This window comes from Nicotiana tomentosiformis, chromosome 8 (assembly GCF_000390325.3).
Source record: "Nicotiana tomentosiformis chromosome 8, ASM39032v3, whole genome shotgun sequence".
Classification (NCBI taxonomy): Eukaryota; Viridiplantae; Streptophyta; class Magnoliopsida; order Solanales; family Solanaceae; genus Nicotiana; species Nicotiana tomentosiformis.
Window position 1 is genome coordinate 126,165,062 of NC_090819.1, and position 72,089 is coordinate 126,237,150.

A 72,089-nucleotide genomic window follows, 5' to 3' on the forward strand; every position below is an offset into this window, starting at 1 on the left:
AAACTACCTTTCTTCATATTCCATCGTGCAATTGATGTAGTACTAAATATCCTTCTCTTATTCTCTCATAGATGGTGAGAACACGCTCTAATGCGATTTCAGACCACGGAAGAGCTACTCCCCCAGTTGCTAGAGGCCGAAGCCGAGGCCAAGGCAGAGGCCGAGGGAGGGCTCCAGCCCGTGGTAGAGGGCAAGGATGTCCCAGGACTATTCTGGTTATGCCGCCAGTGGATCCAACAGAGAATCCCATTATTGAGGAGCAGGGTGAGGTGCCTATGGCAGAGCCAGCTCCGGTGGACTTCACATCTGCACCGGGATTTCAGGATGTCATGGGTAGTATGTTGCGATTCATGGACAATATGACTCAGGCCGGTTTATTTTCGGCAAACCCAGCCACATCTCAAGCGGGCGGGGGAGCATATACCCCTACCGTGCAGGCTCATGGACAGGCAGTTGCTGTATATCAGACCCACGGTGCACTACCCATAGGTGGAGTCCAGCCAGTAGCAGGAGCTACACCTGAGCCCAGGCTAGCTGTAGCCGCCGATCCTCAGAAACTATTGGACAGATGGACTAGACTACATCCTCCTGTCTTCGGGGGTGAGCGACATGAGGATCCACAAGATTTCATTGATCGTTGCAAGGATAGACTGTACATCATGAGGATATTGGAATCTTATGGGGTTGATTTCGCTACTTTTCAGCTAGAGGGTAGAGCCCGTAGATGGTGGCAGTCTTATGCTCTTGGCAGACCAGCAGATTCTCCTCCCATGACTTGGGACAGGTTCACCCGTATCTTCTTGGACAGGTATATTCCGCCCTCCTAGAGGGAAGAGTTGAGGTTTCAGTTTGAGCAGCTCCAGCAGGGTCAGATGTCAGTGACTGATTATAAGGCAAGGTTTTCTGAATTATCTCACCATGCACTAATGATACTCCCTACTGAGGCAGAGAGAGTGCAAAGGTTTGTAGCCGGTTTACATACTGGTATTCAGGCCACTATGGCTCGAGAGATTAAGATGGGTACTTCTTATGAGCGAGTTGTGGAGATAGCCCGAAGGATTGAGGGTGTACGTCAGCGGAACTGAGAGCAGATTATGAGAGATAAGCGGTTTAGGTACTCTGGAGAGTTCATAGGTGCTCCGTCCGGGGGAAGAGGTCAGTTCGTGAGGGGACAGTCCAGCAGACCCCCATATCCAGCACCACCACCTCCTCGAGGTGCTCCAGTGCGACCTTATGTCAGTGCTATCCCATAGAGTTCTTACCGCCCACCAGCTATTCAGGGTCCTCCCAGTGGGTATTCAGGTCCCCAGGGCCAAAACACTTAGTCAGCAACCCATAGCACCAAAGAGTTATTACGAGTGCGGGGATCCCAGTCACATGCGGAGGTTGTGCCCCAGGCTTCGAGGTAGACCAGTACAGCAGGGTCAACATCCTATGCTTACCGGACCAGTTGCTCCACCAGTAGTCCGACCACCCAGAGGTGGAGGACAGGTGGGTAGGGGTCGTCCTAAGGGTGGATGTTAGCTAGTCGGAGGCCAGCCAGTTGGCGATCCAGCTCGGTTCTATGCTTTTCCGGCTAGACCAGATGCAGAGGCCTCAGATACCGTGATTACATGTATTATTTCTGTTTTGTGGCAAAGATGCCTCAGTATTATTTGATCCAAGATCTACGTATTCATATGTGTCATCTCTATTTGCTCCATTCCTGGGTGTTTCTCATGAGTCCTTGAGTACTCCTATTTATGTGTCCACTCCTGTGGGCGATTCTGTTATTGCGAACCGGATCTACCGGTCCTGTATTATTACATTCTGTGGTTATGAAACTAGAGAAGATCTCCTATTGCTTGAGATAATCGATTTTGAAATTATTCTGGCCATGGACTGGTTATCTCCATATCATGTTATTCTAGATTGTCATGCCAAGATTGTTACCTTGGCTATTCCAGCATTGCCTAAGCTGGAGTGGAAAGGTTAGTCTGTTAGTTCATTTAATCGAGTTATTTCTTTTATAAAGGCTCAACACATGGTTGAGAAGGGTTGTGTGGCTTATCTAGCCTATGTTCGGGATACTACTGCAGAGACTCCAGCTATTGATTCAGTGCATGTAGTTCGGGAGTTCCCCGATGTATTTCCGTCAGATCTTCCAGGTATGCCACTTGATCGTGATATTGATTTCTATATTGACTTGGCTTCAGATACCCAGCCTATATCTATCCCACCGTATCGCATGGCTCTGAAAGAATTGAAAGAATTAAAAGAACAACTTGAAGAGTTACTAGCCAAAGGGTTTGTTAGACCGAGTGTATCGCCTTGGGGTGCACCAGTATTATTTGTGAAAAAGAAGGATGGAACAATGCGAATGTGTATTGATTATCGCCAATTGAACAAAGTCACTATTAAGAACAAGTACCCGTTGCCGCGTATTGATGATCTATTTGACCAGTTGCGGGGTGCTAGGGTATTCTCTAAGATCGACTTGAGGTCGGGGTACCATCAGTTGAAGATTCGGGATTCGGATGTTCCGAAGACTGCTTTCCGTACTAGATATGGCCATTATGAGTTTCTGGTAATGTCTTTTGGTTTAACTAATGCCCCGGCAGCGTTTATGGATCTGATGAACAGGGTATTCAGGCCATATGTTGACTCATTTGTCACTGTCTTCATTGATCACATTTTGATCTACTCACGTAGTAAGGAGGAGCATGAGCATCATATGATAGTAGTGCTTCAGACATTGCAAGAACAAAAGTTATATGCTAAGTTCTCTAAATGTGAGTTTTGGCTAGAGTCTGTTGCATTTTTGGGACATATTGTATCGGGCGAAGGTATTAAAGTTGATCCCAAAAAGATTGAGGCAGTTCAGAATTGGCATTGTCCCATTTCGGCGACGGAGATCAAGAGTTTTCTGGGTTTGGCAGGTTATTATCGTCGGTTCGTGGAAGGTTTTTCATCTATTGCAGCACCTTTGACCAAATTAACCCAGAAGGGTGCTCCATTCCGATGGTCCGATGATTGTGAGGTGAGCTTTCAGAAGCTCAAGACATCATTGACTACAACATCAGTGTTAGTGTTGCCTTTTCGGTTAGGGGATGTATACAGTGTATTGCGACGCTTCGCGCGTTGGCTTAGGTTATGTATTGATGTAGGAAGGGCAAGTTATTGCATATGCTTCACGTCAGCTGAAGCCCCACGAAAAGAATTATCCGGTACATGATTTGGAGTTAGCTGCGATTGTTCACGCTCTTAAGATTTGGAGGCATTATCTTTATGGGGTGTCTTGTGAAGTTTACACTGATCATCGCAGTTTGCAGCATTTGTTCAAGCAGAGGGACCTAAATTTGAGGCAACGCAGATGGTTGGAGTTACTAAAAGATTATGATATTACTATCTTGTATCATCCGGGCAAAGCAAATATGGTTTCAGATGCCTTGAGTAGAAAGGCGGAGAGTATGGGTAGTTTGGCTTTCATTTCAGCAGAGGAAAGGCCATTAGCCTCAGATATTTAGTCCTTGGCTAACAAACTTGTGAGGCTGGATATTTCAGAGCCCAGCCGAGTTCTTGCATGTGTTGTGGCCCAATCTTCACTATTTGAACAGATGAAGGCTCGCTAGTATGATGACCCACACCTGGTGGTTCTTCGTGAAACGGTACTACAAGGTGGTGCCAAGGAAGTCACTATAGGTGCATATGGTGTTCTACGACTCCAGGACCGTCTGTGTGTTCCTAATGTGGATGAACTGAGGACAACGATCCTGGAGGAGGCACACAATTCTCAATATTCTATTCATCCATGTGCTACGAAGATGTATCGTGACTTGAGGCACCATTATTGGTGGTGACGAATGAAAAAGGAAATAGTTGAGTATGTAGCTCGGTGTCTAAATTACCAGCAAGTTAAATATGAGCACCAGAGTCCATGTGGCCTACTTCAGCAGATGACCATACCAGAGTGGAAATGGGAACGAATTACTATGGATTTTGTAGTTGGGTTCCCGCGGACCTTGAGGAAGTTTGATGCAGTTTGGGTGATTATTGACAGGTTGACTAAGTCGGTACATTTTATTCCTGTTGTGACTATGTATACTTTAGAGAGGTTAGCCCAGATTTATATTCAGGAGATAGTTCGGTTGCACGGTGTGCCAATTTCCATCATATCAGATAGAGCTCCCCAGTTTACTGCACATTTCTGGAGAGCAGTACAGAGTGAGTTGGGGACCCGTGTAGAGCTCAGCACAACCTTTCATCCGCAGACCGATGTACAGTCAGAGAGGACAATTCAAAATTTGAAGGATATGCTCAGGGCATGTGTGATTGACTTTGGAGGTCAGTGGGATCGCTTTCTGCCTTTGGCCGAGTTTGCTTATAATAACAGTTACCAATCCAGCATCGAGATGGCTCCATTTGAGGCTTTATATGGTCGACGATGTCGTTCACCTATCGGATGGTTTGAGCCAGGTGAGGCTAAGTTATATGGTACTGATTTGGTAAAGGATGCCTTGGAAAAGGTAAAGTTGATTCAGGAGCGACTTCGTACAGCACAGTCCAGACAAAAGAGTTATGTAGATCAGAAAGTGCGTGATATATCATTTATGGCAGGTGAAAAAGTTCTCTTGAAGGTTTCGCCGATGAAGGGAATTTTGAGATTCGGGAAGAAGGGCAAGTTGAGCCCAAGGTTTATAGGCCCATTTGAGGTGTTGAAACGAGTTGGGGAGGTTGCTTATGAGCTTGCATTGTCTCCCAGCCTATCGGGAGTTCATCCGATTTTTCACGTATCTATGCTCCGGAAGTATCATGCGACCTATCACATGTGTTAGACTTCAGCACAGTTCAGCTAGATAATAGATTGGATTATGAAGAGGAACCGATTGCCATTGTTGATAAACAGGTTCGCCAGTTGAGGTCTAAGAGGATTTCTGCAGTAAAAGTCCAGTGGAGGGGCCAACCAGTCGAGGAAGTGACTTGGGAGGCCGAGGAAGACATGCGGATCATATATCCACACTTATTCAGCACTCCAGGTACAATTCAAAACCCGTTCAAGGACGAATGTTTGTTTAAGAGGTGGAGAATGTAATGACTCAACCGGTCATTTTAACTTCTAGAACCACGTTCCCTAAAAATAAAACTTTTCGTAGGTGCTTGTAATTATTTGTGACTTGCGGGGATGGTTGGTTCGGGATTTGGAAGTGTTTGGGGTGAAACCGGAACATTTGGTTCCTTAAGTTGGCTTTAAAGTGCTAAGTTTGACTTCGGTCAACATTTTGTGAAAACAACCCCGGAATAGAATTTTGATGATTCCAATAGCTCCGTATGGTGATTTTGGACTTAGGAGCGTATTTGGAATTTTATTTGGAAGTCCGTAGTTAAATTTAGGCTTGAAATGGCTAAAAATAAGAATTTAAGTTTGGAAGTTTCACCGATGAGTTGACTTTTGGATACTGGAGTCGGAATCCAGTTCCGAAAATTTTCATAGATCCGTTGTGTAATTTATGACTTGTGTGTATAATTTGAGGTCAATCGGAGTTGATTTGATAGGTTCCGACATTGAATGTAAAAGTTGAAAACTCTTAGTTTCATTAAGCTTGAATTGGGGTATGATTCATGGTTTTAGCGTTGTTTGATGTGATTTAGAGGTTTGACTAAGTTCGTATTATGTTTTAGGACTTATTTGTATATTTGGTTGATGTCCCGAGGGCCTCGGGTGAGTTTCGGATGGTTAACGGATCAAAAATTTGAGTTAAAAAGTTGCTGCAATTTTTCCTCTTCTGTTGGACATTTTAGGCGGTGATCGAGCCCAGATATCGAGCCCAGGTATCGAGCCCAGGGTTGATGAGGTACAGGCTCGAGCTAGTGTATTGAAGCCATGATCGAAGGTCCAGCTCGAGGGCCATGATTGAAGGTCCAGCTCGAGGGCCATGATCGAAGGCAAGGCTCGAGGGCATGATCGAAGGTAAGGCTCGAGGGCTAGGATCGAGACCCAAGCTCGATGCCCTGATCGAAGGCCCATGCTCGATGCCCTGATCGAAAGCACAACCTCGATGCCCTGATCGAGGCCATGACCGAGGTCCAAGATCGAGCCTGTGATCGAAGCCGCGATCGAAGCCCAGTTCGAGGACCAGTTCCGAAGGTTGCTAGGCAGTTTTATAAAAAGAGGGCATTCGTCCCATTTGCCATTTTTGACGAACTTGAGCTTGAGTAGAGACGACTTTTGGCAGATTTTCAAGGGAAAAATATTGGGGTAAGTGATTCTAACTCGGATTTGGTCTACATATACAAGTATATCATTGTTTTCACAATTTAATTAGTGTTTTGAGATTGAAATTTAGAAAAGTTTAGAAATCTCATAGAAATAAAATTTTGAGATTTCGGTATTGATTCGGAGTTGGATTTGAGTGAAACTGGTATGGTTGGACTCGTAATTGAATAGGTTGTCGGATTTCATAACTTTCGTCGGATTCCGAGATGTGGGCCCCACGGGCGAATTTTTAATTAATTTCGAGATCTTTTCTTAAAAATGTAGTATTTTCTTATAGAATTGATTCCTATAATATTTAGTGATTGTATTAAATTATTTTGGCTAGATTCAATCAGACGGAGTTAGATAATCGTGGAAAAGGCCTTATAGTGGATTAAATTGGAGCAAGACAAGGTAAGTCTATTGTCTAATCTTGTAAGGGGGAAATTACCTCATAGGTGATTAAAATTAAATAATTGTTGCTAATTGTGGGGGTCTACATACGTACGAGGTGATGAGAGTCCGTGCGTAGTTACTATTAATGCTAAAGTCCGGGTAGTTTAGTACTTAAAGCATGCCTTACTTGTGTAAATTGTATTCTTTGATTTATTTATATTAATTGATATCTATATGAATATATTGTGAATTGCTAGATAAAGATATTAAAGGATGGAAATCTCATAGGCTTGATTGTTTGTTTAAATTAATTAATTGTTAAAAGAAATTGTTCTCCTCCCGAATTTACCTTATAATAAATATACTTTCCTTCCGGAGGCACATAAAAAAATGTCCTCCTTTCTTGTGGAGCGGGCCGAACGCCTCGGCAGGATAGATGCATCTATGGATCACGCTGCACGTCCCTCGGCAGTGTACACGACACTCTGGATCGGGCCGTACGTCCTCGACAGAAATCGTTCTTAATAATAATAATAATTACACGATGCTTTAATAATTTATTTCAGCTTGTGAAGCTAATTAGTAAATTGAAAAATCCTTAGAATTTAATGAATTATTATTCTTGCTTGTTTAAGAATTAATTATTACTCCTATAAATGAGATTTAATTGATAAATTAAAAATTATTTGAATTGAAAGAATTTAATTAATATATTGAGAATTGTTACATTTGAAGGAATTTAAATATTTCGCTGATTAAATAAATTATTGTAATTTTTTTATAAATCATGCTGATTTAAATATCCTAGTTTTATTTCAGTTATTATTATTGACCCATAGTGAGTGTCAAAGTCGGCCACCCCGTCTCTACCACTTCGAGATTAGGCTTGATACTTACTGGGTACACGTTGTTTACGTACTCATACTACACTTGCTGCACTTTTTGTGCAGGATCTAAGACAAGTACTAGTGGAGGACCTATCATCACATACCCACGTCATCCCGAGGCATAGTGGTGAGCTGCATTTCTGAGCCGTTCTGCAGCTACCAGTGTCTCTTCTTATATTTATATTCTGTCTATTTTATTTTAGACAGTATTTAGAGTTTTGGATAATCTACTAGATGCTCATGCATTTGTGACACCGGGTCTTGGCACACATTGATAGAAGTTGGTATTTTATTATTTTCTTGGAATAAAAGTTTAACCAATGTACGATTGACTTATTAGTTGGCTTGCCTAACTGTAGTGTTGGGCACAATCACGACCTATAGGTGAAATTGGGTCGCGACAATTACAACCACAAATCTCTGTCCACCCAATTGGGCCCAAAACTCCAACCATGGTGGCTGGTGCAACCCACCACGTCAGCACTTTGACATGGCTAAACCTACTTTCATGAAGATTGCCCAATGGAAAGCTGACATTCACTACTAAAAATCAGGTGATTTCCGTCCAAGGCTTTTCGACCGAAATCGGCCGGAAACAAAAATCGACCGAAATTGCTCGAAAATAAGAGTATTTGGTCGCAAAAGTCAACAAAAATTTTCTGACAGCAAAAAAATAAATATTTCGACCGATTTCGGTTGGAAATTGGTCAAATATTTGGTCATGCTTGTATATAATGTACAAAAATAAATATTTATTAAAGTATTTTCAAATTTCCGACCGAATTCGGTCGGAAATTGGTCAAATATTTGATCATACTTGTATATAATGTACAAAAATAATTATTTATTAAAATATTTTCAAATTTCTGACCGAATTCAATTGGAAATTGGTTTAATATTTGGTCATACTTGTATATAATATACAAAAATAATTATTTATTAAAATATTTTCAAATTTTCGACCGAATTCGGTCGGAAATTGGTCAAATATTTGGTCATACTTGTATATAATATACAAAAATAATTATTTATTAAAACATTTTCAAATTTCTGACCGAATTCAGTTGGAAATTGGTTAAATATTTAGTCATACTTGAATATAATGTACAAAAATAATTATTTATTAAAATATTTTTAAATTTTCGACCGGATTCAGTCGGAAATTGATCAAATATTTGGTCATACTTGTATATAATATACAAAAATAATTATTTATTAAAAATATTCTAACTTTCTGACCGATTTTGGTCGGAAATTGATCAAATATTTGGTTATATGAGTATATAATGTACAAAAATAATTATTTATTAAACTATTTCCAAATATCCGACCGCAATCGGTTGGAAAGTTTGAAATAATTAATTCCCTCCCAAGAAAATAATTATATATATTTAATTAACCAACCGAAATAATTTATAATTCAATATTTCCGACCAATTTCGGTCGGGAAAACGATTTTAAAATAATTAAAATATAAATTTATTAATATTTGTGTGTGTAAATAATAAATAGCTTTTAAATAAAAAATATTTAATATTTATTTAATATATATATATATATATTTGTGTGTGTGTGTATATATATATAAGATATATATAGTATAATATAATATATATACTGGGTGTATAGTATATAATCTAATGTTATATCGAATATAGCTTATATACTATACATTCAGTATATATATATTATACTATACTATATATATATATATAACTTATATATTATACACTTAGTATATATATAGGGGCGACTCAATGGTAAAACCACTCAAGCAACTGCTTGAGGCCCCACATTTAGGGGGCCCAAAATTTTCTGATAATGTATTAAATTGCTATATCTGTATTTGATGAATTATTTTAAAAATATTTAGTATATAAAAAAAAGTATATGGGAACACGAATAGTAAGTTAGGTGTGAATATATTTCTTGCCTCATTTATATATTATCACAGGGCCCACGACCCCCTCCCTTTTACAACCAGAAAAAACCAGCCGCCTCTCTTCCTCTTTGTCTTCCTCTTCTTCTTCTCTCTCAAGAGGCCACCTGATTCCGCCTCCCTACTCAAATTAGCTTCACAAACAAAGAAAAAGATTTGAAAAACCAGGGGTTTTGTGAAAAATCTCGTTATCTGCCGATTTGTTGGACGAATCCAGTTGGTTTTCAAGGTCAAATCGAGTTCTTAAGGGGCTGTTTGTTGCTGTTGTTGCCGATTGTTGAGTAGATGAGCTCCATTACCCATTCTAGACCTTTATTTGGTCGTCCACTACTGTTCTGCTATCATTAGAAACCAAAAGGGGTTATTTGGGCTTCAGATGTAAACTTTTGTCAGGTAAACTCTTTATAAGAATCAACGATTTTCCTCATTTCTTCTGTAATTTTCTGTCCAAAGAAACTTAATGATTATCCAGTTAGAGATTTCTATTCCAATAGAAAAAATAGATAACTTGTAGTGATAGAGAACCTAAATTTTAAAATATTGGATTGAGATGTGTTTAATGGAGCTATATGGATAGCAAGCATATGTATGGCTGGCTACTACTAGCTTGAAATTGAGAAAATTGTTATCGTTGTTTCAGTGTCTGTCACCTGCACGGACACTGGTCCTACATCCATGATGATTAAAGTCGACACCCTCGTACTGTTTTGGATGCCTGGAAATTACTATCCGCCAAGTTATGAGTGTATAGTTGCAGTTCCCCTCCCTTAGGTTCACAGCGAACGAAAAGTTTTTGTTTGTAGGTAAATGTTTTGCATAAAGTTTCTGCTACAGTCTTAGAAGTTATGGCTTTTAATCTCTCTTTTTTTCTTTTCGGTTGCATTAGTGACGGTATGGATGCTGATATGCTTTAGATTAGTATACATTTCCTTGGGGCTAATGGAGACTTGTCATTTGCTCAACTTTTTCCTCTGGGTGTTTGGGGAGAAGTGAAAAAGACATCTTCTTTTTGTCCAAGAATACCTTTTTATTTGACTGTAGAAAGTTGTAGTACATGTTTTGGCTGTGGAGCAAGGCTAGTCTGTTTTGTTAAGTAGATGTGATGCAAAGGATGAAAATTCGGGTTGGAGGATTCATCAACGTATGAGCATTAGTAATGCCCCAAACTGACCATTTAATATTGAATTTATCATCCTTTAATTTGGGGTGCAGAATCATCTGTTTAAATCGAACCTTCTGATTTACTCGTCAAAATGCAGGAGTAGTAGTACATGTTATCTGAAGTTGCTCATAGATGTGTTCTTTTAAGCTTTCCGGTTATGGCACTGACAGTAATATGAAACCCTACACACACAAATGAGAAAAAAAAATTATTGTATGTACATTTCAAAATTTGCTCTCGAAACTCAAAATTCACCATATCTAAATTTTGGATGTGCTAGTGTATACAAGAGCTAATTGAAGTTCTCCCGTAGTACCGCTTCCGATATTCTTTCAATTCTATTTTAAGATCATAGTTGATTGGCTTTACAAAGATTTAAGCTTTTAATTAGTTTCATAAATTGATTATGATATTATTCTAAAACCGGCACAGGTAAAAATATCAAATTAGTTTGGAATATTAGAAGAAAAGCAAAATGCTAGCTGATCAATAATTACTGAGAATGTAATCTTTGATATGATTTGTTTCCTCAGCTTGAAAGAATAAAAGAACAATTAATGTTTCAAGAACATACATGCACACACATAGTAACACCATCTATAGGAAGACATTGTCAATACAAGGATGCTATATGCATAAGGTAATATTTTGTGTCATAGATTTACCATTTAGCTGCTGATTTACGTTCCTTAAGTGACTTCTATTTGTTTGAAAACTCAAATTTTTATTGCAAATATAGAAATTTGGTAAAATATGACAGAGAGAAGTTCTAACTTCCTTTTTATGCAAAGGAAAATGTTATTCTAAATTGACATTAGCATAAAAGGGGACTTTTATAGGGTGCATAATTCCTATTAAGTCCTTCATATAGTATTCTAGTACAAACAGTATGTCTCTGTGTGTGTTTGGGGGGGGGGGGGTTGTTGTAGCATCTAGCTGAAATATCCGTTTTTCCTTCATATATGATAATTTTTGCAACCTTTTTGCTTGTTTTTTTGTCGGTAATTTTTACTTTTGTTCTGTCCATGACTATGTGGAGAAATCAGGAAATGTAAGATATATGGTGATTATGGTAGTTTCTGGAGTGAAAACATATTAACACCATTTAAAATTTTAATCTATTTAGAGCACTTTTTGGTGGATGAAATGCATTCTGCTTGAAATGGTGCTTTTTTTGAATGTTACATTGTCCCTATAATACTCCACTCCTTAATAGCCCATCTTTTTATGTGTACCCCGGACTGTTCTATTGTATTAAGTGGAATCGCTTTGTGCAGCCTAGTAAATGGTATTCTGAAGGTGATGTTTAATTTTATTTCAGTGATGGACTCTTAAGTATGTAAGTGGAGGCAGTACCATCCTAGAACATATGCACCATATATTTTCACCATAGTAAGTGAAAATATTAACGGACCAGGAGCAGTTGGAGACCGAGAAGCTTCAGTAGATTCTCCTCCATTCCCGCTATCTTGATCATGTTCATACCTGTCCTACCTTCTCTTTTGGAGCGTCACGTGTAGCAACTGTAGCATTCCTAAGGCACTAGGGGAGGTCATTGGTCGGTTTGGTACAATTTTGAAAGATTGTATTTTTGGTTTTGGTTTTAAAAATGTTTACTAATATCATATCGAAAATAATTTGGTATGGTTCGGTTTATTAATTTCCAGTTTTGGTTTGTGCTGTTTGATAACCGACTGGAAATCTCATTTTTATTTTTCAGAAATTCAAAATTTCCGACCGGAAATTATGAATTTATATTTATTTTTTTACATAAATTAACAATTTACTTTTTTTAAATTTTCGAGCGAATTTGGTCGGAAATTGAAAATAATAATAATAAAAAATTTAATAGTTTCCGACCGATTGCGGTCGTAAATTTGAAATCTAAAAAAAAAATTAATAGTTTCCTACAGATTTCGGTCAGAAATTAAAGTTTGATTGTCAGTCAACGCTTTGAAGTTTCCGACCAATTTCGGTCGGTACACGTTTGCGACCATCGTTTTTCCGACCAATTAAAATCGGTCGGGATTCGGTCGGAAATAGCGGACGAAATTACACAATTTTTTAGTAGTGATTGTCCTCGTTATGTATCGCAGGTATGTCTGTTATGACACGTAAAATTACACTGAATAGTATATAAAAGAAACTCTAAATCAAGAGTTAAGAATCAATTTAAGGACGAGTAAGTTGCTCTAGTAATAGAACATGTCCATCATCAACCTAGTAGGTTGAAGGTTCGAGTCATATAACTCTAAGAAATTATTTTATATTTGAACTTTGTGCATCCAATTTAAGCTAATCTTGTATCATTTCTTGCATCTCTAATGTGATGTTACTTCTTTGTAATTGTAGGGTACCTTGCATTAAGAAAGGCGGGATCCGGTTCGCATTCCAAGGAAACGGTTACTGGTTATTGGTATATGTGACGAACGTCGCCGGAGGGGATGACGTGGCAAGCATGTGGGTGAAGGGAAGCAAAACAGGGTGGATAAGCATGAGCCATAATTGGGGAGCATCATACCAAGCATTTGCAACACTTGCAGGACAATCTCTTTCTTTCAAGCTCACTTCCTACACAAATCATGAGACTATTATAGCTTACAATGTTGCACCTTCTAATTGGCATGTAGGCATGACTTACCAAGCCAAAGTCAACTTCCATTAGTCTTGTAATGACTTAAATATTGGTTAATACAGATTAGTCGGCCAATGAGTTTTAAGTACTTTCCTCTAAGCCCTCTAGTTAATCCTGAGCCTCAACCAAAGGCCACATTTCTTGGCTTTTCACTATCTAGGCGCTGAAGGAGTGGTGCTATGGTTTTCTTCCTACAAAAGTCTTGCTATAGTTTTTACAGCAGACGTTTAGTTTCATATTAAGATGTTGTACCTAGTCTTTCACAGCTAATCAAATTGTACATTTCTTGTAATGCTCAAATAAAACTGTTTACCCGGAAAATCAGATATTGTTGAATTTATAAGTAGTTCTAAGGATATGTGATATAACTTGACATAAATCGTACGTAGAAGTGGAAATATTTAGATTCTTGGCTATAGAAATGGGATATAAATTATTTAACTAGAAGAGTGAGTATGTTGAGTAAAACAAGCTTAAGAGATTTATTCTTCAATAAATAGAAACAGTCTTTTCTTACAATGTCTGAACCTGCTTGTCCTTACAAGGATTCCTCCCTTTATAGTAAAGAGATCTTACTTTATTTATAATAAAAAATATATAGTGGAGAACCCATGATGAATTGTCTCTTTCTCGATTCCTGCCTAGATTCTCTCTCCTAGTGCGGTTGCAACGACTCCTGTCTGCGAGCTCGTTGCTGGCTCGAGCTCGGTATTGGGTCAAGCCCTCGACCTTGAGTTCGAGTTTGACATTCGGGGTGAGTGTCAATCGGTTTGTGCATCTCCGAAAACCTTCTTTTCGCCTTACGGTTCGATTTGGTCATGGGCTTGATAATGATACCGAGCCGATTCCTCGATCGATCTTGGAGCTCGAGCCTTGATTGTACTATCCTCGAAATTCGTCTCGAGCTCTCACTTCGATCGCTTACCATTCGAATCTTTTGAGGATTAATCAGGCCTCATCGTCGGGCATCGAAAGCTTTAATATCGAGCATCGACGAAGACAAGGATCGGGTTTGGATGGGCCATTATATTTGGGTAAGGACACGTGACCTCATTCCGGAAGAGAAGATGTCGTTCCCCGAGGAATGGAATTTCGACCGTAAGTAGTTTTCATAAGACGTTGCTTTTCGTATATTTCTCTAATTCTATATGATCTCTCTCTCCGATATACAGCTGCCCTTGGATGCCACAAGCGGTACCCGACCTCGAGGATTGGGTTCGAAAGTTAGCCTCGACTTTCTCTTATTTCGAATGCGCTTGGCGTGATTTGGCAAAAGGTAGATGGGAGGCCAAGAATCACGGTAAGGGTCACTTCTCGTGTTCTTCAAAATATATTTTATGCTTCATTTGTTACCGATTTCCTTTCATGTAAGTGTAACCAAGGATGGCCTTTTGAGGCCTTTGAGTGGTGAGGAAGGAACCAAGTCCCCGGTACCGGAACCGGGGAAAGATAAGAAGCGAAAAAATGTCTCTCGGTTAGAGGACCCCAAGCCCAAAACTTGAAGGGTGAGGAGGAAGGCAATCACTCTTTCAACGGACTCGGTCCAACGACTGAGAGAAGAAGAAGAAGATGATGCCTCGGCTTTGGTGATCCGATCTGCAGAAACTATCAAGATTGCCAGACCTTCTGAGCCGATGACGACTATTCCGGTCAGGGTCGGTTCCGATACCCCGAGTCTCGATCAGAGCGTCCCGAGCGATTCGCTTGGGACTATAATAGTAGGCCATTTGCCTTCTCTTCTGACCTTTTCTGAGGAGGCATTAAAGGAAGCTCGAGAACTAAAGACCCCCGATATGGGCGGAGGCTCTAGTGTAGGGGACCCTTTTCGGGATTGCTTTACTGGAGTCGATATGCCTTCGACATTAGTGACGCTTCTGTTCTCCTAGAAGAGGCCCAATGTTTCATTTCTCGGGTAATGATTTTACTGTGTTTGGTTTCTTCGTTCTTTTCTAAATTTGACTTGTGTTTTTTCCCTACTGTGCAGTCCATTAGCAAGTTTTGAGTTGACCTCAGCCAGTGTGAGGTCGAGCTTCAGAAGGTCTCGGGGGAGAGAGATGCTCTGCGGCTTCTTTGCAGCCAAAAGGATGAGGCTGTAAATGACCTCCAAGCAGATTTGGCTAAGGCTCATGAAGAAGAAGCCGAACTAGATAAGCAGGTGAGCCTTATTCTGTTATAGTATGGGTTTGACCCAACTGTGGAAGCTAACCCTTTGTTATCTCAGCTGCAGCAAAAGATTGAAAAGATCGGGTTGCTTCGAGAAGAAGTCGATCAAATCAAGGCTGAATGTGACCGGTGGAAGGAGACTATCGACCGCCTGGCTATAGAAAAAGAAACCATCTTGGCCAAATTATTATCGGCCGATGTTCAGCTTCGAAGCGTCAAGCAAAAGGGTTCGGCTCAGGCCAAGAGGATCGAGGAGCTGGCAACACGGCTTGTTGAGGCCAAGGCAAAGGTTGAGTTGTCGAAAGTCATGGCGGACAAGTCCATTGCCGTGTATCGGGCCGATGCCGAGGCTGCTCAAATGGAGGCAAGAGAGGCAGCAGATACTGCCGACGCTCGAGCACATTGGGTTGCCGAACTTGCTAAAAGTCGGTCTCAGAGGGAGACCCTCGAGGAGATACACGCTCGAGTTTTGACCTTGCTGAAGAGATAAAAAGGGCTAAAGAACTCGAAGCTGAAGCTGAAGCCTTGGATTTTGATGGCGATGATGATGGTAGCAAGAGCGGGTCCGAAGATGGGGGAGCCCGGTGGAGAAGAGATCGCTCTCGATGATATCCCAGAAGCTTAGCCCTTAGCTTCTTCTATGTCGCATTTATTTATGTAAACCATCCTTGTATATCTATACAAATATCTTTTTCTTTTACTGACTTGCTTCGTGAAGATTTCATTCATGCCTTGCAAATGTTTTCATGAGGATATAGGTTATTTCATCGAATTCGGCCTTCGTAGCCTTTATGGCTGAGTGAGTGTTCGCTCAAGCTCGAAATAAAAGTAGCCCACATGCTTAGTGGTCGAGTGGGCGCTTTCCCGAACTCGAAAAATAAAAGTAGCCCATAGGCTTAGTAGTCGAGTGAACGTTCGAACTCGAAGTAAGATAGCCCTTAGGCTTTGATAATTGAGTGAGTGATTGTTTCGAACTCGAACTCAAAGTATATTAGCCCATAGACTTTTATGATCGAGTGAGTGATTGCTCGGACTCGAAGTAAAATAACCCTTAGGTTTTAATAATTGAGTGAGTGATTGCTCGAACTCGAAGTAAGATAGCCTTTAGGCTTTAATAATTGAGTGAGTGATTGTTTCGAACTCGAACTCAGAATATCTTAGCCCATAGGCTTTTTATGACGAGTGAGTGATTGCTCGGACTCGAAGTAAAATAACCCTTAGGTTTTAATAATTGAGTGAGTGATTGCTCGAACTCGAAGTAAGATAGCCTTTAGGCTTTAATAATTGAGTGAGTGATTGTTTCGAACTCGAACTCAGAATATCTTAGCCCGTAGGCTTTTTATGGTGAGTGAGTGATTGCTCGAACTAGAAGTAAGATAGCCCTTAGGCTATAATAATTGAGTGAGTGATTGTTTCGAACTCGAACTCAGAATATCTTAGCCCGTAGGCTTTTTATGACCGAGTGAGTGATTGCTCGAACTCGAAGTAAGATAGACCTTAGGCTTTAATAATTGAGTGAGTGATTGTTTCGAACTCGAACTCAGAATATCTTAGCCCTTAGGCTTTTTATGGTGAGTGAGTGATTGCTCGAACTAGAAGTAAGATAGCCCTTAGGCTATAATAATTGAGTGAGTGATTGTTTTGAACTCAAACTTAGAATATCTTAGTCCGTAGGCTTTTTATGATCGAGTGAGTGATTGCTTGAACTCGAAGTAAGATAGCCCTTAGGCTTTAATAATTGAGTGAGTGATTTTTTCGAACTCGAACTCAGAATATCTTAGCCCGTATGCCTTTTATGATCGCTTGTATAAAAAATCCCTTTGATGGTGGTTGGCCTTTAAGCCTGTTTGAATCATGAAGCAGGAAAATCTTTTCAAAGTGTGAGATATCTGAAAAAGAAATTCTCCTTTATAAGCCATTACACATGTGTTTGTATCTTGTGCCAGAGTTCGAGCAAAACTACGTGGGCATGGTTCGTTTTGACCATTTTGCCCTTACACTTTTCTCTATCGAGACCTTGTTTGTCAAGAATTTGATATGGAGCAACTTTCTTGTGCCGAACTTGATTTATTCTCTTGGTAGCCCCCTAGTATTCGAGGTTGATTATGAAGGAGCCTCGAATACTATTGATTTGTCCCCGGGTAGCATATAGTTGTTGTCTCGTTAAAACCCTTGCCGGAAAAACCCATTTGGGATAAAAGACGAACTTAAGGGAAAAAGAGTACAACGTGTGCTTTGAAATCATAGGTCTTGATGTTTTTCGTCGAATTCCTACAATGAGTTAGTGTCGAATATACGTATATAGACGATAGAGGAGAAAATCATACCTTAAAAGTAATATTGTTTGAGAAACGATATGTTACAACTGTTTGGTAATGGTTTTCCATCCATTGCTCCAAGTTTATAAGACCCTTTCCCGACTATATCGAGGACTTGATAGGGTCCTTCCCAATTTGGGCCGAGCTTCCCTTCATTAGGATCTCGAGTGTTGACGGTGACCTTTCTTAGGACCAAGTCCCCGGCCTTGAAATGGCGGAGGTTGGTTCTTCTGTTGTAGTACCTTTCGATTCGTTGTTTTTGTGCAGCCATTCGAACCAGTGACGCCTCTCATTTTTCATCTAATAATTCGAGGCTAGTATTCATTGCCTCGTAGTTTGATTCTTCCGATGTATATCGGAACCTTGCTCTTGGTTCCCCGACTTCAACAGGAATTAGAGCTTCAGACCCATACACTAGGGAAAATGGGGTTGCTCCTGTACCAGATTTAGATGTTGTCCGATATGCCCAAAGGACTTCGGGCAAAATTTCTCTCCACTTTCCTTTAGCTTCGTTCAATCTTTTCTTTATGTTTTAGATGATAATCTTGTTCGTTGATTCGGTCTGTCCGTTCCTGCTAGGATGATATGGTGTAGACAATATTCTTTTTATTTTATGGTCTTTGAGGAATTTCGTTACTTTACCGCCGATAAACTGTCTACCATTATCGCATGTTATTTCTGCTGGTATCCTAAATCGACACACGATGTGGTCCCAGATGAAATCTATAACCTCTTTTTCTCTCACTTTTTTGAACGCCTGTGCTTCAACCCATTTAGAGAAATAGTCAGTCATAAACAAAATGAATTTAGCTTTTTACCTGGGGCCGATGGTAGAGGGACGACGATATCCATACCCCATTTCATGAATGGGCATGGAGAAATGATCGAATGAAGCTGCTCTCCGGGTTGATGGATCATCGGTGCAAACCTTTGACATTTATCACATTTTCGAACGAACTCTTTAGTGTCCTTCTCCATGTTATCCCAATAGTACCTTGCTCTGATGATTTTGCGAATTAATGGTTCGGCGCCGGAGTGGTTTCCACAAGTGCCTTCATAGACCTCTCGTAAAACATAATTGGTGTCTCCTTGTCCCAAACATACCGCTAGTGGTCCGTCGAACGTCCTTCTGTAAAATGTTCCATCTTCAACCAACGTGAATCTAGTAGCCTTGGTTATTAGAACCCTTGATTCTTTAGAGTTCGATGGGAGATTTCCGTTCTTTAACTATTCAATATACTTATTCCTCCAATCCCAGATTAAGCTCGTGAAATTTATTTCGGCATGTCCATCCTCGATTACAGATCTCGAGAGTTGAACGACAGTACCCTAGTTGATCTTATCTTCCTAGACCGGCGACCCCAAATTTGCGAGTGCGTTGGCCTCACAGTTTTGTTCTCGAGGCACATGTTGTAGGGTCCATTCTTTGAAACGGTGTAGAGTTACCTGTAATTTGTCCAAATACCTTTGCAACCTATCTTCTCAAACCTCGAAAGTTTTGTTTATTTGGTTCACCACTAGTGAAGAGTCACATTTGGCTTCAATGACTTCTACTCCCAAGCTTTTAACTAGCTGGAGACCTGCAATCATGGCCTCGTACTCGGCCTCATTGTTAGTTAATTTAGTGGTTTTGATGGATTGTCTAATAATGCCACATGTGGGAGGTTTCAGTACAATGCCAAGCCTGGACCCCTTCACATTTAAAGCACCATATGTGTAGAGGGTCCAAACCCCCGACGACGTACCCGATTTTAAGAAGAGTTCCTTTTCAACTTCGGGTACGAGGGTTGGCGTGAAATTGGCCGCGAAGTCCGCTAAAATTTGGGACTTGATGGTCGTACGAGGTTGATATTCGATATCAGTCCCACTGAGTTCGACGGCCCATTTGGCCAATCGACCAGATAGTTCGGGCTTGTGCAAAATATTGCGAAGTGGGTAAGTGGTCAAAACGCATATGGGGTGACGTTGAAAGTATGGTCTTAACTTTCTAGAGGCACTTATTAGTGCAAGTGCTAATTTCTCTAAGTGAGGGTATCTAGCCTCTGCTTCCTCTAAGGTCCGACTTACATAATAAACAGGAAATTGTGTACCTTGCTCTTCTCGAATCAGGACACCACTTAGCACGATTTCCGATACCGCTAAGAATAAGTACAACTTTTCATCTGTCCTCGGAGTGTGAAGTAGTGGTGGGATCGATAGGTACCGCTTCAATTGTTCTAGTGCCTATTGGCATTCCGGGGTCCAGGCGAAACAATTCTTCCTTTTGAGTAGAGAGAAGAATTTGTGGCTTCGATCTGATGACCTCAAAATGAATCGGCCTAAGGTAGCTATCCGCCCGGTCAGCCTTTGCACTGCTTTCACTCTATCCACAACGATGATGTCTTCGATGGCCTTAATTTTGTCGGGGTTGATCTCGATTCCCCGATTCGATACCATGACACCAAGGAACTTGCCCGATCCAACCCTGAAAACACATTTCTCGGGGTTGAGCTTCATGTTGTATTTCCTTAAGATCTTGAACGTTTCCTGCAAATGAGTTAAATGGTCCTCTGCGCGTAGGGACTTAACTAGCATGTCATCAATGTAAACTTCCATCGACTTACCTATTTGTTCTTCGAACATTTTATTCACCAGGAGTTGGTAAGTAGCTCCTATAATTTTTAGCCCAAATGGCATTACATTATAACAATAGGTTTCGTACTTGGTGATAAATGAAGTCTTTTCATGGTCCTCTGGGTTCATTCGAATTTGATTGTACCCGGAGTAGGCGTCGAGAAAAGTAAGAACCTCATGGTCGGTTGTGTCATCGATCATGCGATCGATGCTAGGCAGTGGAAAAGAATCTTTGGGGCATGCTTTGTTTAGATCTTTATAATCTACGCACATTCTTAGTTTGTTCCCCTTTTTAGGGACTACAACTACGTTGGCTAACCACTCGGGATATTTTACTTCCCGAATTGACCCTATTTTGAGAAGTTTAGTCACCTTATCCTTTACAAATGTGTGTTTTACCTCGGATTGGGGTTTTCTTTTTTGCTTCACCGGTTTGAACCTAGGGTCCAAGCTCATCTGGTGCATTGTTATCGGCGGTGGGATCCCTGCCATGTCTAAATAGGACCAAGCAAAATAGTCTGTGTTGTCGATAAGAAATTGAATGAGTTTTCCCCTATGTTCAGGGGTCAATCCCGTTCCTAGGTATACCTTTCTCTCGGGTAGATATCTGATTAATATAACTTGCTCCAATTCTTCGATCGTAGATTTGGTGGCGTCAGAGTCGTCGGGGATGATGAAAACTCGAGGTGTCAGAAACTCTTCCTTGTCATCCTCTATTTCCTGTTCCATCTATTCGGTCGATACTGGTGGCTGTGATTGCTATTTAGTTTCTCGTCTATCTTTAGTGCTCGATCTTTCCGAGACCGATAGCGTTGGTATCAGTGTTCCCTCATCAACTGCAAACATTTCCTTCACAGCATGTTGCTCCCCGTATACTGTTTTCATGCCGTCCGACGTAGGAAATTTCATTACTTGGTGGAGGGTCGAAGGCACTGCCTTCATATTGTGGATCCAAGGTCTTCCGAGTAGGGCATTGTACCTCATATCCCCTTCGATTATGTGGAATTTGGTATTTTGGATGGTTCCAGCTACATTCACTAGTAGACTAATCTCCCCTTTAGTCGTTTCACTGGCCATATCGAAATCGTTCAAGACCCGAGCTGCGAGCACGACTTGATTTTGCAAACCAAGCTGCTCCACTACCCAAGATCGGATGATGTTCGTAGAGCTACCTAGATCCACTAAAACACGCTTAACTTGAGCTTTATTTAATAGGATAGAAATTATCAGAGCGTTGTTGTGAGGTTGAGAGATGCCCTCGTCTTCTTCAATTCCGAATGATAAAGTGCCCTCGGGTACATAACCTCGAGTTCGTTTTTCCCCTGTGGCCGGTATCTTGCTGTACTTGATCACGGGTCCCTGTGGAGTATCGACCCCACCGATGATCATATGAATAATATACAGAGGTTCCTCTTATTTATCCCTTTTGCTAGCGTCCCTTTCTCTGAAGTGATTCTTGGCTCGGTCACTGAGGAACACTCGAAGGTGGCCCTCATCGAATAGGCGGGCTACCTCTTCTCTTAATTGTCTGAAATCCTCGGTCCTGTGGCCATGCGTGCCATGATACTTGCACATCGAATTTGGCTTTCTTTGGGAAGGGTCGGTTTGCATGGGTCTGGGCCACCTAGTATATATGATTCTTCCGATCGCCGATACAATGCCCGTTGCGTCGACGCTGGAATTGTACTCCGATAGCCGAAGTACCTCTAAAGGATCGCCATATTTATCGAAGCCACTCTTGCTCATAAGTCCCCTAGAATTTTGTCCTCGATCACTCCTTCGATTATTCCGAGCAGAATTGCGCACTGAGCCGTTGTTCATTCGATCTTCGACGTACGGTTGATATCGGTCTCTGTTCGACCTTCATTCTTTGTCGATATCCCTCTGGTTTTTAATAGCTGCCCTGTTCTGGTGCATGGATCTGGAAGGAGCTCCCAACTGGTCGTCTCCGACCCTGATTGTTGACTGATATCGGTTGTGTATATCCGCCCAAGTTATTACTGGATACTCGATCAAATTTTGCTTCAACCGACGTGATGCTGTTGAACTTTGCTCGTTCAACCCTTGGGTGAAATCTTGGACGGCCCAGTCGTCTGTGACCGGTGGCAACTCCATGCGTTCCATTTGAAATCGGGACACGAACTCCCTCAGCATATCATTACCTCTTTGCTTTACTTTGAAGAGGTCTGGTTTCCTTGTTGCAACCTTTATGGCACCAGCATGTGCCTTTACAAATGAATCCGCTAGCATGGAAAAAGAATTGATCGAATTTTGGGGCAAATTATGATACCAAATCATCGCTCCATTCAAGAGGGTCTCTCCGAATTTTTTCAATAACACAGATTCGATCTCGTTGTCTTCCAAATTATTACCATTGATGGCACACGTGTAAGAGGTGACGTGTTCGTTGGGATCGGTCGTACCGTTATATTTGGAAATTTCAGGCATACAGATTTTTTGGGGATTAGTTTTGGGGCTGCACTCGAGGGAAAAGGCTTTTGGATGAATTTCTTTGAATCCAGCCCTTTTTATCATTGGTGGAGCTCCCGGGATCTAATCGACTCTGGAATTATATATTTCTACTTTTTTATCGTTGGCTTCGACTCGTTTTGTGAGTTCCTAGAGCAATTTAGTAATTTTTGGAGTAGTCCCCAATTCTTGCTTGTTTGACTTCACTATGGCTAGCTCCGTTCTATGGGTGATTTTCGAAGCGGATCGGGCTTCGGTCTGCTTTGTGCCTGAGTTTGGCTCTACAACTGAGCTATCGCTATTTGCTGGGCTTGTAACATCTCGAAGATCATCCACAAGCTGACTCCGATGTCCTCCACGTTTTGGGCGTCTCGAGCTACAGATTGAGTACCGCCGTGAATGTTTTTTTCCGGTTCGGAACTTTGGTTCGCCTCAAGAGCCACTTGTGAATTGACATCTAGTGGTACCTCAACTTGAATTTCAGGTTCTTCGACTCGAGCTTCAGTGACATCGTTAAGTGGCCTTCCGGCCCTGGGTATCAAGTTGTTGGTTGCATCCTGAAGGCCGGCTTCATGGTCAATAGGTAAAGCCATGAATCAAGGGTTTGCCATTGCTGATTCGGAGTTATAAACTGGTGCGTATTGCGGATTTGTATCAAACAACCACTGTTATACTTAGCTCCACGATGGGTGCCAAACTGTTTACCCGAAAAATCGAATATAGTTAAATTTATAAGTAGTTCTAAGGATATGTGATATAGCTTGACATAAATCGTATGTAGAAGGGGAAATATTTAGATTCTCGGCTATAGAAATGGAATATAAATTATTGAACTAGAAGAGTGAGTATGCTCAGTAAAACAAGCTTAAGAGATTTATTCTTCAATAAATAGAAGTAGTCTTTTCTTACAATGTCTGAACCTGTTTGTCCTTACAAGGATTTCCCCCTTTATAATATAGGGATCTTAATTTATTTATAATTAAAAATATATAGTGGAAAACCCATGATGAATTGTCTCTTCCTCGATCCATGCCTAGATTCTCTCCCCTAGTGCGGTTGCAACGACTCCTGTCTGCGAGCTCGATGCTGGCTCGAGCTCGCTATTGGGTCGAGCCCTCGGCCTTGAGTTCGAGTTCGACATTCAGAGTGAGTGTCAATCGGTCTGTGCATCTCCGACAACCTTCTCTTCGCCTTACGGTTCGATTTGGTCATGGGCTTGATAATGATACCAAGTCGATTCCTCGATCGGTCTTGGAGCTCGAGGCTTGATTGTGCTATCCTCGGAACTCGTCTCGAGCTCTCACTTCGATCGCTTACCATTCGAACTCGATCAAACGTACGAAGGCTGGAATCTATTTCGACCGTATATCAGAACAATAATATGATAATTTATAGTTAATATAATTTCTCTTTCGAGTTTTGTAAGAGTCCATGCTGTGGCATTCCAATTAGTGAAAATAAAAACACACACTAATGAGTAATGATTGTTCTGAGGCTAATGAGGGAGAATCTAGCAATAAATGGATAAATATAGTACTCTATACTCTTTTTATCCATTCAAGATAAGTAGGCAGAAAGGAATATGAAGTACCCACTAATAATGGAACACAAATACTGATATTTTGTCTTTCCTCTAATCATAGGAGTAGGATTCTGTCCGCTCAAGAAGTCAATATGAACTTATATCAACACTAAAATTTATTGGCGGTCATCCAATTTTATGTTTATTATGTAATTTTTTTTTATGTTACGTAAAAATTATTCAATTTTATATTCATTACCCATAAGTCACTTTACTTTTTTTTCTGTTACACAAATTTTTTTTTACTTTGCTCTATTTATCACAAAAGTCATATTGGCCAAATTTTATAATACTTTTAGTTGAATAGTCCATTATGTCTTTGACATTATAAATTCTCTCATTTATGTAATACCTTCTATATTATATACTATATAATATATTTTTACATAAGTATTTTAATTTACTTATAGTTAAAATAACTTTAAATTATTTTATTTATTATTTTTATAATAGATCCATACATTTAATTTTTCCATGGAACTCAATTTGTTAATCATATTCAAACATGGATATATTTTAGATATAAAAATTATAAAAATATATTTATTTAAAATAACAAAAACAAATTTATTTAACAAATGATAGTTTTTTATAGTCAATAAATTTTTTAAAAAACAATCCAAAGATATTTATGTTTAATATTAAGTTTTTTAAAGTTTTATCTGTTAATATTATTTATTTGAATGTATTAATCTGATGTGTCATTTTGCTAAATGTGAATATTTTATTTATTAAATTAATGGGTATGGCTTGGCTGATAAATCAATAAGCTTTGATTTTTTAATTTTTATTAAACATATTTCATTAAGCATGATTAAGAACATGGACTTGAGATTTGTTCACGGTAATGCTACTTATATATCTTGAAAATTAATATTAAGTAAAAAATTAAATGTACGAATATATTATAAAAATAATAAATAAAATAATATTAAGTTATTTTAATTATAAGTAAAATACTTGGGTAAAAGTATATTATATAGCTTATAATATAGAAGGTATAACATAAATTAGAGGATTTATAATGTCAAGGGCATAATGAACTTTTCAGGTGAAAGGTTTGTAAAATTTGGTCAAAGCGATTATTGTGATAACTAGAGCATAATAAAATTATTTTTATGTAATAAAAGAAAGAAAAATAACTTTTGGATAATGAACATAAAGTTGAATGACTTTTACGTAACAAAAAAAATAAAAGTAACTTTTGGATAATGAACACAAAATTGAATGATCACCCATGAAATTTACTTGAAAATTATTGATACTTGAGATATATGACAATAAGCAAAATTAAATTTAATCATCTAATCAAAAAAAGCGAAATGCACAAAGTAAGTCCAAACTAGGAAATCTTATCATCATTTTCAACTTGATCATTATTGTTGCTTAAGGAAGAAAGAAAAAGATATCTATGTTATGTTAAGGAAACGGACCTTGGATCGGAGTGAACCTAACTCAACCCAAAGAAAAAATGCTTATTTTATGTATAGAATGTGACCAAAAACAGAGAAGAGAAGAAGACAACACTGTAAGTAAAAACCAGAGAATAGAGAGAATTAAAAAGCCGAGATAAAAGAAATTGCTTTTTTCTGGCCTATTTAGTTCTCTGCAACTGCAGATTTTTATAGACAAAAGATAACAAATTAAATTTTTAATATTTTATAAAATAATATAATGACATTAAATATTTATAAACAGGTAAAATTGTATAAAAATTAAAGAAAATTATATATATATATATATATATATATATATATATATATATATATATATATATATATATATATATATGTGTGTGTGTGTGTGTGTGTGTGTGTGTGTATGCTCCATCCCCACAAAAAATTAGTCAAACAATCTATTATACACTACTTACAAGTAATTTTTTAAAAGGTGGGGACGTGAGGCGGGGAGTTTTGCTTGATATGGGGCGAGGCATAAGCCTGGAGGCGGGGGCGTAAGCCCCATGGATCTTTAAAAATTAATAAAATAACATAATAACACAAAAAATATAAAATATAAATTAATTTTTTTTAAAGGAACTCATAGAAAACAATATCTAGCATCATTCTTAAGTATAACTAATGCATACAAATCACGTATAACGTCTTTAACTTTCAAATAATTAAAAACTTATAATTTCTTTTAAAAAAAAATCAAACTCCACATTTTACCTTCCTAAAAGTAAATAATTAATAAAATCTTATTAGTACGATAATTAAAATATTACTCCTTAATGAATAAATACAAATTAGTTTAAGATATCAAATTAATAAAAGTGTATAACAAGGAGGGACAAATGAACTAAGACGCGACCAATAACAAGTGAAGATATAAATTCGCAATATTATGTCTCATTATTAGAGTTATGCTCAATCTTCATATTTCTATCGATGAATAGAACTTTTATCATTAATTTGTTAAAGAATTTTGAAGGTCAACGATATTAAATAGAAAATTCGACATGTGATTTGCGTTAGAACTGTTAGGCCACCCCCGAGTGTTGGGCGTTAGGCGTGTTTAGGGCGCACGATCGGGAGCTTGGGGCGTAAGCTTCACAGAACTAAGCCCCAAGGCGTTTTGCAAGTTCCCCCGTCCAGGGACGAGTCCCAAAAATACCTTTTAAAACATTACTTATTAGAACCCCTTTTTTTTTTGCTCACATAGAAAGATGCTGATCTTTTTGTAGAGACAAGTCAAACTGATAACTTTACTCGTAAATGCATGGTGATTATATGTATGAGACATATGCAAAGGGATTGCACTAACACCATGTCACGACCCAATTCTCCCTCTGTAAGATGTCGTGACGGAAGTAAGTCACAAGCTACAGGAGGAAACTAGTATCTCTATACACCAGGGTTTAATAAAAGAAGTAAGAAAGGTAAATGACATAGGAGGGAATGGAGGGGGACTCCGAGGTCTCCGGATGCGGCAGATATACCTTAAAATCTCCGTACAACAGCAAGCACTCTCAGCTAATAGCGGGGCTGATAAGAAGTACCTAGATCTGCACACAAAACATGTGCAGAAGAGTAGCATGAGTACACTACAATGATACCCAGTAAATTCCAAGCCTAACCTCAGTATAGTAGTGACGAGGTCAGGTCGGATCCCTACTGGGATATAACAATAAGACAGATGCTATAATAAAAATGAAGTAAAATGGAGAATACAACAACAAGTATTCACAAAGCAATAACAACAGCTCGCAATGATATAGCAACAGGAGCACTACCGAGATACCGTCTCGTAGTCCCAAAAATAAATATACAGGGAGAACTCCCGAGGTACCACCTCGTAGTCTCAAAAGTTAATATGCAGGGAGGAACCGCCTAATAGTCTCAAAAGTAAATATGCAGGGAGAACTCCCGAGAAAATGCCTCATAGTCTCAAAAGTAAATGTATAGGGAGAACTCCCGAGGAACCGCCTCGTAGTCTCAAAAGTAAATGTGCAGGGAGAACTCCAGAGGAACCGCCTCGTAGTCTCAAAAGTAAACAAACAGCTCAAACCGATAAATATAACAGTTAACAATAAGAATTCTACAATTAAGCTTGATAAATATCAAAGGAAAACAGGAAATCAATTAGGCATACTACACAGAGTTCAAATAAGCAGTTAAAACACGTAGACATGAGATATTAGACTAAACATGGTAACTACACATGCTGGTATAACTCAATTAAAATGAAAACAAATCACTACAACAAAGTGAAAAATCCGATTTTACAACAAATAGCCCGTGTACGCACTCGTCACCTCACGTACACGACGCTCACATATCATAACAGTATCAAATCCTAAGGGGATTTTCCCCACACAAGGTTAGGCAAGCCACTTACCTCGAACCAAACTCAATCAATCGGTAACAATGCCTTTTCCACGAATATCTGACTCTGAATGGCCCAAATCTAGCCAAAATCAATTACATACCATAAATACAACTATAAGAAATTAATCTAATTAATGAAATCAAAGCTAAAACAAGAATTTAGAAAATCGCCCCAAAAAGTCTTCCCGGGCCCATATCTCGGAATCAGGTATAAGTCACAAAATATGAACACCCATTCCCTTATGAGTTACTTGTACCAAAATTATCCAAATCCGATGTCAAAATCTCAATCAAAACCCAAAATCTTAGTTGCAAAACTTCCTCCCATTTTCCCTAAAATTTCAACCCAAATTCGAAATTAAATAATGAAATCAACCATAGATTAGTGGAATATAACCATAAATGAGTTAAGATTCGTTACCCAAAAATTTTCTTTGAAAATCCCTCAAATAATCAGCCCAATCCGAGCTCTCAAAGTCCCAAAATTGGAAATGAGACCAAACCCTCGAAATTTTCTCTTTTCTGCTCAGCGATCTCTCACCTGGGAAATTTTCCTCGCACGTGTGGAAATGACTTAAGGAGGCTGGATCCGCATCTGCGAGCAAGGGGCCGCACCAGCGGATATCTTCCGCTTTTGCTATCCTCACGCTCCAGGCCCCTCCGCTTCTGCGCTCTATCTTCCGCAGATGTGGCTCTGCTTCTGCATGCCAATCTTGCACCTGCGCCCACATACCAAGCTTGACCAAATCGCACCTGCGCTCCTCCTTCTGCACGTACGAGTCTGCACCTGCGGTCTCCCCCCCTCAAGTGCGAAAACAGCAAAAACCAGAAACTTCAGCAATTTGCATAAGTCCAAATTCAATCCGTTAAGCATCTGAAACACACCTGAGTCCCCTGGGACCTCAACCAAACATACCAACAAGTCCTAAAAAATCATACGAACTTAATCGAGCCCTCAAATCACATCAAACAACGCTAAAAATACGAATCACCCTCCGATTTAAATTTAATGAACTTGAAACTTTAAATTTCTACAACCGATACCGAAACCTATCAAATCAAGTCTTATTGACCTCAAATTCTGCACACAAGTCATATTCGACATTACAGACCTACTCCAACTTCCGAAATTGAAATCTGACCCCGACATCAAAAAGTCCACTACCGGTAAAACTTCCCAAAAATTCAACTCTCTCCATTTCAAGTCTAATTTAACTACATACCTCCAATTCATATTCCGGACACATCACCCAACGGAGCTAATGGAACCGACAAAACTTCATTCCGGAGTCGTCTTCACACAGTTCCAACTACAGTCAAAATCCTAAGACTTTTAAGCTTCCGTTTTAGGGACTAAGAGACCCAATTCACTTCGAACCTACAACAACAATCTCCCGATAAGTCACATAAGCAGAAAAAGATACGGGAAAAGTAACAAACAGGGGATTGGGGCTATTACTGATAAAATGACTGGTCGAATCGTTACACACCAGTTTGCAATTGTATGGGAGAGAGATTATATCAATATGTACATGACATGAGGGCAATTTGTAAAGATTAAAACCATTTCCTATGTTAAATGGTGGATGTTTTGCACCTTACAACATGTAATTATGTCATGTATGTATATACCACAAGCAAATTTTGACAAAGGCGGATCCAGGATTCGAAGGTTGCGGGTGCCACCATGTTATGCATACATTATACATGTCAGTAGCTACAAAGACATATTAGGAATAATGGGGCGGTTCGGTTAGTGTTTGGTTAATTTGAATAGGCCTTTCATTCACAAAGCAAATAAGTTCAATTTTAGTTTAAATTTTTAACGCTTAATTTAAAAATATTCTAAATAAAAATATAAAATAAAAATAACATTTCATGAAAGAGCGCCTCCAATATAAATATTTGCTTAAAGAGTACCTTAACTACACTATATATTCTTTGTTTGACTAGATTAATTTATTTGTATTGTTCTTTATTTATTTTTCCATCTTAATTGTTGAGTTATATGACGATTATTTTCAAAGAAAAACTTTCAACATTCAACCTATGATATTAGACTCAAAACGACTATCAATCAAGCCATTTAATTTTTCAAAACCCAATAGAAGATATTGCTCAAATTATATTCCAATATATAAATTAATATCGTTTTATTAAAAATAAAGAAATTATATGCTAAACATCAATTCAAATTACCTATTGAAAATAATTGTTCATAAAGTAAGGTAAAATGATAGAAACAAAACGAGTACTGAAAGTTTAAAAAATGAAGAAGAGAGGCTTAACAAGTAATAAAAGGAGGGAAAGAACCGACAAAAGAAGAAAAAGAGGTAAGGTCCTAGGGCTCAAGCTGAAAATAAAAAAAATCTTAATAAGTAGAAAAAATGAATTGCTCCAACAAGGAATCAAACTTGCATTCATGAAGCCAAGGAAAGCCTTCAAAGGAAAGGTTGAACCAATGACACCTGCTTTCACTTTATGACTTTTGGGTGCAACTCTATCCATTTATACGTTTCTTCACAGAGATATTATATACATAATAAGAATTTTAGTGAAGCGAATGGGTGTCGTGGTACCCCTAACTCATAAGGTACCCCTGAATTTTAATACACCGTAAGCACAGGAGATCATGAATGTTGATCCTTACTTCAGCTTCCCTTTTTTGAATGCCTCATATTAGTCTAAAAGATTTTTCACATTCAACGGCGTATCCAGCCATGAGTTTGCTGGCAGAAGATAGTGTTTGCGAAAAACGAAGTGTGTAGTGTAGATAATGTTTAATTATATATTTCAAAATTCATCTAAATTTTGAATATGCCACTAATGACAGTAGATACTCTAGTCTTAGCAAAGCAAAAAGATCAATTATTTGCACTGACCTTTGAAATAGTACATATTTTGCCTCCCCATCGTCTATTTGCCACGTGTCCATGCATACCAAAGTTTCTCCTCTTATTATTCTTTTATTTAATTAATCAAGATTTCTTGAAGTTGTTTGTCGGATGGCCAATGCAACTAATCATATCAAAAGTCAAAGAATTTAGAATCAAATTTTAAGTTCAATGTTGGCTTACATTCTTAGAACATTTATATTGTTAAGAAAAAAGGAATCGAAAACAGTACGGTACCATAAAACCTGCCCGCACGTTGCCAATAACAAATGTAACAAACCTTGTAGTTTGGTTACGTGGTACAAAGATAAATAAATTCTATAACAAAACATTTGACTTTATAACCTAACATGTTCGTGGGGGCACGAAGGCTACATTTTCTTGTCCCTTAGACACAAACTATAAAAGGCCTAAGTTACAAGTCAATTAAGACATAACAAAATTGTCTGAAGTGTAACATTCTATTCCTTAAGAAGAGCTAAAAGGAAACAAGCAACAATGGCATCTCTCAACTGCAGATGGATATTGAGTTTCTTCCTCATTGCGACAATGACACTTTTTCACCAAGCAATAGCCGATGGCTACTATTCCACCCCTAAGTTTAAAACCATGCCTTGGAAGCTTGCTTATGCCACGTTCTATGGGGACGAGACTGCTTCTGAGACAATGGGTGCGTTACACTATAGTCAATCAATTATCCCTCGATACCAAACTAATTCAAACAGTTATTGAATTCTAGTTTATTGTAACACTGTCTTATTTTTTGATTACTAATTTCGTTCGTTATTGCAGGTGGAGCTTGTGGATATGGGAACTTGTTCAATTCTGGTTATGGAACAGCAACTGCAGCATTGAGCACAGTGCTATTTAGCAATGGATATTCATGTGGGCAATGCTTCCAAATACAGTGTGTGAAGTCTAAATTTTGCTACAAAGGATTTACCACAGTTACAGCCACAAATCTTTGCCCGCCCAATTGGGCCCAAGACTCCAACCATGGTGGCTGGTGCAACCCGCCACGTCAGCACTTTGACATGGCTAAACCTGCTTTCATGAAAATTGCTCAATGGAAAGCTGGCATTGTCCCCGTCATGTACCGTAGGTATGTCTATTACAGCACGTAAAGTTACATTGATAATATAATTTTTTTTCTTTCTAAATTAAGAGTTAACAATCAACTTAAGGACGAGTAATAGAGCACCTCCATCATCGACCAATAGGGTGAAAGTTCGAGTCATATAATTTTAAGAAATTCTTAGAAATTTGAACTTTTGTCCCTCTAAAGCTAATCTTGTATCATATCTTGCATCTCTAATATGGTGTTACTTCTATGTGGTTGCAGGGTACCTTGCATTAAGAAAGGCGGGATTCGGTTCGCATTCCAAGGAAACGGTTACTGGTTATTGGTATACGTGATGAACGTCGCCGGAGGAGGTGATGTGGCAAGCATGTGGGTGAAGGGAAGCAAAACAGGGTGGATGAAGATGAGCCATAATTGGGGAGCATCATACCAAGCATTTGCAACACTTGCAGGACAATCTCTTTCTTTCAAGCTCACTTCCTACACAAATCATGAGACTATTATAGCTTACAATGTTGCACCTTCTAATTGGCATGTAGGCATGACTTACCAAGCAAAAGTCAACTTCCATTAGTCATGTAATGAGTTAAATATTGGCTAATGCGGATTAGTGGGGCTAGTAAATTTTGGATACCTAATGGCTTAAAATTTTCTTTCTAAGCCTTCTGGCCATCTTCGCTACCCTTTTCCCCCTTTTTACTATCTAGGCGCCCTTGAAGGAGTGGTGCTACGATCTTCTTCCTACAAAAGTCTTGCTGTAGATATATTTGCCAGCAGTCTTTTAAGTTTTATTTTGCAATCTTGTACCTAGTCTTTCAATGCTGAAAGGAATGTACGTCTCTTGTAATGCTGAAATAAAACAATAATATGACCATTGCTACTATGGTTTCTTTTTCGAGTTTTGTAAGGCTAAAATATTTTATGCTTCCATGCCGTAGACAATTAGTGAAAATAAAGACACCCATTGGCTAACGATACAAAATCATAGGAAAGCAAATTATAGCAATAATTGAAGAATATTCTATTCTGTCTATCCAAAATATATAAGTAGGGAGAAAGGAATATGATCATATATGGGGTTCTAATCTTCTCAAGAAGTCAGTAGGAACTTATCAAGGAAAGTTATTAAATACTTTAGACTGACATGTATGAGAATTGAGAAACAAAATCAAGCTTAATTATCTAATTACCCGCGCTTAGAAAGATTGTCTTCTTATACACTGAATTTATTCATTATAAAAGTAAAATATCATTTAAAATACTTGAGGATCTAATCATCTAATTTGTAGCATAAGAATTTACATACAAAATTACTTTCTCGTAACACAATTTATTATTATACGTTAAACTTGAAGGAGATATCAACATGCATCACATTCTTAAAATAAAAACTCATAACATGAGATGAAATACCAGAACCTAATTAACTAAGTCAAAAGCTCCGTGACTGATTCAAGACAAGGTCGTCAAACAATGGTTGACTTGGAGTTTTTTTTTTTAGAAGAATAGAAGTATTCAATCTATTGAATGGCTCCTTTCAATCAAGAAATTATACATTGGAGTGGGAGACATGTAACAAAACCAAAAGATAGAATATTTTAAGGCCATAAGGTAACACAAAGAGACTTTACCTAGTTGCCTTCATCTCACTCATTAAGCACGCCTCTTCTTTTGGGGTTTCCCTTTTTAATTTTGACATGAATTGCCATCATCATATCCACACCTCCAAAATCATTCCTCCAGCCTTTGTCACCTGACTCCCCCCCCCCCCTTCTCCTCCAAAAAAAAAAAACACACACACACACACACACAAAACCTCCTCTCTATTCTTACATTATATTTCAACCCCACAAAAGATTTTGAAAAGTTGCATTACTTTCAAATTTAGATGTTAGAGTAACAGCTCATACTCCCTCAAAAGTTTGAAAGAAAAAAAAGAAAACTAAAGTTAGTCAAAACTTCAGCACAAAGTATAGTTAGAGAAATATTTCCCCCGTTTCAATTTATGTGAACATATTTTACCGGGCACGGAGTTTAAAAAATAAAAGACTTTTGAACTTGTGACGTGAAATGAGGCACATATATTTTGTGCGACTATAAATCATTGCATAAAGATAAATTATTTTCAAATACGAAAAAAACTCATTCTTTTTGACACGGACAAAAAAATATATGTTCCCACGAACAACACGGAGAGAATAGAAACTTTATTTCAAGATTATGCCCCTAGTCTAGCCTAAGAACGGGGAGAAGTGGAAAAAGGAAAAGAAAAGAAAAAGAAAGAAACACACTACTATAGACTTATATTGCCTGAAAAACACATTATGACAGAAACATCACATAGTACTTTCTCTTTTCCCCATCTTTCTCTCTGGCCCTAAGAAAGCCCATAATCTCCATCCTATTTTCCATTGTCAAGTGCCAAAAAAAGCCTCCTTATTTTCCCTTTGATGATCAATGCTAGAAAAAACACAAGAATCTACACTCTTCAGATGGGCTCACTTCTTTATCTATATTTGATATTACTTCCATTGGCATTCACCGCGACCCTTTCAAGTCAAGAACAAGGCATAAAATCAGCCCGACTTCTTGATCTAGTCCTCAGAGACTACACGTTTCGATCTTACAACAAAAACAACTTCAGAACAGCAAAATTGTATGCGATACATTTACCAGCCAACCTCTCAGGGATCAGAGTCGATTCAGTTAGATATCGATGTGGCAGTTTAACAAGATACGGTGCCAAAATCAAAGAATTCAAATTACCTATTGGGGTAAGTATCCAACATTGTGTTGAAAGAGTTCTCATACTTAGACAAAATCTTGGATCCAATTGGTCTTCTATATACTATGACAATTATGAATTATCAGGTTATCAACTTATTTCACCTGTTTTAGGCCTATTAGCATACAATGCTGGTGATGATATGGTAACTTCTACAACCCCTTTTGAGCTTATAATTCAATCTGATAAAATTCCAATCACAATTGATTTTAGCAACACAACAAGACTAGTAAATGATACTAGTACATCTGGGATTATACCATTATGTGCTACCTTTGAACGCGACGGAAAGGTGACACTAACAAAACAAGTGTCACAAAATGTTTGTGCTGCTAAAAAACAAGGACATTTTGGTTTAGTAATTGAGTCACCTCTAATGCCATTGAAGAATAAAAGGGCAAGTAATTGGAAATTAGCTATTGGGAGCGCGATTGGAGCTGCGTTGGGCGCGTTCCTTTTAGGTTTGCTACTGATTGCAATATTTGTGAAGGTGAAGAAGAAAGCAAGAATGGAGGAATTGGTTAGAAGAGCATACGAAGAAGAAGCTTTACAAGTTTCTATGGTTGGACATGTGAGAGCTCCAACTGCAGCTGGTACTAGGACTGTTCCAACTATTGAACATGACTATAATCCTCATAATTCTTGAAATAAATTTTAGATATTTTCTTGTTTTGTGGATCATTCTTTTTGTAAGCTGAACATCTTTTTGAAGTTTTCTGTACTGATACAATTGTGCTTAGGCCAGGAGGATATAGATTAAATGCTGACCATTGATTTTTTCTCTGTTCTGATAAATGGGACTTCTTTCCTTTTCTTATTCTTTTCCTTATGTTCTAATTTTTTTACATTAAAGATTCAGAAAACAATCCCTGGTATGTGCCGCTTTCCTTATCAAAAGATAGGAGAGCACCCCTTCTCCCGAAGTTCCTTCAATATTGATTCTCTCGAGCTTCATAGTATACTCTACTTGTTCACCTATACTGATTTGGGGTACGATCAGTTTACCGGAAGGATTGCCCTTGACAACAGGTTATTTACTTTATGTTTTTAGGTAGTAAATTGTTCATTAAAGACATTTATCTGTTGTTGTGCGTAAAGAACGTATCACTGTCAGAGCATAAACTTAGACTCAAATAAAATTCAAAATGAAATGACACTTTCAGTGTGGGGTTTTGACTTTAGACTGTGGGATTACCAAAATGATGAACCATAATAATGAAAAATGAAAAAGCATGCAGTAGAAATAATAAAAGTTTAAAGGCGTGTTGTTTTGAGTCGACAAACTTTAGAATGAAGGCATGTCCCAATTTCCTCATGAAATGCTAAAGCAACTTTTAAAAAAAAAGAAGAAGAAGAAAAATACAAAGAAAGAAGAAATGCTAAAGCAATCATGAAACAGTGTGATCAACAGATAAAAGCCATGTACATGAACATGACCATAGATCAGTCAGTTGGAATTGAGAGTTAAATATTATACGAATTTTGGATAATACTAGGATGTAACTAATATTTCCTGACTCAAATTACCTATCGTGAAGTTCAAGACAAAATAAGTTATATTTTTTCCATTTTATCCTTAATAGTAATTACTCTTGAAAGAGGGGAGCCTTGGCGTAACTGGTTGAAGCCGTGGAAATAACCTCTTGTAGAAATGCAGGGTAAGACTGCATACAATAAATACCTTATGGTTCGGCCCTTCCCAGACCCAGCGCATAGCGGGAGCTTAGTGCATTGGGTCTTGAAAAGGAGATAGCACATAAATAGAGTAAATATTTAATGAAGATAGATCATATATTAAGATACAAATAAGGATAAAATAGTCTAAAGTCCCTCCTAATTAATGTTTCTTAAGGGACGTGTAAAAGAGAAACACGACAAATAATTTGAGACAGAGGAAGTAGCATATACTCCTTCGATTCCAATTTATATGATGATGTTTGACTGAACATAAAAATTTAAGAAAGAAAAATACTTTTGAAATTTGTAGTCTAAAGTAAACCATAAATATTTGTGCGGTTTTAATTTATCTCATTAAATAAAATGAGCATTTTAAAGTTAAATTGTTACTACATATAAAAATATATATTTTTTTTATAGAAATGTCTCCTAACGTTTATCATCTCGAGCTACATCTTGAAGGTCAACAATTTGTTTCGTTTAAGAGCAATACAGATATACAAACAATTGTGAATAATCCGATGATCCAAAAAACAATGCTAACATAATTCTTATACATGAAAGAAACTAATAAAGATGCTAATGAGCTCAATTTACTATACAAAGAATTTTCTGAATACTTTGTGTGGTCGTCCAATGACAAATTTTGGGCATGCAGACAAAAATATTATGTTGTTGGCCGTATTGTGACATGCCATCCAACAGAAGGATAACGATATTACCTTAGGTTGTTATTGATGCATGTGCGAGTACCGACGTCCTATAAGGATCTTTTGATAGTAAATGGAGAGCCTTGTAGTACTTTCAGAGAGTCTGTATAGAGAAAAGAGGATTGTTACACTGTGATAACAACTTGATAGAGTGTATGCCTGAATCCGCAAGTTATCAAATATCGTATAGTTTAAGTTGTTTATTTGCTACATTATTGGTGTATTGTGGTCCTGCCAACCTCAGAAAATTATGGGAGCAATTTGAGGAATCAATGACCGAAGACTACAAAGTGTTGCAAATTACTAAAAGAAGTGAAATCCGATATCAGGCTTTGAATCATATCAATGACATTCTACATTCTATGGATAATGATATAAATGAGTATGAACTCATCCTAGAAACTATTAGGCCTTCTGTCATAGCCAAAGAGGCAAAAGAGATTCATTTTGAAAGATCTATCATTGTTAGCGAAGACGACGCATTGTTACATAGAAAATTAAACAAAAAATCAACTCATTGCATATAATTTGATTACTCAAAGGATATTTTCAAACAAAGCGGGTGCCTTTTTCGTGGGTGGTCCAGGAGGAACAGGGAAAACTTTTTTATACCGTGCTTTATTAGCAATTGTACGATCTATGGGATATATAGCTTTGGCAACGACTACTTCTGGTGTTGCTGCTTCTATTCTTCCAGGGGGACGTACTGTACATTCACGTTTCAAAATTCCTATCGACATTGATGAAAATGTCAGTTGTAACATTATCAAAGAAAGCTCACTTGTAGGTTTAATACGCGATATAAAATTGATTTTGTGGGATGAAGTATCTATGTCCAAAAAGAAAATGTTGGAAATTTTTGATTTACTATTAAATGATCTGATGGATACAAATGCATTATTTGGCGGAAAAGTTGTAGTTTTCAGAGGTAATTTCAGACAAACTCTTCCTGTTGTGCGATACGGAAAATAGAAGAAGATTTCATTAGCGAAAGTTTGTTATATTATAGCATTTGGAATGAACTTGAAAAATTAAATCTATCTGAAAATATGAGAGCAAAAACGGATCCTGCATTTTGTGATTTTTTGCTAAGAATTGGAAATAGACAAGAACAAGCAAATTCAGCAAACAAGATTGAAATTTCAGATTCATTGATCATTCCTTATACAACCGAAAAAGAATCTCTAGATAAATTATTCACATCGACATATTCAAATTTGGATTCGTTATACTCTAATTCATCCTGTACAGATTTTCGTGTGATCCTAACAACAAAAAATGATTTCGTCGATGAAATTAATGACATACTTATTGATCGATTCACTGGAAAATCAAAAATATATATTGGCACTGATGAAGCTATTGAATTTAATAACCAAATACAATTCAAAGATTTACTACATACTTTAAATCCTCCTGGTTTGCCCTCTTACAAATTATGTTTGAAAGAAAATTGTCCAATTATATTATTGCGAAATTTAAATCCATGTGAAGGTTTATGTAATGCCACGCGATTGACCTGTTGTGATTTTAAAAGTCATGTTATTATTGCTAAGATTACGACATGTGATTTCAAGAAAATGCATGTGTTTATATCGAGAATACCATTATTATCATCACAGGATGAAAAGATGCCAGTTCAATTTCAAAGAATGCAATTTCCTGTTAGACTGTGCTTTGCTATGATAATAAATAAAGTACAAGGACAAACTTTAGATTTTGTTAGAATTTATTTGCGAGAACATGTATTTTCACATGGCCAACATTACGTTGCCTTATCGAGAGGAAAGAGTTCAAATTGTGTGAAATTGTTGATCTGACCGTCTACGCCAACTAGGCTATGATGATCATTCTATATCTGATATTATTTATAATGAAATCATTAAAAAGGCAGCTGCTTGATGTCTTCAACATACTATACTTTCACAGGTACTTTGTTCTTGCCCGATCTATTTATCTTGCACACACATTTTCCTGACATGCTTTTATGCTCTATGTTTGTAGTTGCTCCGTCTGCTTGTGAGAAGAGCACGTATTACTTTGGATTTTGGATAAACGGTGGACAATCAAAGATTTTTGCATATGACAAAAATTATCTGCAATATTATGCTTCGCTACTCTTTCCTTTTCCTGCTTTGTTTCTGTCCTAATTAAATATCTTTTAGCTGATAAGTTAATTCAAATATTGATGTTCTCTATTTGACAGATACTGAAATTGAGGAAAAGACTCCCACCCTTGATGATGTCGATATATCTTGTATTTGAGATAAAAATTTGAAAAACCAGCTTGCTAATTCAAATGCAAATAATTGTGGCATTGATGTATTAAAGTTGTCTGATGCAAGTAACTCATTTGTTTTACCATTTAATGACATATCAACTAATAAATTACTCGACGTGTTCGGGAAGATGTTTGGACATCAAATTTCTGTCACAAAAAAGGAATGCCTAAAACACCACATAACATTTGGTTTGCAAAATCAAGACATGTGGTACGATAACAATCAGTTGATCTGAAGGTATATCGTTGTTACTATCATTTGGTAATTTGCTCTGCTCTTTCTGCGCTTGTGTTTTAAAATATTAATCAATTATCTGAAGGACAATGGCCATGGAATGCTATTTACGGTGAGAAAGGGAAGTAATTACTTCCTCCAATGCAAGTACCATTAGAATGCATCAATTAAAAAGAGAGAGAAAATAACCTTATTGTAGAGCTTTGCTTATTGCTTTTCACATAACTAATAAGATCTTTCTTTTTAGGCCAATATCATATGCGGACCCTAAACTTATCTCGATTTTCACCTTATCTTATGTTTGTTTTAATTGAACACGTCACCTGCTCAAAAAGTGCACATATTAGACATTTCTGGCTGACATGACATGATGCGTGAAATGCACCTTCAACTAGCGCGAGAGAAGCATTATGTAGTCTTTTTTTGTTTTTAATCTCTTCTTCTTCCTTCTATCTTCTTGCCGCCACTTCCTCCCATCCACCACCGTTGAATTCACTATTATCCATTTTTCTTCTTCTACTTCTTTTTCCAGCTACCTCGTCTCTTTCACTATCCTCGTTTTCCTTCATATTTGCCATTACAGTGTTGTCGCCGCCTCATTTATTCCTCAGCTTTTCAGATCTGCCACCACCTCCTTCAACTTCACCCATTTTTCTCATAATAAAACCAATCAAGAATACATATACACAATCCCGGTCCAAATCTCCATTTTAGCCAACTATGAACATCACCAAAATTACCTGATACATTGTCCATCTACCACAACAAAAAAGAAAATACAACAACCACCGCCCCAGTATAATCCCACTAGTGGGGTCTGAAGAGGATAGTTTGTACGCAGACCTTACTCCTACCCTGGGATAGTGAGACTGTTTCCGATAGACTCTCGGCTCCCCGAAAAAAATAAAGCTAAAACCAGCAAAAAAGAAAATAAAACGGAAAAAATAAAGCTGAGGTCGAAAGAGAAGTCGACGGTCCTGTTTGAGTTGACGAAATTCATGGTTGTTCCACCGGTAAAAAAATTCATTTTAAGACTATTTATTTTTTTTAAAATTCATAAGAATTCTCTCTAATATAGATTAGAGAGGGCTTGAAGAACGGAGAAAAAGGAAAACATGCCAAGAACCACTACTGGCAGAGAGAGAGAGAGTCGTTACATATCTGATCGGAATAGTGGGGGACGATGGCTAGCTGATATTGACTGGGACAACCTTGGCTTTGACTTTACGCCTACTGATTATATGTATGCCATGAAATGTTCTCAAGGTGAAAACTTTTCTAAGGGTGAATTACAGCATTTCTGTGACATTGAGTTGAGCCCATCTGCTAAAATATTAAATTATGGATAGGTTAGTTTTTACACTTTTGTATTATGATAGTACGTTACGAAACCTTTCTTAAAATATATTTCTTCTTTGTTATTCATTTGAATGGTTACTGATTCAGTTCATGTGTCAGAGTCAGTACAATTGCTATTAGAAATATTAATAGGGATTGTTCGAAGCTTTAAAGGCATATCAATATGTCACCAACCAAAATCCAACTAGTTATGATAGTCCTAACCTAACCCGCTAGGTAAGTCAATTATCAACTATTCAATTCCATTACTGATTATTAAAGCAGTTTAAGTAAAGAAAAATCTTAATCTTATACATTCTCCAAGAACTGGTAGTACAAATCATGAACTTCTAAGAATAGAATTTACAAAGCTGATATGAAGTAAATACATCTTTTGTTTGAAAAGTACATAAACAGAGTTTTTGTAATCTAAGGCTACCATGAACAGGAGGCCGCTACCATAAGAACGCAGGTACATCTTCAAATCCGGCAACCATCGAGCACAGCAACAACATCAACCAACATATGCACGCAATGTGCAGAAGTGTAGTATCAGTACAACCGACCCCATGTACTGAGTAATTAACAAACTTAACCTTAGGTTGAAAGCAGTGACGAGTTTTACCAAGGTCGGGTCCAAAAATCAATAGTCCATAACAGTCCATAACCACGTAAAGCAAATAATACAAGAAGTAACTTAGAGATAAAATGCTCAGCTAAATCATGATTTCAAAAATAATAATTAATCCTTTCAAGCACATAAGTAAAAACCCAAATCGTTTACCGAAGTTTCCAAAAATATGAATAAGTTTGAAAATAATAATTTTCCCAAAATCCTTTCAATAATAAATGAGATGTTTCATTTTCTTTCCAGATAACCTGTGTAAAAACAAATGCATCACTATGCCCATCTCTTAACATGTGTAAGAAATCATGAATGATGTGATACTATACAGCATGAGGAAAATACATTTTTATGCCTGTATGTCATGTGTGAATGTCAATGCGATGCAACTCAGTGATAAAATCATATACATACTCTCAGAGTATCATTTCACTCAGCCCTCCCAGTCACTCAGTCCTCACAGTCACTCAATCCTCCCAATCACTCGACACTCGCACTCAGTAGGTACCCGCGCTCACTGGGGGTGTGTACAGACTCCGGAGGGACTCCTTCAGCCCAAACATTATAATCTGCACGGACAACTCACGTGCTGCATGGATAACTCACGTGCTATAATATCAATATCTAGATCCGTACGGACAACTCACGTGCTATAATAATATCTGGATCCGCACGGATAACTCACGTGCTATAATAATATCTGGATCCGCACGGACAACTCACGTGTTATAATAAGTCAATCTGGCTTGTTGCGGCTTGCAGCCCGATCCCATAATTATCCTCACAATCAGGCCCTTGGCCTCACTCAGTCATCAATCTCTCCAGTCTTATGGGCTCATAATGTCATAAACATCAGCCCAAAAATGATGATATGATGTATCAATAAATAACAACGGAGACTGAGAGATGATATGAAATGAATGAACATGGTTGAGTATGAAATTTCATTTTAAACAAATAATTTAATAGTAATATGACCTATGTGGGTCTCAATAATACTGGCACATAGCCTCAGTATGATTTTTAACATAATTCTCAGCTCAATTTCTTTAACACATAAAACAACATAGAAAATGCCAAGATTATTTGACTACAAAATTTCACGGAACCAATTACGTCATAATTTCTATAGTGCACGCCCACACGCCCGTCACCTAGCATGTGCGTCACCTCCAAACAATTCACATAATATATATATATATATATTCAGGATTCATACCCTCAGCTCCAAGATTAGAAGAGTTACTTACCTCGAACAAGACGAATCCAATGCCGAGCAAGCTAAACAATGCTCCAGAAATCCCATTCTGCGCGTATCAACTCCTAAAAGGCTCGAATCTAGCCACAATAAATTTGATTCAATCCATATAATTTATATGAATTAATTCCATATCAAAATACTAATATTTTCCCATAAAATTCGAAATTACACTCCAGAAATTGTCCGTGGGGCCCACATCTCGGAATCCGACTAAACTCACAAGATCCGATTACTCATCCAATTACAAGTTCAATCATACTAATTTCACTCAATTCCGATTCCAAATCAATGTTCAAAACTCAAAAATTCATATTATGAACTTTAGGCCAACACCCCCCAATTTCCTCTTTAAATTCATCAAACAATTGCTAAAATGAAGATAGATTCATGGAATATAATCACAAGGGAGTTAAGAACACTTACCCCAAGTTGTGTGAAAAAATTCCTCTCAAATATCGCCAAAACCGAGCTTCAAAATCCGAAAATGGTGAAAAATCACGAACCCTCGAACTTAAAGGGTGCTGCCCAGCACTTTCGCAGATGCGGATAAGGGGTCGCACCTGCGACCCTCGCTTCTGCGGAAATAACTCGCTTCTGCGAGAATAGCTTGGCCAGCCCAGATCGCTTCTGCGATGCATAGGACTGCATCTACGGTCGCGCTTCTGTGCAAAAATCGCCGCACCTGCGAAGACCCCAGGCCAGCTCTAGTCCCGCATCTGCGCCAACCCCGCCGCACCTGCGGCTGTGGCCAAGACCCTCGCAGGTGCGATCACATCAGAGGCAACAATTCCAGCATTTTCCTTAAGTTCGAATTTGATTCGTTAACCATCCAAATCTCACCCGAGGCCCCCGGGACCTCAATCAAATATACCAACAAGTCCTAAAACATACCACAGACCTACTCAAGGCCTCAAATCACATCAAACAACATCAAAACGACGAATCACACCTAAATTCAAAATCAATGAACTTTGAAACTTCAACTTCCACAACCGATGTCGAAACCTACCAAATCACGTCTGATTGACCTCAAATTTTGAACACAAGTCACATATCACATTACAGACCTATTCCAATTTTCAGAATCGGATTCCGACCCCGATATCATCCCCTCCCTGGTCAAACTTCATGAAAATTCAACTTTCGCCATTTCAAGCCTAATTCCACTACGGACCTCCAATTAATTTTTCGGACACGCTCCTAAGCCCAAAATCACCATACAGAGCTATTGGAATCATCAGAATTCAATTCCGAGGTTGTTTACATATAAGTGAATATCCGGTCAACTCTTCCAACTTAAGTTTCAACAATGAAATTCTTTCTTCCAATTCCATTCCGAATAACCTGAAAGTCAATCCCGACGATTCACACAAGTCAAAATATATCATACGGAGCTATTCATACCCTTAAACAACCGAGCGAAGAGTAAATGCTTAAAATAACCGGTCGGGTCGTTACACAAAAATATGACGATAATATAGTGTTGTTTCGACCTGAGGAAAATGCAATGCGCTTGAAGATGGGTGTTGAACGCATGTGTATGCCTTCACCGTTTGTTGAACAGTTTGTGGAAGCAGTAAAAGCCATTGTTTTATCAAAAGAAAGGTGCGTAATGTGTTACTTATCTTTAGTTAAAAATTAGGCAGAATCCATCGATAAACCCTTTAAGTTGTCCCCAAATTTTACTTAGACACTCCATTTTAAATCTATTTTATTTAAACACTTTAACTGAGCATTAACTGTGTCATTTAGACACAAAATTGATAAGCAGCTAAACACAAAAAATACGTATAATTCACGCACCAGGGTGACAAATAAGATGGAGACACATGGATTTAACTTAAACAAATAAAAAAAAGTTTTGAAAAAAGAAAAAATTAAAAGAAAAACAAGAACCGCATCCCCCCTTTCAACATCTTCCTCATGACCCCCTCCCTTCTGTCTTCTTCTACCAAAAAGGAAAAGAACAAAGGCAACCCATGTTGTCTTCTCCAGGAATTCACTTCTGCCATCATTCTTCTTACTCCTAATCTCTACCCCAACCCTCTGCAACATTAAGAACAAACATAAAATACAGAAATCAACTAGTAACAATATCCTTGTCATGAAAGATTAATCCCAAATTGCTGGAAAATAAATCAACCAGCAACGAACATTAGTGGTTTAATTTATTTTCAATGGCCAAATCTAGAGCTTCCAGAGATACTCATGTCGCTCGAATTGGGTCTGTAATAAAGATTTTAGTGATGCCCCAAAGTAAAAGCACTAATCCAGCAAGCTCGCCGGTGCTGGAACCTACGTGTTTCAGATCCGAAAAAGCTTTTCAAAAACATTTATGCGGATATTGACCTAGTATTTGAAAGGAGAAGGGTCAAAATTGTGTGGAATTCACGAACAACCTGCAAATTGAATTTGAGTTGAGAAAAGAGGAGAGAAACGAAGAAGAATAAATGTGTAAAATTTGTCCGGCAAACTTATTCCAGCAATAAAAAATAAAGCATATCATGGTATGTGAAAGAATAGGAGGAAAAAGAAAGAGAAAACAATTTTAAAAAGAAAAATAAATCTCTCACGCTCTGAAAAATGGTGTAATACACGCACTATGCCACATCATCAAATTGTGTCTAAATGACACGGTTAATGTCCGATTAAAGTGTTCAAATGGAACGGACTTTAAGATAGAGTGTCTAAGTGAGAAGTGTGGACAACTTTATGGGGCTGTCAATGTATTCTGCCTAAAAATTATCTTACTAAATGACTCATGCGCCCACTAGAAATCTTCAGTGGTATGTGAGACTCGGTTTTTACTTGTGTACGAAACAAAAGCTTTAATTCCGGTGGAAATAGGAGAACCAAGCACGAGGTAAACGCATACCACTAAAGCAACAAACGAGGAAGAGTTACGGGTAAATTTGGAAGACAATTTGAGGTATTTCAAGATTGGGGATTTCGTGCTCAAAAAGGTGTTCCGGTCAACAAAAGAGGCAAACGCAGGAAAGTTGAGTCTAAATTGAGAAGGCATGTATAGGGTTAGAGTCATTACTGGAGAAGGAGCGTATGAGTTGGAAACCATGGACGGCAAGGCGTTACCTTTAAATTGGAATGCAATCCATTTGAAGAAGTACTACTTCTAAACGAGGATAATACCCACGGTGAGGTATCACGCAAGTTCAATTTTATTTTGTTCTTTTGAATTTTACTAACTATTTTAGATGATAGGAAAAAAGCTGACCCGTACCAAATATTGATATTAGACCCGAAAGACTCGCGGAATACTGAATTATTCCCGGTCTAGGTTATAATTTTTATGATGGGAAAAGGGATTATGCAGTCATCATCTAAAAAATTACCTCCGAATCCCGTTTGTATTTTCCTTTCAGGAAAAGGATCAAAAGAAAGAAGTTGATCCAGTGTTCGAGATTTCATACTTTAATGCTCCAACACTAGGGAGACTATGCATGTAGAAGGTTACACAAGGAAAGAAGATATATACCAAGGGCATAGTTCAGTCTGAATCAAAACTTTGAAAAACCCTTGAGGACTTTCTCAAAAAAAAATCAAAGGCGTTGAAGCTCGCAAAAATGATGCAAGACATTCCAACGAGCTTTTAGGTTAAGGCCATAAGTTTAGTTGCAGAAAGACATACTTGAATTTGTAAACCTATTATAATAAAAGCAGTTATGAAAATGTTGTACGAACAGTTATGAAAACAATGTAATAAAAAACTTATTTGAGAGTTCAAAGAATAAAACTTCCTCTAGTTACTTTTTATTTCATATCGACTTCATGTTTCATATCTTTGCACCAATATGAAGATGTGACGCCATCTTCATCAGTGTCGTTAACATAAAAGGGCCCTCTTTTATGAAAACCCGTGCATATTGAAGTCACGGTCTATTAAAGCATTTTAAGTACAAGAATAAAGCTCAAAAATTAAAGAGCATAAAGCATAATACACGGCAAGAGCAATAAGGATATTTATATCATTACCCCCAAAAAAGACAGGGGGGGGGGGTAAAACCTTCCAAAAAGTTGTCCAAAAAACACAAGGTAATTCCAACCAAAAAGTAACAAACAAACATTTTCAACAAAAAGTAGGGAAATGGGAGAGCTAAGGAGCATCATCAACGAGAGAAGAAGGATTGACTTGAGGAGAAGAGGGTGAACATCAGCTTCATAGGAGAAGTCCATCTCCATCACCTTTAGAATCTTCGTCTTCAGGTGTGGAAAAGCTTTGACGCTGCTGAGTCTGTTCAATTGTTTATCTAGCCTTAGCAATCTCAGCGTTAAGGTCAAAACCTTCCTGAGTGGCTTCAGTTAAAGTCTCGAGGCGAGTATTCAAAAAATCCCAGCCAATATCCAATGATGACTTATCTTCAAGGGCTTCATAATCCTTCTCCCACTGCTCGACCACGACTTTCAATTCTTCTTTTTTCTGCCTCCGAGGCTTCATAAGTTGTCTTCAGTGGAGCGAGAGAACTTTCAAGGAACTAACTTTATTTGTAGAGGTACGAAGATCTTCTTGAGCTTAGGTAAGCGTCTGAACCAGATCACCCGCGTAAACCTCTTTTTGATTAAGGAGCTCTTTCAAACTCCTTATCTCTTAAATAGCCTTGGAATGTTGTTCAGCAAAGGAGGATTTCAGTTTATCCTTGTCTTTCTCAACTTGACTAGAAGAAGCTTTTAAAACTGCTAACTCAGTAGAGACCATCCTCAGTTGTTGTTCCAAAGCTTCTTTTTCCTCTGCAAGAACGTCTTTTTCCAACTGAAGACCTTTAAATTGTTCTCTCTAGTTATCAGTCTCGGTGTGTAACTCAATTAATTGCTGGTCAGTCCAAGAGATCTTTTTCATAAGCTCAGTGCCTAGAGGAGTTACGAATGAGGAAAAAGAAAGAAAGAAATATAAGTAAAAATTATACCTTGAGAGAAGAATGAACGATGTCATTCATTAAAATTAAAGAACTGTCACCCTCCAACTTCTTCTTTTTCACGGGTCCTAACAACGGCTTCAGCCACATGTCAGCTTGTCCAAATTTTCTCAGAAATTCCCACCCTCGGGGACTTCAACTACTACTTTTTTCATATCCCGCATACTGCTAGAAGGCTCAGTTTCTACATGAGGAGTAACAGCGGAAGCAACCATTGGGGCAACGCTAGGTAAAGACACAAGGGGTTAACAACAGGGAAAACTGGAAGTGGAGCAAGTGGTGATTCTTCAGAAACAGGCCTGGGGCCTTCCTCACCTTCAAAGTCATGGGCGAATAACCTTTCAATAGGACTAAAGTGGGGATTGACAAAATTACCTGCATCTTCATCAGAAATTTCTAAAGGAACACTCTCTGGTTCATCAACGAGTATGAAGGGAATTGAACCTAATGGGGGATCTTGGGAGACAGAGGTTTCATCATCCAAAATCATGTGTCTTCTTACACACGGTTTTCTCACCAAGGAACCTTCCTCGGTATCCTCCTCCTCGTCAGGCCCACGGGCTTCGGTAGTTTTTCTTTTGGAAGAAGAAGCACTCAAGATCCTCTCTTGATTAGAGCTTACAGAAAGCCTGGTTGTGGGACAGATTCAGGGCCAATACCGCAAATGGCAAACCCTAATAAAAGGGGGAGGAAAAAAGTTACATATGTACAATTAAAGAGGGAAGAAAATCACGAGAATAAAAAGTTATCGTGATTCTTCAATTTTTAACCAAATTCTGTGAAAGAAATTTCAAAGAGTTTTTGTCCATTGGAGCAGCAGTTAACATCTTTTCTATCCAAGCACAGAAGATAGGAATTTCTTCGAAAACTTCCATGGCTGCTGAGGAAATAAAAGTACGATTGTGAAGGGGAATTCAAGATATCAAGGGGAATTCAAGATATCAAAGAAGAAAAAAAATACTTACGTGCAAAGTTTCATTTTTCTAGAAAAGACATATTTTCTTCACCCACTAATCCATTGGTGGGGGCAGCAACAAACTGGATGTACCAGCCATGATCACGATCATCCTCAAGGTTGACTAAAATCCTTTTACTCCTAGCCACGAGAGAAAAGACACCTTCAATAAATAGCTTGCGAGAGTAAAGATGAAGTAAATGACGGAAGGTAAAAGGAGCGGAAATCAAATCCGACAAATAACGAAGGCATGCCACTGCCCTCCACACAATGGGACCTATTTGGTCAAGCAAACATTAAAATAACGACAGAACTAAATGATCAATGGGTCAATGGGTCAATGGGAGGTTTAAACCCTAAAGTGAAAGGGTAAATGCAAACGAAAGAGAAGCCAACATAGTAAGAAGTGATTCTTTGATTGGCACCAGGAATTAAAAATGGAAAATATGGGTTCCATTGACATTCACGTCGAACTAAAGAAAGAAGACCACGAGTGATCAGGCTTGGGTAGTGTTCAGCAGGGTTAAGATAAGCTATAGAAGAAACTTGATTTTTCATGGCTTCAGGATATGATACAAAGGAAAACTCTTGAGGAACAATCTCAGAAACATTAGGCTCACGCATGGGCTCATTCTGATCCCTGCCCCTAGAAGAAGATCTAGGGGTTAAAGGGGCTCTAGGTCTAGAAAAAGATGGTTTGGCAGAACTGCTTTGCGAAGTAGAACTGCGAGTAGATAACGAACAAAGACTACGAAGTCTTCCACCCCTCCTACTTCTAGTAGGGGCGGTAGATGAGCAAGTTCGTCGACGATCACGACTTTGCGAGGGTCTGGTGATGAAGAAGACATGTTTAATGAAGAAAATATAGAGGAAAAATAGGAGAATACGAATGAAGGTTAAGGAGATGAATATAGCAAAGAAGGAAAAGGATTTCAAAAAACCAAATGAGATGAAGTATTTATAAGGAGATGCAACCGTCATTAAGGTTGATCATTATGAAGCATCATAATAGAACCGTCACTTCTTGACTGACACAGCCGCAAAAAAATCCTAAAAAGACACTGAGAAATTACAAAACCAATCAAGTGAAGCCATGTGGCATGAACATTAAATGGATGTGACATACGTTACATCGATTCTAAAAAGAGTATAATGATACTCGAGAAATGGAGGCAAAGAATTCCCGCCATAAAAACTTACCATTTCCCGAGTATTCAGTTGAGAATATTCAGAAAGTGGGGGGACTATATGTATTAGTGGAAAAAAGGCATGACACGTGGGCTATTATCAAGGTGACAGGGCATGGTACGTGGACCATCAATGTAGCGACAAACAACGTTTTTAATTAGATAAGTTAAAGGATGCGAAAAAGGCACGGGAAGAACATCCTCGGGGTTATACTGAGAAAAGAAGTCCTAGCAGATGTAAAAGGAGAAACAAGAGCGGAATGAATAAAGGTCGTTAAGAAGGGAAGATGCACAAACCTGTCATAAATAAGAAAGGAAAATTGATATAGTTACATGAAATCTTTAGCTATAAATACTTCCGTTACAATTGTATATGGTAACGGGTAATCAAGGCAATTAATGCCATTAGTGAGCCCGAATTAAGTAAGGAAACCGTTATAGTTGTATGCTCTTATATAAGGACTGAAACCTCATTTGTAATATCATTGGATAATCATTGAAATTTATGCAATCATTCTTTACTTTATTCTCAATGTTCTAAACTCCAATTTTGGGAGTTATTATTAATCTGTTTCATATTTTCTTTGTCAATTATTTCTATTCTTTGATTTATTCTTCAAATTATTAGGAAGTGAAGTACATCTTGGTTATCAGTAACCCGATTTCTTTTAGATATTGGCTTTGACTGATAAATCTATTTTTGGGTTAAACAATGTGGCTATCAATTATCTCAAGAAATTAATTAAAAAAATTAAAATTAAATTATTTCTAAATATTAAAAAGTATCATTATATTCTGGACAGAAATAAAAAATTGGGACGGGAGAACCAATTTATTCCATAACAACTTGTCTTACCAAATCTTTAACTTTGAAACGTGATAACAACCATCAATTACCAATTTGACAAAGAAAAACAAGGATAAACCCTTAACTTTGTTAAGATTTTAATTTACTAGCAATTCTTACCAGCAAACCTTAGTTGTCATGATTTGACAGGAGAAATAGATACTCAAATTTCCAACTGTGACCAAAGACGAAATCAAAAGTGTTAATACAATCGACAAAAAATGGAATAATTGTAACAATGATTGTCCAATGCGGTCTTAATTTATTCATTTCTCAGTTTGAGTACTCTGCCTGTACAAGAAAACCTCCAAAAATTTCAACTTTCGTATGGTCGTTATTTTCGATTGATTATTTAAGTATACGACAAAGGCCCTTCTCCGGGTCAGAGGCGGATATACATGGGCTCAAGCGGTGTCATGTTATTGCCTCGTCAATTTTTTACTAATTTTATATGTATAGATCAAGTAAAATGAATATGGATATAAATATAAAAAATGATATTACTTATTATTATAATAATTTATTCATTTTTCACTTCTCCAAATGTTGACATCTCTTACGAAAAATCATGCGTACGTCACTGTCTGGGGTATATCGAGTTCCCAAAGATAGCATCGTTTTATGTTGACACTTGTTATTCCATGCCTTACCCTGCTTTATATATATATATATATATATATATATATATATATATATAGTATCCGATCAGTTTTTGTGCATCTCGATTAATTTGATAGATATTCATTTTTATCTACCAATATGAGTATTGAATAATTTTATCCATCAAAACTTGAAAATATAATATTTTTGCACTTTACCCTGCATCTTCTTACTGTCTATATCTATATGACTATATCTATATATAATATAAAAGAGGGAAATTGAGAGCTGACGTGGCATGTTTCATAGGCAAGAATCTTTATTTATCTATTTTCTCAAAATTTTGGACTTTTTCCTTACTTCAAGTCTAAAAAACTACTGAGAATTAAATATATCCTACTTATTCATTCCATCATTATTAGCATTATTGTTTCTTTCCTAAAATTTCTCTTCCGTTTCTTACTACGTGGGGCGTGAACATTCAATTTTATTAATTGCATTTTTTCCTTATTTCATGTCTATAAAACCTGCAAGATCAAATGTACCCTACTTATTCTTTCCTCATTGTTGTCAATTATTTATTTTCGTAAAATCTCTTCTTTTTTTTCCTTTTTCTTCCTTTCCTTCTATTACTTGGTTCATGAACGTGTTCATCCTATAAATTTAATATAAACGTTACTTGATGCTGAAAGGTATGGAACATCTTGGAATTATTGGGTATTCTTATTGACAAAAGACTAACATGAATGGCACACGCTCTCTCTTTTTTGTTAGGAGTAGAGGACATGGGACTAGAGCTGTGAGCTGTGGGTGGGAGATTGAGGATTTCGACAACTTTATCTCTTTTCCTTCTTTTATTTTTGGTTTAATTATTATTGGCACTTTCTTCTAAAATGATTGATCAACTATTAAATATTTTATTCGATTTTAGGCGTTTTATTTGCAGTTGTGAGATTTTGAAAAGTTAAATAATCGGGAGCATTTCTTCTAAAATAGTTGTTTCATGTATGCGGATCTATTTGTCTTCTTTTTCATTGTGATCTACCTTAGTATTTTGGTACGTTTTCTTCCTTTTTGTGTATTTTTGTTGTTGTTGTTTCTTCATAGACAAAATTGTTTTGTGGACTTGCAGACTGATTTCTGGATATGCTTATCTTGATTTTGAGTATTTCGAAACTATTGAGAATTAAGAACAAGCAGAAATTGAAGAGCTCGGCTTATGATACAAATATTATTTGGTCATGTAATTAACAAAACTACAAAAATGATTGCAATCTATATTCCTGGCGAGTTTTCATTGGAGAGTAATTCTACTCTTAAGGGAAAACAAAGCTGTTTGCAGAATATTTTCATATGTAAGTGGTGCATGAAGTATGTGTATTTTCTTCTCTGAATTTTTATATTGTTTCTTAAATAATACTATCTTTGTTTTGATTGGTAATTAATACTTGAAAAGTGTAAGCCATAATATCGTCACTTACAAATTGTGGTAAAATTGATATGTAAATATTATAAAAAAAAATGAGCCAAATGTGACTCAAAATACAAGTTTAGATCTCCAGCTTGTGTATATTCATAATTGATTTTAGGAAAACTTCATATCAATTAAGTTCTTGAAAACATGAATATGATATAAGTGAACTTGAATAATATTATCTTTGTTTCATAGGGTGATTTAATGCTTAAAAATATTATATTGTCACTTGAAAACTTAAGTACTCAAATTGTGTAGATATTCTCAAAAAATGAGTCACATTTGAATCAAATACAAGTTTAGATCATCTCCACCCTTATGCATACTCATCAGTGATCTTAATTGAAAATGATTTTAGGAAAACTTCATATCAATGAAGTTTCTTGAGAACGTGAATATGATATTGAGTCCATTACATGTCCCATGTGAAAGAAGATGAAGCTTACTTTTGGTTTTAACAAGCCAACCAATTTAGAAAAGATTTGGGCAGCTGACTTTTGCGGTAAATATCGATGTTATTGTATACATCAATATGGGCATCTGCAACTATAAATAGGTGTCTCTACCTTCATTTGTAATCACACCAAAACAAAGAGAAAGAGAGTGATTTACATAGTAAGAAGCAAAATACTCAGTGAAGAAAAATATAGAGAATTGGAGCGGTATTGTAGTGAGGTAGAAAAATCAAAAGAGGGTTATTTCTTTTAAGTGTTTAGTGGTCTTGGAGTATGTTACTCGCTACCACAAATTATAATCCTTGCTATAGTAAAATCAGTTGCTCCTCTCGGGCCGTAGTTTTTCCTTTATTCAGAAGGGTTTTTCACGTAAAAATCTCGGTGTCCTTGTTTCTCTTATTATTACCGTTTGTTACAATATTTTAGTAATGCGCATTTATTATAGTCGTATATTGTAAATATTATTTCTGTGGGGGTTTATTCCTAACAACTGATATCAGAGCACGGGTTCTGCTCATTCACAAAAAATATTATTTACGGTAAATTTTACTTTGTGACAAAAACAAATATCAGGAGTAAAATATGAAGTAACAAGATTCAACGGCAATGACGGTTTCTCCATATAGCAAAGAATGATGAAGGACCTACTCATCCAACAAGGGTTAGACAATGCACTAGATGGTAAAGAGGCAAAGCCGAAAATCATAAAAGTCGAGGATTGGGCAGGCATGGATAAGAAGGTGACTAGTACAATTAGACTGCACTTGTCCGATGAAGTACTCAATAATGTCAGGGATGAAAATAGTGAATGCGGTATTTGAAAAATACTAGAAAGTCTATACATGTCCAAATCCTTAACAAACAAGTTATTTTTGAGAAAGCAACTTTATGCCATCTATATGAGTGAAGGTACAAATTTCTTGTCCCGTTTAATTATGTTCAATGGATTAATCACGCAGTTGGCAAACCTTGGAGAAACAATCACTGAAGTAGATAAGGCTATCATGCTTCTAAACTCGTTACCATCTTCCTATGATAATTTGGCAACAACCATCTTGCATGGTAGATATACCATCGATTTAAAAGAGGTCACATCAGCCATCTTACTCAATGATAAGATGAGGAAGAAGCCCGAAAATCAAGGGTAGACTCTTATCATGGAAAATAAGGGAAGAAGTTTTTATAGAGCATCGAGTAGCCGTGAGAAATTCATAGCTCGTGGAAAGTCCAAAAACCGGTCAAATGATAGAAATTGCTACAGTTGCGGTCAACCTAGTCACTTCAAAAGAGATTGCCCAAAGAAAGGTCGAGGCGAGAGTAGTGGCCAGAAGAATGATGACAACACAACTGCTGCAGTGCACAACGATAATTCGGTGGTTCTCTTTGTTCACGAGGAGGAGAAATGCATGCACTTAGCAAGCCAAGAGTCAGAATGGGTGGTTGACACATCAGCATCCTACCATGCCACACCGGTAAGAGAATTCTTCTGTAGGTACAAGAATGAGACATTGGAATGGTCAAGATGGGAAATACCAGTCACTCAAAGAATGTGGGGATTGGCGACATTTGTATCAAGACAAATGTCGGATGCACATTAGTTTTAAAAGATGTGCGGCACGTACCAGATCTGCAAATGAATTTGATTTCAGGGATCGATCTAGATCGAGAGGGGTACGAGAATCACTTCGCTAATAGGAAATTGAGGCTCACCAAGGGATCATTGATGATTGTTAAATGAGATGCTCCCTACACATTGTACAAGACAACCGATGAGATATGTAAAGATGGATTACATGCGGCTGTAGATGATACGTCTACAGATTTATAACACCGAAGATTGGGCCATACGAGTGAGAATGGACTGCATATCCTGTCCAAAAAGTCACTCATTTCATTTGCAAAAGGTACAACTGAGAATTCGTGTGATTATTATTTATTTGGAAAATAACACAGGGTATCATTTCAAGCAACTCATGAAAGAAAATCAAATATACTTGATTTAGTATATTCAGATGTTTGTGGTTCATTGGATGTAGAATCAATGGGAGGTAACAAATATTTTATCACATTTATTGATGATACTTCACAAAAATTGTGGGTTTATTTCTTGAGAACCAAAGACTAGGTATTTCAAGTATTTCAGAAATTCCATGCTCTGGTTGAAAGAGAGACAAGTCAAAAATTAAAGTGTCTCAGGACAGATAATGGAGGAGGGTATACTTTAAAGGAGTTTGAAGACTACTGCTCAAGCCATAGAATCAGATATGAGAAGACAGTTCTTGGAACCCTACAACACAATGGTGTAGCTGAAAGGATGAATCGCACCATTGTCGAAAAAGTGAGAAATATGCTCAAAATGGCAAAACTACCTAAGTCATTTTGGGGTGAAGCAGCTCGCACAACCTTTTACTTGATTAACATAAGTCCATCAGTTCCATTGGAGTTTGACATTCCACAGAAAGTCTGGACCAACAAAGACGTGTCCTACTCCCATCTGAAAGTGTTTAGATGTAAAGCTTTTGCACATGTGCCGAAGGAGCATAGAACGAAGCTGGATGACAAAGCTATTCCCTGCATCTTCATCGGTTATATAGATGAAGAGTTCGGCTACAAATTGTGGGATCCAGAAAGGAAAAAGATCATCAGAAGCAGAAATGTGATCTTCAGAGAAGATGTGGTCGGGATTGATAATGATCAATCAACAAACACCAAAAATGATAATGGTACAGTTACTAACTTTGTTACTAATCCTACTGTACCAGTACGTAATCCTTCTACAGGTGAAGAATGGCACACAGAAGGTGTAAATGAAGAGGTTGTTGAGCAGGGGGAGCACCCTAGTCCACAAGAGAGAGAAGGAGATGAACAACAACAACAACAAGAAGGACAACAACCTTTGAGAATATCTAAAAGAGAGAAGGTAGAGTCCACAAGGTATCCTTCTTCGGAGTATATCCTCGTCACTGATAAGGGGGAGCCAGAGAATTTCAAGGAGGTGTTATCTCATCCGGAACAAATCTAGTGGATGGAAGCCATGCAAGAAGAGATGAATTCTCTACAGAAGAATGATACGTACGAACTGGTTGAACTTCCAAAAGGCAAAAGACCTCTCAAGTGCAAGTGGGTTTTTAAGCTCAAGAAAGATGGAAATGGCAAGCTGGTCAGACATAAAGCTCGATTGGTGATATAAGGTTTCGAACAGAAGAAAGGTATTGATTTTGGTGAAATTCTTTTACCTAATGTCAAAATGACTTCTATTCGAACAATCTCGAGCTTGGCAGCTAGCCTAGATCTTGAAGTGGAGTAGTTGGACGTGAAAACTGCGTTTCTGCATGGAGATTTGGAAGAAAAGACCTATATGGAGCAGCCAGAAGGTTTTGAAGTAAAGGCGAAAAAACACATGGTATGCAAGTTGAAAAAGAGTCTTTATGGGCTGAAACAAGTGCCTAGGCAGTGGTACAAGAAGTTTGACTCATTCATGAGAAGTCAAACGTACACAAAGACTTTTTCAGATCCATGTGTATACTCTAAGAAATTCTCTAACAATAACTTTATCATGTTGTTATTATATGTGGATGACATGCTGATTGTAGGACAAGACAAGAAGTTGATTGCCAAGTTGAAGGAAGATTTGTCCAAGTCATTTGACATAAAAGACTTGGGTCCAGCACGACAAATTCTTGGAATGGAGATTGTCCGAGATAGGACAAATAGTAAGTTGTTGCTGTCACAACATAAGTATATTGAATGTATACCTAAACGCTTCAACATGATGAATGCTAAACCAGTTAGCACGCCTCTTGCTGGTCATATGAAGTTGAACAAGACAATGTGTCCTACAATAAAGGAAGATAAAGAAAGTATGGCTAAAGTTTCATATTCCTCTGCCGTCGGGAGCCTGATGTATACAATGATATGTACCAGACCTGATAATGCTCATGATGTCGGTACTGTTAGCAGGTTTCTTGATAATCCCGGAAAAGAACATTGGGAAGTTGTGAAGTGGATACTTAGGTATCTAAAAGGAACCTCAGATGAATACTTGTGTTTTGGGAGATCGGATCAGTCTTGACGGGCTACACGGATATTGGTATGACAGGTGATCTTGATAATCATAAATCTACTATAGGATACGTGTTCACTTTTTTAGGGGGAGCTATATCATGGCGGTCGAAGTTGCAGAATTGTGTTACACTCTCTACAACTGAAGCAGAGTATATTGCCGCTACTGAAACTGGCAAGGAGATGGTTTGGCTGAAACGGTTCCTTCAAGAGTTTGGATTGCATCAAAAGGAGTATGTCGTCTATTGTGACAGTCAAAGTGCAATAGACCTGAAGAAAAATACCATGTATCATGCAAGGACGAAGCATATCGACGTGAGATATCACTTGATTCGAGAAAGGATAGAGGATGGATCTATGCAGGTCAAGAAGATCCATACAAGTGAGAATCCTTCGGATATGCTAACCAAATTGGTACCAAGAGACAAGTTTGAGCTATGCAAAGAACTTGTTGGCATGAACTCTATATGAAAAATTGGAGATACCTCCTTTAGGTGCATGAGACTGGAGGAGGAGATTTATTGTGTCCATCCCATGGCCCATGTGAAAGAAAATGAAGCTTCCTTTTGGTTTTGTCAAGCCAACCATTTAAAAAAGATTTGGGAAGCTGACTTTTGCAGTAAATATTGATGTCATTGCATATATCAATATGGGCATTCTGCAACTATAAATAGGTGCATCTACCTTCATTTGTAATCACACCACAATAAAGAGAAAGAGAGTGATTTATATAGTAAGAAGCAAAATACTCAGTGAGGAAAACTATAGAGAGTTTGAGCGGTATTGTAGTGAGGTAGAAAAATCAAAAGAGAGTTATTTCTTTTGAGTGTTTAGTGGTCTTGGAGTATTTTACTCGATACCACAAATTGTAAAATCCTTGCTATAGTAAAATCAATTGCTCCTCTCGAGCCGTGGTTTTTCCCTTATTCAGAAGGGGTTTCCACGTAAAAATATCAATGTCCTTGTTTCTCTTATTATTAACGTTGGTTACAGTATTTTAGTAATTCGTATTTATTATAGTCGTATACCGTGAATATTATTTCTGTGGGGGTTTATTCCCAACATATGATGTACGTCACGCGTGAATTTGAAGGTTTTATAATTTTAATGAAAAAATAGAATAAACTACTACTTGATTATTATAAAAAATAAATCAACATTTAAAAGGCAATTGTATTTAAGAATTAATGTTATGGATGAAGAATAATAAAATAGAGCAAAGACAAAAAATATTGAAGAGTAATACTTATACGATCATTCAATCGAGTTCCTTAAGATATGTGCGTGACATTTACGTCATGAGATGCTTTAATTTTTAGATGAAATTTCTTTAATTAGATAAATATATTTCCATCTTATCCCAGTTTCATTTTAAATGTTATGGTCCTTTTCATTTAATTTACCATCTGAAATGTTGTCAATATTTGAAGTTTTTACGAGAACTTATCTCTTTCTTATTTTTAATATTTAACAACGGGAAAAGAGCATTTTGTAAGTTTGATGGTCTCTTATGACCGCGCGAAACACGGGCAAATTTTCTAGTTCTCTTTATAAATTCAGCTTTCAATTTCTAAGTTTTCATTTCTCCTGCTATTCGTTTGATAACACGTTGATGCAAAGAACACATAAGATTGTCACAGATAATACTCTCTAAAGCTTATACATCCTATCGAAAAGTAAAAAAAAAAAAAAAAACGCATGGTAGTTATATTAAAATCATAAAAATAAAAAATAAAACAATTACCTTAGCAAATATTTTTATAGTATATAGAAGGCAAATTACATAAGTTAGCCACCTGATCTATGGCCCAAATCCCCCTTACACACTTTTTATGGACGATAATAATATTACACGCGTAACCTTTCTAAAATGTATCTTGTACACACCTCCTTTGACCAGGTCTAACACTACAACATTATACATTTATAGCTACAGATTCTTAGCTACGAATTTAAAAAACGTGGCTATTACCGAATATTAGCCACATAAATTATAATTTGGTAGCTATTCACAATTTCGTAAAATTTCTTAGCTACAAAAGTTAAACTGACAAAGCTAATTTCTCATTTTTGCTATAGTGTCTAACTATCGTGGCAATAGCTGCCAAAATAGCTACAAATTTATTGTTACACTAAAGATTTGTAGCTAATTGTTAGTTTTTGCCACGTGTTTGAAGTTGTTATAGCAACAAAGTATTTTTTGCCACAATAATTTATGTCAATCAAAATCTTGTAGCTAAATGAACATTTTTGCTTCAATTTATAAAATCTGTGGCAGCAGTTAGCTCAATAGCTACAACTAACTATCATGACAAAATGATATAGCCACGAATTTAAATAGCTACAATAAGTGGTGTAGCTAATTCTAAGCTTTTAATATGAATTTAAAATCACCGTAACAATTGTAACTTTTTAGCCATGATACACATGTTTGAACATAATTTTATAGCTAAAAGAATGGTGTTGCTTTAAAATGATATAACTACTAACTTAGAGACAAAAAAACTTTCGTAGCAAAGTATAAACTTTATCATGCACTTGCGGTAACTATTAAAATAGTACTAACATAACTAAAGTTTCATAGTTAGATGAATAATTGTAGCAATATTTATGTATATGTGCTTCCCGAAAGATTTCTACATTCATCAAATCAATACAGAACTTGTTTCGATAGTCTATTGATCTAACAAAAAAATATAAGTTTCTCATAGATTTGGTTGAAACTTGAAAAAAAAGAGTTTTTGAAGTTCAATTGAAAAATAATGTCACGATCCAAAATCCCCCCCACATGAGTCGTGATGGCACCTAGTCTCTAAGACTAGGTAAGCCGATTTTCATTGCATTTTTGAAGCAATTTTTTTAAATAAATAATCAAAACTAACAGCGGAAATAATTACAATATACAACCTCCCAAGACTGGTAGTACTGAGTCACGAACTCTAACTGAATAAATAGAATGATCACGATGACCGAATATACAATATTGTTTGATTACAAATTAACATTACAATAAAATGAAAAGACTCCAAGGAACTGCGACGACCAAGCAGCTCTACCTTGAATCCTTACGATCCCGCTTTAACTCTGCTCAAGTCCGTTATCTTCAATACCTGGCTCTACACAAAATGTGCAAAAGTGTAGAGTGAGCACACCACAGCGATGCCCAGTTAGTATCAAGACTAACGTCAATGGAGTAGAGATGAGGTACAGTCAAGACACTCACTAGTCTAATAACATGTGCAATATGATATACAAAATAATAGGAAACAAATAATAATAAACACAAGATAAAACAACCACTGATATGCACAACAGACAACAAGCATACCATTAATATCACTCAATAATTAATAAACACAATTACACCCAATTAAATCAAGCCCTTCAAATAAATGTCTTTCACATAGTTCTTCGAGATAACTCTCTTCAAATATAATTTTCTCAAATAATTATTTTTCAAATATAATTCTTTCAAAAAATCTTTTCAAATACAATTTTTCCAATTAAATATCTTTCAAAATAAAATTCTTTTATATAATACTTTTTAAGTAAAAATCTTCCAAATAAATATTTTGAATATAATTCTTTCAATTAAAAAGTCACCATGTAACACCTCATTTCAAAATCATCTAAATACGGGTCTCATCCCATTTTCATATTTTTCGTAAATACGGGTCTCATCCCATTTTTATATTTCTACGGCACCTCGTGCCCATAATTAAATCATCATGTTTGTCCGACACCTCGTGCCCTCATTTCATTTCACAACTGCACGGACAATTCACGTGCCAAATATCATTATCATTTCATCACAGCACCTCTGCTCACACTTTATATCACAACTACACGGACAATTCACATGCCAATATCTCCATTTCATATCACAATTCACGGCACATCGTGCCCATATTTCATTTTATAAACCGCCTGGCAATAGCCACAGGCTCCCAATTTCAACATAAATCATATTATTATCAATTTACTAACAACAAGACAAGTAGCACAAGGTATAAAAATAAACACAAGAAAATCATAACACCACATGAAAATTGTCAACACCACAACCCCATATCATCACATATCGTCCCGAACAATAGCCACACTTATTGCTCATATTGTCACCCTTATCGCTCCTATAGCCACCCTTATCGCTCCGCCTAGACAATAACAATAGCCACCCTTATCGCTCATGTTTCCACCCTTATCGCTCATATAGCCACCCTTATCGATCCGCCCAGATAATATCAATAGCCAACAAACACAACAGTGAAATGTCACCCTTATAACCACATAATATCAACGGTGAAATGTCACCCTTATCTCTCCAAAATAACAACTCACACAACACAACATTTTACACGGAAAATTATTACAACAACATAACAAAAATCAATTCATATCACAATTTGTCCAATGGTCACAACCAAATTTTAAAGCTACAACCAAGTCAATTAATTTCACAACAAGTAGCCAAATGTTTCACTCAATGTGTACAACACCCAAAACAATCAAATAGAGATAGAAATTATTCAACATAAAGCAAATTCTTCATAAAGATCAAATTTTTAATAATTATATAAACACCTCTTCTTAAGCTCATTTAATTAATTATTTACAGAGGGAAAAATTCAAAATAAAATTAAATTTCAATAATTATCAAACAATAAATTCACAAAATTTCATAATAATCAAATAACAATCGCATCACATTGTCATATAATAACAGAGTCAACAATAAGGATTTAGGCACGACAAATAAATGATTAAATACATGCCAACAGTTATCCGATTTACTACACAATATGCTCTAGACTTTAACTCAATAAAATTTACATATATAAACCAAGTACGTACTCGTCACCTCGCGTACATGGTTTTAAATTACCCAAGTTTCACATAAGACTCAATGCCTAAGGGAAATTTCCCCCACTCGAAGTTAAGCAAGACACTTACCTCTTTGAAGTTATGTCGATATTCCAAAATCGCCTTCTTGCTTGAATTGACCTCCGAGCCGTTCAAATCTATCCAAATTAATTGTATAACTTCATTAAAATTCATCGAAAATAATTTCAGATAATAATACATCGACATAAAAATTTATTCCAAAAAGTCAACGCGGGGCTCGCCCTTCGTAACCCGACATAATTTTCATGAAATCCGAATACTCATTCCGATACGAGTTCAACCATACCAATTTTATCGAATTCCAATAACAAATCGACCTCCAAATCTTAAATTTAAACCAAGAGGGTTTTCTAAAATTTTCAACCCAATTCACTAATTTAGTGATAAAAACAACAATAGATTCATGTAATTTAACCAAAATCAAGTTAGGAACTCTTACCCCCAATGTTTTCCTTGAAAACCTCTCGAAACATCGCCTCACCCGAGCTTCCTTGGTCCAAAAATCTAAGAATGACACAAATTTGAACTTTATTCTACTGCCCAGGGTTTGTTCTTCACGTTCGCGAAAAACAAATTCTTCAAAAGTTATTTTCAAACTCTTCTCAGACAGCCTCTAGTATAATGGTCATAACCTTTTGTACAAAACTCCAAATAATAAATGGTTTGACTTTCTGAAAACTAGACTCCAAGAGCTATAAATTTCATTTGTTGATCATCTCCCAATTCCTTAAATATTATGAGATATAAGCTTCCAAATTTAGCCGTGTGCAACAGAGATTTCCAAACTCTTCCCGAATAGCTTATAGTTTATCAACCATTACTTTTTGTACATAACTCCAAATGACAAATGGTTTACTTTTTGGAAAACTAGACACAAAGGGCTACAACTTTCATTTTTGGATCATCTTCAAATTCCTTATAGATTGCGAGATATCAGCCTCTAAATTCAGATGATGAACAACAATATTTCCTTCTTCGCGAATGCGAGAACCTCTTCACGAACGCGAAGAACAAAGTCCTAACAACAAAATCCTTCAAACGCGAACGCGAGAGACTCCTTCCGAACGCGAAGAACAACACCAGAACTAGCAACCATCAGCATCAAAACATCCAAACTTGGTCCGGAATCACCCCGAATCAAACCCGAGGCCCCCGGGACCCAGTCCAATCGTACCAACTAGTCCCAATACATAAGACGAACCAGCTCGAGGCCTCAAATCACATCAAACGACATCAAAGCCACGAATCATACTCTAATTCAAGCCTAATGAACTTTGAAATTTTAAATTTTATATCTTGTGTCGAAACACATCAAACCAATCTGGAATGACTTCAAATTTTGCACACAAGTCATAATTTACATAACGAAGCTATTCCAATTTCCAGAATCGGATTCTGGCCCCGATATCAAAAGGTCAATCCCCCGGTCAAACTTCCCAAAAATTCATCTTTCGCCATTTCAAGCCAAATTCCTCTACGGACCTCCAAATAATTTTTCGGACACGCTTCTAAGTCCATAATCGCTATACAGATCTATTAACATCATCAAAATTCCATTCTAGAGTCGTCTTTACACAGTTCCGACTACGATAAAAATCCTAAGACTTAAGCTTCCGTTTTGGGGACTAAGTATCCCAAATCACTCCAAATCATCCGGTAACTGAATTCAACCACACACGCAAGTCAATACACATAATAAGAAGCTGCTCAGAGCCTTATGCCACCAGGCGGGGCTTAAATTCTTAAAATGACAAGTCGGGTTGTTACAAATAATTTGTGGAAGTTGATGTTGTATTTGGACATGCATTTTACTTAAAAAAATATTAATGTTTTGTAAGTGGAGAAAAGTTCCACACAAAAATTGGTCAAAACTAGTTTTTGGAACTTTTCCTTCAATTCCTTTTTTCAAAAATTGATTAAATTTCATGAACAAACAATATTTTTAATTTGTTTTTGAAAACAATAATTATAATCTATGAAAACGGGAGCCTAATATTTAGAGCATCAAATAATGGTCGTATATGGCCGAATTAACTGAGTGATAGTTTGGTTACAAGGGAACACTCTCGGTCAAGTTTTCTCTCCTTTTTATCTCTATTCACCTCCCCAATCCTATTAAAAGATTTTCTGATAAGAGACTACATAATGTAGAAAATACTGTTGAATGATGTTATCTCTCCGCTTATTAAGAGCACTCTTCCTAATAATACTTCATAAATAGTGGCGTATCACCATAATTTCATCAACCTTGTAAGTGGTAACTAGATAATCTATCAACATACATCATATAGAAAAGAAAATTTGAACTCATTCAAACTGTAATTATCAACATAACACTATTAAATACTAATTCATATTCAATCAAAATAATTCAGTATATTGAAGTAATTCATAAATTTAGTAAAATAATAAAGAATTAAACATCATCTCTCAAGCAAATAAGTAAAAGTTTTAACATTAATTGAGTATAAACAAATATGCAAATAAGACTTCTAAATATTTAGAGTAACAAATCTTCATCATCAGTTTCAGGTTCTGATTCGATGTCTTCAATAATATCATCAGCTAAGGTAACATCAGTTCTGATAACATCAAGATTATTTCTTCTCCAATACATAAAGTCTTCATCTTCCTCAAATGTATGGGAGAAATCTTGAGTATCTTATTGAAAAGTTTCTTCATTGACAGTACCATCAGTAAAATAAGCAGAATGACCATTCAAGATAATTGACCAATTGGAATGAAGATTATCCTTGACATAAAAAACTTCTTCTGCTTGAGATGCAAGCACAAATGGTTCATTTGTTGCTAACTTTCGGTTAGTATTGACACTAACAAAGTCATGTTTATCTATTTTCACTCCTTTTCCAATGTGATCCACATCCCACCAATCACATTTAAATAATACAATTCGTTTACCTTTGAAGTATTGAAGTTCTACTATTTCGGTTAGAACACCATAGTAATTTGTATTTTGACCATTCGTTACTCCTCTTACTAAAATATCACTATTTTGTCTCACCCTATGTCACGACCCAAAAATCACTGGTCGTGATGGCACCTAACTACGACACGTTAGGTAATCCAACTAACAGATAATACAATCCAAATGAAATTATATGAAAATAGTGAAGAATTATCTAGACATTTACAAATTAACTCAAGAACTGGTAGTACAAATCATGAGCTTCTTAGACACGGAATTTACAAAGCTGATATAATAATTACACGATCTGTTCGAAAGTTACATAAACAGATTAACAAAATTTAAAGCTACCAAGGACAAGTGACAACTATATCCAAAATGTACGAACATCTTCAGGGTCAGCTCCCGACATCACCAGCAGCTCCGCTCCAAAAATCTGTACGCAAGGTGCAGAAGTGTAGTATGAGTACAACCGACTCCATGTACCCAGTAAGTATTTTGTCTAACCTCGTCGAAGTAGTGACAAGACTTTTTAGTTTAAAAATGCTCAGTGATAAATCTGTACCGTAAACTAGCAATAGAACTATACTATAGTATAACAGAATAGAGTACACGAAACGAATGTACAAAGCAATAACGGAGTACTAGAAGAGATCACAATTCAACAGTTTCCAATATCTCGACTAATATTTTCCTTAGAACGAAAACTAATAAATCACAATAGCTACCCCATAACTTTCATAGCAAGAGAGTTGGAATTTAGCTTCTATTATGGTGTCCCTTTTATATTTTCTCCTTCTAGAAAATATGTAAGTGGGCAGTTGGTGAAAGCAAGCATTGATATTGATTTCATAGTTTTCTTTGATCTGCTGGATGATATGAAAAAGCTTTGTAACTTCAATATTCTTGAGGGAGATAAATTTGTTTATTTGAGAGGTGATAGATTTATCAGTGATTGTGATGGGTTAGTGGAATGTCGTGACGATTCGGATGTTAAGAATATGCTTCTCAGTTATGAGAAGCATAAGGACAAGTCAATTGATATTTATACACTCAGAAAAAATGATATTTTTATGAGTTTTTTTCTCTGAGAAAATAGTTCTAGGGAAAACTCGTCTGAACAAGTGAGTGAAACAGTTATGGAAGAACATGAATTAGCAAATTCAATAGGTATTCTTTTTCTTTTATTAATCTTTGTCAATTCTTTCGATATTTTTACGTGAAGTATATTTATGTAATCTTTCAATGTAGGTCCTAACGTTGTGAAAAGAAAAACCCGAGGGCCTACACGATGCGTGAAGATAATTAATTTTCAGGAAGGACAAAAATTGGTCATTCAATTTGATGAGGATCATCAAGCTGTTGGCGAGAATGCAACCGATTTTATTTGGTTTTAGGGTCAAACAGTTAGAAGCCGAACTTGTTGCCCATTAAAAGTAAATGGTTGGAAAGAAATAGAGCAAGACAGACCACATGTGGGACATTATCTTGATAAGAAAACTAGTAAACTATTAAAGTTTATAATTTTCTTTAATTTTTGGTGGATTGACAATCTGAGATACTAAGCAAGTTTGGGTTTAAAGCAGTAGCTCTAACTTTTATAATGGTATATTTTTTTTTATAGGAAATGTTTAATTTTGATGTCTCCGAGGGAAGAAAAGGTGTAATTCTTGGTCATATGAGTGACCTCTACAGAGACTATAGGGACAAGTTGAAAAATAAGTATTTCGATTCCAAAGAAACTTATCAACTTCGCTTACGGAATAAGCCTAAACTTCTCACCGTAGATGAATGGAAATAATTGGTCAACCTTTGGAGCGATGATGGCTTTCAGGTATTTTATTTAATCTGTTTGGTCTTTTAAAATTATTATATGCTGTAGAAACTAATATTATTAATTTTTTTAAACTTTCGTTCAGAAGAAAAGCACACAAAACAAGACAAATAGATCGAAACATTTCTTGCCTCCATGTAGTGGGACCAAAAGTTATGCAAGACTTAGATATGAAATGGTATGAACAACATGATAATTTTTTAGAATAAAGTTATAATCAATATATTCACATATCTTATTCAATTAATGAAAATGATTATTATTTTTACAGGAGAAAAAAAATAAAAAAGCTCCATCCCGTGTTGAAGTTTTTTGGAATCTCGCAAGAGAAAAAAAGGAAAACAAGTTGATGCTTTCCAACAAGATGTCATTGTAATGTCAATGAGTTCTATTTTATCTTTATCTCCTTTTAGAGTATGCATTTGCACTTATGCATGATTAATTTGCATTATTTATTGTAGGTTTAATTTGACCAATTAAAATAGCAGCAAAAAGAAGGAGAAATTTCTTTAAATGATGATGATATCTTTAAAAAAATACTTGGGGCAGAAAAAAATAGATATCTTCGAGCATATGGTTCCGAAAAGAATATCAGTAAATATTTTGGAGGTAGACCAATAAAGATACAACTTATAAAGCAAGTAGAATTGTGATGACCCAAAAGGTCATCTTATATTTTAGAACTCGAATCTGCGCTCTTAAGCCTTAGAAATCTCATTTTCACCCTTCTCAATTTGCGTGTGCAATTCGGGCAGGTTTCCGGAAAGCTTTTATGTTGAAAATTAATGAAAATAAGAATTTTTGCCTTAAAAGTTAATTTTAGTTGACTTCGGTCAATATTTTTCGTAAACGGGTCCGGATCCGTACTTTGGCGGTCCCGGTATGTCCGTATCAAATGATGGGATTTGGGATTATGCCCGGAATAGAATTCGGAGGTCCCTAACTCAAGTTATGAATTTTTGATGTAAATTAAAAGTCTGAAAATTAATTATTTTTAAGAATTGATTGATGTTTGGCATTGTTAGTACCGGGTCCGTATTTTGGTTCCGGAGCCCGATACAGGTTCATTATGATATTTAAGACATGTCTGTGATATTTGGTGAGAAATGGAGTTGAATTGACGTGATTCAGACGTCCAGTTGAAAAATTAGAAGTTTTAAAGTATTCTTGAGAATTTCATTTGATTTGGTGCTAAATCAAGAGTTCAAGCTGTTATTTTGGAGATTTGATCGCGCGAGAAAGTTCGTATGATGTTTTTAGACTTGTGTGCATTTTTGGTTTGGAGCCCCGAGGGCTCGGGTGAGTTTCGGATAGGCCACGGGATGTTTTGGACTTTGGAAATTTGGTTTTTTTGCAGAGTCTGTGTTCTGGCATGTCCTTCTTCACGTTCGCGAAGGTACTCTCGCGAACGCGAAGAGTAAACTGGGCACCTGAGGATTTCTTCTTCGCAACCGCGAAGCGATGGGGGCGTTACCCTTCACGAACGCGACAAGCCCATCGCGAATGCGTAGTGTTAGGCACTGGGGAGGGGAAGTCAGCCTTTATTTTCATCGCGAACGCGAGCAATGTCTAGCGAACGCGAAGACCAGGGAAGGGTAGCCTACGCGAACGCGAGAACTGCCTCACGAACGCGAAAAAGGACATGGCAGCCCATACACTTCGCGAATGTGACAGTGCTCTCGCGAACACGATGAACATTGTCGCCCAACACTTAACAGAATCCAAAACGGGATTTTTGCCAAAAAACTCTTTTTTCTCAAAAACCAAATGGTAAGGGGCGATTTTTCAAGAGTCATTCCTTCCCCAAATTGTTGGTAAGTGATTCTAAACTATTTTCTTTCAATTACCCATTACATTTCTTGAATTTTCAACCTAAAATCTAGAGTTTTCATGGCAGAATTAGGGGTTCGGGTAGAAAATAGGAATTTCGGGAATTTGGGGATTTAGACCTCAATTTGAGGTTGGATTCCAATACTAATTACATATTCGGGCTCGAAGGTAAATGGGTAAAAATATTTTGGTCCGAACCTCGGGTTTTGACCAAGCGAGCCCGGGGTCGATTTGCGACTTTTTGGAGGAAAAATTGGGAAATCTAATTTATGCAATATAATTGATTCCTTTAGCAATACTTGATATTATTGAGTCATTTTTTAATAGATACGAGTGGTTTGGAGGTGAATTTTAAAGGAAAAACTATGAGCGAGGTAAGTGTTGTATCTAACACTGACTTAAGGAAATTAGGAACCTTAGATTACTTGCTAAGTGAAACCCATGTGAGCGGCATATATGTGAGATGACAAGTACTTATGCGCCGCCAAATTTACCTGTTTTTTCATGTTTCTCTATTTTTCTTAAATTGTCTTTTCCTATGTTAAATTGCTACGTGTTATGCTAGTATTGTTTAATTTATCGTTCTTATCATGTTTACGATTTTTCTAGTGATAATTGAGTTTTTATTTCAAAGTTGAGATTGATATTATGGAACCTAATGTTGAAGTAAGGTTTGTACTTGTTATTCTGTCTCCCTGTTGTTATTTATGCATTGCATTATGGTAAGGGAGAGTGTTAAAGCACGAAGGGTGATGCCGTGCCATATTGTGAGTGTTAATATACGACGGGTAATACCGTGCCATATTATGAGTGTTAATGCACGAAGGGTGATGTCGTGCCATGATATGAGAGTAAAAGCACGAAGGGTGATGTCGTGCCGTTTCTATTAATTTTATGGTGAGATTGAGAGTAAAAATACAAAGATTGATGCCGTGCATTTTTCTTACTGTATTCACTATTCCTGTTGATTCATGGTATATTGACTGCTCCGGTTATCATTCTGTTGTAGTTATTTATCTTGTATTCCCCTCAGTATGTCTCATCTCCCGACATTTCCTGTTTAGTTCTTCATTCCTATTATTTGTGTATACACTATTAAATTGCACAGGTTAATTGTAGGTGCCTTGCCTTAGCCTCGTCACTACTTCGTCGAGGTTAGGCTCGACACTTACCAGTACATGGGGTCGGTTGTACTGATGCTGCACTCTGCACTTTCTGTGCAGATTTTGATACCGACTCAGGTTGATCGGAATTTCCTAATGGTCCGCTGTCAGGTTGATACCGTCTATCTTTTTAGTTCCTACTGTTTTCTTTCATTCAAAAAGTTATATTTCTTTCACACTATTACTTGTAGTAAATTCTAGAATGCTCGTGAATTATGACTCCAGATCCGGGTGGTAGTAATTAATACCGTTTTATGATATTTCATACTTATTATATTTCATTTGAGTTAATTATTGATATTTACATAATCAAAATAAGGAAATGATTTAATGATTCTCTAACGTTGGCTTGCCTGGCAAGTGAAATGTTAGTTGCCATTACGGTCCCGTCGGTGGGAAATTTCAGGTCGTAACAGTTGGTATCAGAGCACTAGGTTGCCTAGGTCTCACGATTCATGAGCAAGCTTAGTAGAGTCTGGAGGATCGGTACGGAGACGTCTGTGCTTATCTTCCAGAGGCTATGAAGTTTAGGAACAAGTTTCACTTATATTCTTCTTTGTCGTGCGATTTTGCTTTCTCAATACTGATTGAACTCTTCTACTCTTATTCTCTCATAGATGGCGTGAACATGTACCACTTCCTCAGATGACCAGCAGCCATAGCCTCCAGTGACAGCTCCTATGCAGGGCAGAAGTCGAGGCCGAGGTTGTGCCATAGGCCGAGGCAGGGGCAGGTCTCAGCCTAGGGCCCAAGCAGCAGCCCCAGTAGTGGAGCCTCAGATAGAGATTGACGAGGAGGTTCCAGCCCAGACTGTTCCTGTCAGACCAGCTCAGGTTCCGGAGGGGTTCATTGCTACCCCAGTACTTTAGGACGCTTTGGTCCATTTGGTGGGCCTTATGGAGAGTGTGGCCCAGACTGGAGCATTTCCCATGGCACCAACAGTCTCTCAGGTTGGAGGAGGAGCCCAGACTCCTACCACTCCCGTTCCGGAGAAGATAGCTCCCAGTATCAGGCTCCAGCAGCTCAGCCAATCGGATTAGTTCAGTCGGTTATTACGGCGTAGGTTGGAGATGGGCCAGCTATGTCTCCTATGGCTTTATGGAGATTGGATAGGTTTACCAAGCTATTTCCTATTCACTTCAGTGGTGCTTCTTCATAGGACCCCCAGGAGTATCTTGACAGCTGTCACGAGGTTCTACGGAACATGGGTATAGTGAAAACCAATGGGGTCGATTTTGCTGCATTTTAGATGACTGGTTATGCTAAGAAATGGTAGAGAGATTACTTGTTGACCAGATTAGCTGGGTTTCCTGCTCTTACTTGGGACCAGTTCTCTCAGCTATTCATAGAGAAGTTTCTGCCTATCACATTGAGAGAGGAGCGTCACCGTCAGTTTGAGCGTCTCCAGCAAGGCAGTATGACTGTTACTCAGTATGAGACCCGTTTTGTGGATATGGCCCATCATGCCATTCTTCTGCTTCCCACCGAGAGAGAGAGAGGGTGAGGAGGTTTATTGATGGACTTGCTCAGCCTATCAGATTGCAGATGGCTAAGGATACTGGGAGTGAGATTTCTTTTCAGGCGGCTGCTAATGTCGCCAGACGGGTCAAGATGGTTCTTACTCAGGGAGGTGAGGGGTTTAACAAGAGGCCTCGTCATTCTGGTGAGTTCAGCGTGCCTCATCTAGAGGCACGAGTACTTTTGGTAGAGGCCATCCTCCCAGACCATTTCATTCAGCGCTCCAGGCATCCCACAGTGCCTCAAGTGGTCGTGGCCCTCAGATGCATTATTCCGACTAGCTAGCCTACAA

At 37.3% G+C, this 72,089-nt stretch overlaps 3 protein-coding genes and 1 pseudogene across 3 annotated transcripts; 3 read left to right on the forward strand and 1 right to left on the reverse strand.

Moving 5' to 3' along the window:
• The first annotated feature begins 7,912 nt into the window (after positions 1–7,912).
• Positions 7,913–13,520, forward strand: LOC104088778 (expansin-A18-like; annotated as a pseudogene).
• A 7,584-nt stretch (positions 13,521–21,104) lies between these two features.
• On the reverse strand, positions 21,105–21,734 carry LOC138898112 (uncharacterized). Its single transcript, XM_070184148.1, has one exon. The coding sequence runs from the start codon at positions 21,732–21,734 to the stop codon at positions 21,105–21,107; it is 630 nt and encodes a 209-aa protein (XP_070040249.1).
• A 9,808-nt stretch (positions 21,735–31,542) lies between these two features.
• On the forward strand, positions 31,543–33,096 carry LOC104117194 (expansin-A18-like). Its single transcript, XM_009628203.4, has 3 exons — positions 31,543–31,790; positions 31,913–32,222; positions 32,463–33,096. Exons 1-3 carry the CDS (start codon positions 31,619–31,621, stop codon positions 32,773–32,775), a joined length of 795 nt encoding a protein of 264 aa, XP_009626498.1. The 5' UTR covers positions 31,543–31,618; the 3' UTR covers positions 32,776–33,096.
• A 1,391-nt stretch (positions 33,097–34,487) lies between these two features.
• On the forward strand, positions 34,488–35,805 carry LOC104117192 (uncharacterized). Its single transcript, XM_009628201.4, has one exon. It carries the CDS (start codon positions 34,652–34,654, stop codon positions 35,630–35,632), a length of 981 nt encoding a protein of 326 aa, XP_009626496.1. The 5' UTR covers positions 34,488–34,651; the 3' UTR covers positions 35,633–35,805.
• Positions 35,806–72,089: the final 36,284 nt, after the last annotated feature.

Bases quoted from the DNA above. Each gene is read 5' to 3' on its own strand.
- LOC138898112 (XM_070184148.1), bottom strand. From the start codon at position 21,734: ATGATCATCGGTGGGGTCGATACTCCACAGGGACCCGTGATCAAGTAC.
- LOC104117192 (XM_009628201.4), top strand. From the start codon at position 34,652: ATGATCAATGCTAGAAAAAACACAAGAATCTACACTCTTCAGATGGGC.
- LOC104117194 (XM_009628203.4), top strand. From the start codon at position 31,619: ATGGCATCTCTCAACTGCAGATGGATATTGAGTTTCTTCCTCATTGCG. The intron at 31,791-31,912 runs GTGCGTTACACT...TCGTTATTGCAG, and splicing joins GACTGCTTCTGAGACAATGG to GTGGAGCTTGTGGATATGGG. The intron at 32,223-32,462 runs GTATGTCTATTA...ATGTGGTTGCAG, and splicing joins GTCCCCGTCATGTACCGTAG to GGTACCTTGCATTAAGAAAG.